At 38.5% G+C, this 69,484-nt stretch overlaps 7 protein-coding genes and 1 long non-coding RNA gene across 13 annotated transcripts in view; 4 read left to right on the forward strand and 4 right to left on the reverse strand.

Moving 5' to 3' along the window:
* The first annotated feature begins 17,294 nt into the window (after positions 1–17,294).
* LOC133712030 (uncharacterized) lies at positions 17,295–19,559 on the forward strand. Of its 3 annotated transcripts, XR_009847120.1 has the most exons (6): positions 17,295–17,524; positions 17,628–17,656; positions 17,812–17,865; positions 18,462–18,659; positions 18,809–18,872; positions 19,335–19,559. It is a non-coding gene; the product is annotated as an uncharacterized LOC133712030 (long non-coding RNA). The 3 variants fall into 3 exon arrangements; XR_009847122.1 differs by having other exon boundaries at positions 18,443–18,872; XR_009847118.1 differs by having other exon boundaries at positions 18,462–18,872.
* A 2,410-nt stretch (positions 19,560–21,969) lies between these two features.
* Positions 21,970–26,736, forward strand: LOC133712040 (probable protein phosphatase 2C 6). Of its 3 annotated transcripts, none has more exons than XM_062138128.1 (5): positions 21,970–22,547; positions 24,484–24,771; positions 25,149–25,254; positions 25,796–26,115; positions 26,505–26,736. In XM_062138128.1, the coding sequence occupies exons 1-4, from the start codon at positions 22,089–22,091 to the stop codon at positions 26,110–26,112; spliced, it is 1,170 nt and encodes a 389-aa protein (XP_061994112.1). In that variant the 5' UTR covers positions 21,970–22,088; the 3' UTR covers positions 26,113–26,115; positions 26,505–26,736. The 3 variants fall into 3 exon arrangements, 2 of the variants coding, with proteins under 2 accessions (XP_061994112.1, XP_061994105.1); XR_009847129.1 differs by having other exon boundaries at positions 21,971–22,547; positions 25,796–26,373; XM_062138121.1 differs by having other exon boundaries at positions 21,971–22,547; positions 25,796–26,736.
* A 969-nt stretch (positions 26,737–27,705) lies between these two features.
* LOC133712067 (pseudo histidine-containing phosphotransfer protein 5-like) lies at positions 27,706–29,394 on the forward strand. Its single transcript, XM_062138147.1, has 6 exons — positions 27,706–27,916; positions 28,014–28,141; positions 28,243–28,311; positions 28,740–28,811; positions 28,946–29,018; positions 29,136–29,394. Exons 1-6 carry the CDS (start codon positions 27,854–27,856, stop codon positions 29,157–29,159), a joined length of 429 nt encoding a protein of 142 aa, XP_061994131.1. The 5' UTR covers positions 27,706–27,853; the 3' UTR covers positions 29,160–29,394.
* LOC133712059 (putative ABC transporter B family member 8) lies at positions 29,332–35,419 on the reverse strand. The gene is made up of 9 exons (XM_062138139.1): positions 34,969–35,419; positions 34,775–34,829; positions 34,212–34,390; positions 33,388–33,845; positions 32,135–32,675; positions 31,816–31,995; positions 30,391–31,689; positions 29,884–30,305; positions 29,332–29,809 (listed from the first exon to the last, which is right to left on the reverse strand). The coding sequence occupies exons 1-9, from the start codon at positions 35,326–35,328 to the stop codon at positions 29,458–29,460; spliced, it is 3,846 nt and encodes a 1,281-aa protein (XP_061994123.1). The 5' UTR covers positions 35,329–35,419; the 3' UTR covers positions 29,332–29,457.
* Positions 35,420–45,494: 10,075 nt separating this feature from the next.
* On the reverse strand, positions 45,495–48,650 carry LOC133712076 (tRNA A64-2'-O-ribosylphosphate transferase). 2 transcript variants are annotated; one of them, XM_062138155.1, is made up of 7 exons: positions 48,231–48,650; positions 47,953–48,131; positions 46,901–47,606; positions 46,580–46,668; positions 46,384–46,492; positions 46,216–46,275; positions 45,495–45,934 (listed from the first exon to the last, which is right to left on the reverse strand). In XM_062138155.1, the coding sequence occupies exons 1-7, from the start codon at positions 48,520–48,522 to the stop codon at positions 45,756–45,758; spliced, it is 1,614 nt and encodes a 537-aa protein (XP_061994139.1). In that variant the 5' UTR covers positions 48,523–48,650; the 3' UTR covers positions 45,495–45,755. The 2 variants fall into 2 exon arrangements, with proteins under 2 accessions (XP_061994139.1, XP_061994145.1); XM_062138161.1 differs by having other exon boundaries at positions 47,953–48,126; positions 48,231–48,366.
* Positions 48,651–50,414: 1,764 nt separating this feature from the next.
* LOC133712090 (senescence/dehydration-associated protein At4g35985, chloroplastic-like) lies at positions 50,415–52,880 on the reverse strand. Its single transcript, XM_062138173.1, has 5 exons — positions 51,993–52,880; positions 51,408–51,532; positions 51,151–51,317; positions 50,975–51,059; positions 50,415–50,806 (listed from the first exon to the last, which is right to left on the reverse strand). Exons 1-5 carry the CDS (start codon positions 52,602–52,604, stop codon positions 50,641–50,643), a joined length of 1,155 nt encoding a protein of 384 aa, XP_061994157.1. The 5' UTR covers positions 52,605–52,880; the 3' UTR covers positions 50,415–50,640.
* A 12,309-nt stretch (positions 52,881–65,189) lies between these two features.
* LOC133712099 (cytochrome B5-like protein) lies at positions 65,190–67,040 on the forward strand. The gene is made up of 6 exons (XM_062138184.1): positions 65,190–65,398; positions 65,606–65,709; positions 65,852–65,892; positions 65,988–66,065; positions 66,161–66,252; positions 66,814–67,040. The coding sequence occupies exons 2-6, from the start codon at positions 65,643–65,645 to the stop codon at positions 66,896–66,898; spliced, it is 363 nt and encodes a 120-aa protein (XP_061994168.1). The 5' UTR covers positions 65,190–65,398; positions 65,606–65,642; the 3' UTR covers positions 66,899–67,040.
* A 347-nt stretch (positions 67,041–67,387) lies between these two features.
* Positions 67,388–69,484, reverse strand: part of LOC133712109 (uncharacterized) — a 5,074-nt gene continuing 2,977 nt past the window's right edge. Inside the window, exons 10-14 of the mRNA XM_062138191.1 lie at positions 69,432–69,484; positions 69,129–69,340; positions 68,627–68,772; positions 67,966–68,088; positions 67,388–67,859 (exon numbers count right to left, since the gene is read on the reverse strand). The exon at positions 69,432–69,484 is cut by the window's right edge and continues 26 nt beyond it. Coding sequence (XP_061994175.1) covers positions 67,710–67,859; positions 67,966–68,088; positions 68,627–68,772; positions 69,129–69,340; positions 69,432–69,484 — 684 coding nt within the window. The 3' untranslated portion in view covers positions 67,388–67,709. The remainder of the gene's footprint in view (positions 67,860–67,965; positions 68,089–68,626; positions 68,773–69,128; positions 69,341–69,431) is intronic.

Below are 69,484 nucleotides of genomic sequence, written 5' to 3' on the forward strand. Positions count from 1 at the left end.
AGATTTGTTCAAGACAAGCTAGAGAAACAATTGCAGAAGTGAACCAGGTTGAAAGATTCAGAATAAAGCAAATACAAGGTAGGGAAGTTCAAAATGAATAACATTAACATATATATGGTACAATGGTAGTACAGCAACGCATTTCAAATCCTCCATGTCAGGACCTACATTGATTCAAGAAAATGGATGCTTTACATTAATGTGATTCTGACTACTCCGGAAATATGTTTACCAAGGCAGAACTTTCAGTACATCTAGAGCCTATCATTCAGTTCCAATGTCAGAAAGCAACTAAACATATATTGCCACTTAAAAAAGAACTTATCTTTTAGCTCAGCTCATTCCCTAGTCTCAAATTGCTTATCCATATGCATATAGGTCCTAGTGAGAGTATAGCATGTGATCCAAGTACACTAATTCAACTGCTAACCCAAAAAGATTGTGCAGATCCTAAAGCATAACTCCAGGTACAACAAAGTTAAGCCAACAAATCCATAGCAAATATAAGATTCAGTCTTTTTGCAAAAAAAAAAAAAAAAAAAAAAAAGGATTAACAGTGACCCCAACTACAATTGTAAACTAAAATTTGAAGGAAAAAAAAAAATTAATGGTGAGAGAATTACAGAAGCAGTTTGGATATTACCTATACATCCTTTGGACAATGACAACGAAGAAGCAGAAGCAGTTGCCATTATTTGTTTGGCTTAATTTAGACTTCTTCACAAATCAAACTTCTACTATGCTACTTATGCTTATGGCACTACTGGACAAGTACTTGAACAAGAATAGAAGAGAATCGGTATACTCACACCATACTATAACTCATGATTGAACAAGAATAGAAGAGAATTGGTATACTCACAGATAAGATATTTTTATTTGGATTTAGGGGTTGTTACCTGGCCATATCCAACATCAACTCCATAAACAAACAATGCACCATACTGAAGTAAACAGTCGGTAAATCCACCAGTTGACAACCCTGAATCAAGAGCTACTTTGCCAGTAATATCGATAAATAACATATTCTAACTTATGTCCTGCTCTGGATATACAAAACAGAGGAACAAATTAGCATAACAGGTCTTACCAAAGTTCGAGCATAAAATGATTCTCAGATAATGAAGTGCAGATTGATTTGTTAAAGTGAATCACCTAGATACATTTTTCAAGCTTTCTCAAAGGAATTGTGGTCCTCTGCTTCTGAGGGCTTCTCGACACTAACCTGCAAGAATGTTGAATTAATTAATAATTACCCAGGAAAGCTTTCAACTTTCAAGCTTTATTTTAACTTTCAAGCATAAAAAAACTTATCAAACACTAACAATTAATATAGATATTAAGTAAACTTATCAGCCAAAAAGTAGCTTTAAAAACTGTAAACTAGTTACCTGGAAAACAACATGATGTTCAAAACTACAGAAATCGACAACCAAGTACAAATGCAAACTTCCATTTTAGAGCTTTCACGTTCCTTTATTCTCTCCATAGCTTTAAAGGCAAGGCGGTCCAGCCAATCAACACATTGGATCTGTCCCCCCTTATACTTATTCACTAGCTTCTCCAAACATTCCAACTCCCCACGGTCATTCCGGGGAACCTATAGGAAAATAAAACGGGATAATTCAGAACTGAGGCCAAATGGTTTCAGAGAACTATAAACGCAAAAAGATAACTCTCAATTGCTTAAACTAAGAAGCTCAAAAGGCCTTTACCTTGCTCTGGTTTTGATTTCGCTTTTTGTTTTGCTTCTCTCAGATTTCACTCTAGATTTGGGGATCAAATAGCGCTTCAGTTGTGCCCCATCCTCGATTCCGAGTTCGGTCGTCGTCGAAGAAGCTCGGTTTCGGGGTCGAACCAATTCAAAACAACATTGTAATGTCAGAATTAGGAATCACACGAGTGCAACTTAAACAAGGTGATTAAGGCAACTAAAAAAGAGTACAAGGGTTCAGAGCCAGTAGAAAAGCATAAAACTTTACATCAAAACCTCAACTAGTAGACACCAAAACACACCCAGTCACCAGATCTCAAACAAAACACACAAAACCCATCAACCCAACTACAAATCCATCCTTATATAAAAAAAAAGGGCTAAATACAGATTACTACCCTGTAGTTTGGGTTCAAAATCAATTCAGTCCCTGAACTTCTAATTTCATCAAAAACACCCCTGCACTTTCAATTTTGATCTAATATGTCCAATTTGTTAGTTTTCCGACAATTGAGTTATTTAACTTGTTAACGTGGCTCATATATGGCCTATGTTTTATGATGTGGTGTCGAGGTGGCCTGCATAGTCAATTTAGGAGTGAGTCATACTATTAAAAATAAATAGTTTTTCAACAAATAATCCAACTATAACTTGAACCCATAACAGAATATTAACGAATTAGACCTATTAGACCTATTAGATCAAAATTGAAAGTGCAGGGGTGTTTTTGATGAAATTAGAAGTCTAGGGACTGAATTGATTTTGGACCTAAACCACAAGGTAGTAACCAGTATTTAGCCCCAAAAAAAACTACAAATCCATCCTTCACTCACTACCCAAAACCTAATTAAGCAAAATTCCATCAATTTTCTTCAACAATATTCTGAATAAACCAACAAAACCCACATCAAAATCGCACCTTAATGAGGATTGTGTCGCCCCTAAAGAGCTGGAGCTTCTCCATGGTCTCAGGGTGGAGTGCGACGACAGAGTTGTCATCGTTGATGGCCTCATCGACTACAAGGCGATTCTCTACCTTCTTCCGCTCGAGAATCGTAGAGCTGAAATCCCTTTTGGTCCCCTTACAGCAACAATTTTCAAAGCAATCGCATCAGAAATCAAAATCCCTAAAAATTGCAGAAAACCAAAAAAGTGGATTTGAGGGATTACGAGTTGGACGATTCAACTTTATCGGTCATGGTGGAAGAAGAGCAGGAAACTAAGACTCACCCATAACTCATTCTCCTTATATGTGAGGCCGGGCTCTAGCGCACAAATCCATAGAATAAAAGCAACTAGAAGAAAACATCGAAGAGCGGAAAATAAAAAGGGGGCTGGGTTTAGAAATTCATACGCCGATCTGGAGAGAGAAGCTGAGATGAGATGAGAATTAAGCTAATTGATCTTAGTCGGAGGCGAAGAAAGGTCGAGAAGGAGCTCGGGTTTCTTCGACATTGTTGGGATCTAGGTTTCTTCGACTCTCTCAGCGCTTTAGATTCCGCCAAAAATGGAGGAGGAAGGATTGTGATGGTGGGGAGGAGGAGGAGGAGCTCGAGACCCCGAGCTCGAGGGTTTCAATCTGTTTCAATTTTGGGGTCGGGCGCAATTTTTTTTCTAAGTGTGAAAGTTTTGAGTTTTAGTACCCGCTTTTTCATTTCACTTAAAAGACTTAGCGCTTTTTGCAAAAATAGGTTCCCGCAAATTTTCAAACAAAACTTTTAACACCGGTCATTTTAAGAACCAATGTTAATGGTATACATTTAAATCGGTATTTTTCTAAAACGATGTTAACTTACTTTTTTACATCATGTGCAAGTCTGACCGAATTAAATGATGTGATGTAAATGAACATATTTCTAGTAGTGAACATTGACTGACTAATGGTGTGCATTAATTGGTTGTCCAAAATCAAAGCTTATTGTTTTCTCATTAATTCTTTCTTGTAAGTTTGGGGATCCCGTAAGACAATATTGATGATCAAATCCATGATGAAGCTTAGTTTGGAGATAAAATTCAAAGATAATAATGAAGATTGTATACGCAATCCACAAGTTGTTTAATTAGATCTTACTTTGATTTCATCCAATAATACCTACATATTATAAAAAAATTATCGGAGTACTAATTATTTAAAGTTAACCTAAAATATGTCCGATGTGAAAATATCTGTGGGTTTCAACTCTCAACACCATTGGCTATAGTCCTTTTTTTCTTCTTTCTTTTTTCATTCAAACCGTTAGCTAGTCCTTGAATTTCTTTCACACAGATTTAAAGCATAGGAAATCGAAGTAGACAATCCAGTTCACAAAACCTAGCCTACAAAACATGTTTATTCTTGCAATTAAGAAATTGCAGGATTGTATAATATATAACCAATTTCCGTTTGAAATGTTTGTTTGTGCTCGCTTAGCTGCAAGATCATTTGACTCGTTCAGAGATTCACAATTGCAGGAAGAGTGTAAATATCTTCTGCGGCCTGAATAAGGCAAATCGGCATTTGACTTGGGAAGATTATTATACAGTTGCTGTCACACACTCTAGCTAGATTTAATTATTTTTGGGTGAATGTTGTAATCACCCAAGTTGGCTAAGATAGTCTTTGAATATCATGCACTAGGGCCTAGGGGACCTGGAGCTATCGATGGCTTGGTCAACTAACTAATCAAGGGTGGATGCCAATCGGGGAACAAATCGCTTTGATTTTTGTATTTTGCTATAATTTATCTAGCAAGGTGAGGACACCATGCAACACCGCATGAATGTGACGTTTAATATTTGTGGATTAGAATTGAGCCTCTACGAGCTGCATGAGCCACCGCCTGCCTCCTAATGCTAAGTTGCTAACAGATAATATTAATCTACTAGTAGCTAATTGGCTGTGACATGCCTAAACTTGATATTATTAACTCAAAGATCACAAAGCTGACCTAGTAAATCCCAACCTGCAGCCGTAGTAGTACTGTAGTAGTACTCATTGTCAAATATACAGTACAAGATAAGATTATTCATTATTGCATTATTCAATGAAAAAATGATAATATGAATCAAACAATCTTGAAGCAGAAAGGATTGTGTAGAAGCGAATATGATTCATATTAAGAATATGATTACAATCTACGTACACAGAACTTGTTTAGGGCTGCTATTCTAGATTGGATTACGGTTAACATTTACTGATGAGGATCGAAGATGGTAGAGCGGCAGAGAGGGCAAGAGTTGGAGTGTGAAAGCCACTTTGCTATGCAAGTTTCGTGATAGACATGGCCACAAGGAACCCGCTTACCTCTACCACCTATAGCTCCTTCTTCTTCTGCCTGAAAACCTTCCACACAGACAGAGCAAATGGCACCTTCAACTGTAGCAACCGTCTGCAGGTTTGCTACCAAAGCATCACTAGTAGAATAACTCTCCGACGACGTTCTTGAAATAGTCTGGTAACCGGCTGTATTCTCCGGCAGCGTCAGCGCGTCGTCCAAATCAAAGCACAGATCGATTGCGTATGCCTCTGATACAAATGTGTTTCTGGATAAACTAGCCATGGGAGAGAGAGAGAGAGAGAGAGAGAGAGAGAGTTTGATGTTGATACGCTTTCTGTAGAGAAATCGAAGGCAGAACCCAGTTTATACACACACACACGAGTGAGAGCTGTAAAGGCTCCTACGTATATATATTCAACACCCCATTTACATAGGAGGAGTCAACCACACGAATACATCAGATCAACAGTCATCAACTTGGGGGTTCTATTTCAACTATTTCATTTCTATACAGGAGGAGGACGCCACTAGTTTGAATTGGACATCTATGAATCTAATTAAAAATTAGTCAAGGTCTAAAGCATTGTGCTTTCATACTCTCTTTTAACTTTTAATTCGATGCAATATTATATAATTGGAAGTCATTCCAACGAAGACCACTAAAATAAGAATTAGTTGAGGAATTTTTGGTGAGACTCATTTTTTGATAACATTTCCGCAAATCAAACATTAGATGTTTAGATATTAATGTATAAATCATTTATGTAATTTTTCAACCAAATTAAAAATCGTTTAGTATTCCTCATTCGAATGGCTCCCTATATAACTGTACCACATGCTTTATAATATTAGAGACTGAGTCATGCTACGCTAGCACTATAATCCGGCCCGATAACTATTCTGAGCTAGATCAGTTGGGTCGTTCTTTGCTAGTGATCAAGCCTCAGAAACACCCAATGGGTCTCTTCATTATTATTATTAAAAAAAAAAAAAAAAACCCTTAGCCCCACCCCACCCTTACATATGTCAATGAGAATCGAACTCATGACCTTTACAATGTTAGAATTATAATTTATCAACAGGTAACATGTCACCAACAATGGGTCTCTTCATCATATCTCCAAACATGTTTTGCTTGGATTAAGGAAAGCTTAATTGGGCTACAACCGTAATGACCAATATGAAACTACAAAAATGGCCCAAATTGGTGAAAATAATGAGCAAATATAAGCTTAATTGTAAACTCAAACATCCTGAATTTAAACTTTACAAACATACTGTATAACATTTGATTTGTATGTAATTAGGTATCTATGCTTGAGTTCTTTTGCAGAGTGTTTGTAATTGCACAAAATGAGAAGAAAAAAAAAAGTGAGAAAAACTTTAGCGTTTAACTTATATCAAACCAACCCAAAAAGAATAAAGAAAAATTAATGGACTAATGCATTTAAATAGTCTGTTAGCTCATATTCAACATATGATTATTTTTACTGGCCGGCTAGATTTGCATGTATTCAAAGGTCATGTATATGGGTTACAAAACTAGGGGTAACACTATTGCATTTCAATATAACAAATGATACTTTCACACATTGATATAGTATAGACATGTCTTTATAGACTTCTAATCCCTAACTTTTTCTAACCAATGCTACTAGGCCAAATGTGACTAATGCATATAGAAAGTGGCCTCATTATGTAGATCTACAAAACGTATTATTCTTGCAAGAAATTGCAGACTGCATGTAGAATAAATAACGAATTTCCGTTTGAAATGTTTGTTTATGCTAGCTAGCTTGGCTGCAAGATCATTTGACTCGACCAGATATTTACAACTGCAGGAAGAGTGTACAAATCTTCTGCGGCCTTGAGCAATGCAAATTGGCACTTTAACTCATGAAGATTATTATACAGTTGCAGCTGTGACACAATCTAGCTAGATTTTATGATTTTTCAGTGAATGTTGTAATCACCCAAGTTGGCTAATATAGTTTTGAATATTGCACTAGGGCAGCTGGAGATATCGATGGCTTGGTCAACTAGCTAATCAAGGGTGGATGCCAATTGGGGAACAAATATGACTTTGATTTAATCTATTTTTCTATAATTTAGCTAGCTAGGGTGAAGACACCATGCAACACCGCTTGAATGTGATGTTTAAAATTTGTGGATTAGAATTTAGCCTCTACGAGCGGCATGAGCCACCGGTTGCCTCCTGACACTAACAAATAATACTAATCTACTAGCTAGTAGCTAATTAGCTGTGACATGTAGACCTGTAAATGGACCGGATTTTGATCCAGACCCGCTCCAAATCCGTGGCTATTGGACGGGTTTGGATCGAAAATTTTGATCCGTTGATCCGTTAATGATCCGAATCCGTTAACCCGTTTATTTAACGGATCAAATACGGATTTAGGTCGATCCGATCCGTTAATGATCCGGCCCGTTTTTGTAATAATAAAATATTATTTTTTATTAATATATTATTTAAAAAATATATATATATAATATAAAATATATAGAATTTCTAATACAAATTTTTTGCAGAAATCTAAGGGACAGTCCATCACCCAAGATTCGAAGAAGCATTAAGAATTTTGATAATGTAATTCTACTTTTGGTGATACTTTTTATGTTGTTTTAATATTTTATTAATATCTTTATGAGGTATCATGATATAAATTTAATATTACTATTTAAAATTTTAAAATATTTGAAATTATAAACGGGTCGGATTAGCGGATCGGGTATCCGTTAATCCGGCGGATACGGATTTGGATCGAGCTATCAATGATCCGCCGGGTTAACGGAGCGGGTTTGGATCGAATTTTTTTTTAAGTAAACGGGTTTGGATTTAGGTCGATCCGATCCAAATCCGGTCCATTTACAGGTCTAGTGACATGCCTAAACTTGATATTATTAACTTGAGGACAAAGTTGACCAAGTAAATTCCAACGTAGTGCAGAAATCAAAAATCTAGGGATTTGGGAGAGAGAAATTGTGAGCAGAAAGCTAGAGGAAGAAGATGATGGTATTTCTCATTAAGAGTTGTACTGGAATCCATTACAGAGCTTTCATTACATTGCTTTATATAGAGACTAGCCTTCCTGCACGCGCAGTAGCGCGTGCGGAAGTGCGGCTGAATGCTTTCTCAACTTCGTTTCACCTTCTAGGTCATCCCAAACCAACTGGACAGCAGCTTTGATTCGACTCTGGTCTAAAACTTGCTTCATCAATCATCCATTTCTTGCCTATCCCATTGCTTTTCATGTACTAACTCTTTAATTATAACCTGAGAATGATGTAATTATAACCTGAGAATGATGTAGTTCTATTTTCAGTGCTTTTACCATATATTAGATGCAAAATAAACAATCAATCCAACAGAACATCTGCTATAAATCTGAAAACAGCAAATCATATCTTGGTTTTTTTTTTTTTTCCTCCTTCACTGCCTACAAAAAGAACTACTCATTCAGGTCAAAATATATCAAGAGATCAATCAAAAGGGAAGTTTTGTGTGACTCAACAAAAAAAGGACTCATGGTTTCAGATCTCTACATTTGAAAGCATAAACATGAACAAACAGGTGAGGACTCATGGTTTCAGATCCCAAACTGGTGAAAGTGGAGCATGGTTGAAGTCTAAACCTCTCAAATCTAACAAACATAAATACCAAAATATAATTAGTAGCTAGCTTCCTGATCATCTATATGTTCATCTTACCCCAGTTATCATACTTGAGTAATTACCAAGTCATGAATCAACATACATACAACAAATGGACAGCCTATAACCCCAACAAAAAATAAGTGATTAACGGTTCAAATTCCATGGATCACTTTAGTTGTAGTTAACTTACACAGCACTTGGGAAAAAAACTATTAGCAAGAAGTCAAGAACTAAAAGAAAAATTACCACACATCGACTCTAGATGACTGTTCTGATTTGGCTTCTGAATGGGTTTTGTGATGCTAATAAGAATGGATTTATGTTTCATATTGTAATTGAAATAGGATACTTTTAATGAGATTGTAATTTGATATGAATTCTAATACAAAATCATAGCCTGTTTGTTTGTGGCTGAAGTAAACTCAATTCCTCAAAACCATTCTAATACTTTGTTCTATCAGCACAAATCAACCTTTCACTCCTTGATAGAATTCAGTATACAATTCGTAAGCAATTGTGAATTGTGGGTTTAGAGCATAATCATTTACACAACTACCCAGACGTTCAACCCGTACAAACTACAAAGCTAATCTTGCATAGCACAGGAAATGTTACGAGTCAACCTGGGAATCCAAGGCTTCATTAAATGAAACGCACCGTTTGGCAAGTCTTTCTTCAGCAGTAGCAGCTTACTCTGGTCGTGAGCATGGAGCGCACGTGTTCTTCATTAATTAGTCACTGTTAGCTTAATTATGAGCTTAAGTTTAATTAGTTTGTCCATTAGAGTTTAGTGAATCAGCATGCTAGATGGGACGTGTCTCCATCCTAGCCATCTAGTGGGGTATATAAGCTATGTAGTAGGGTTTCTGCAGCCATCTTTGAATGAAATATAATTTTCTTTGCTTGCTTTTCATTTCCAGTTCGCTCTCTTCTCTAGGTACCGTATCATCTGGTATCAGAGCTCTCGATTTTGGGAGCGATGGTTAAACACAAGGGGGTGGGAGGAGCTCTTCCTCAATCCTCAGGAGAGCTCACCAGTGTTGAGTTCGATCTCCAGGTACACAAGGATGAGACTACGGCCAAGATTAATGAACTCCAATCTACTCTGAATGTGTACCAAGAATCCTTCAACTCATTCCGGACTGAGATGATGAATGAACTCAGATCTATGAAGGATACTTCAGCTGCAGCTGTAGCTCACCTTGACTCCTCCTTACTGAAATTTGGATCTTTACCCCCTACGTCGGGCTCACCAGGTTTGGCAGCGAGAATGGATTCAGCGTCTTCCACAAGGGCCAACACAACAACCATTGGAACTCCCACTACTGGTAGCGTTTCTCAACCTCACACTTTCTCCTTAAATCCACCAAACAATGAGGTAGCTCTAGTTGTTTCACGCGAAATTACTACTGGACATGTTAATGCATCTGTGGAATTGGGACCCAGTAATGTGATGACTACAAACGCTTCTGGGGCCTTGGTGCCTAATCCCATTAACATAGACAGTAGTAACAAGGAGGATGTGAGCTTAAGTCGTTCACAAGTGCAGAGTGAGCAACTTCAAACTCGCTACTATCAGCATTCCAGTTTTGGGTCGCAGCCCTTCAATCATTTCACCGGCCCCTTTGGATCGTATGCTATTCCTAGCAGCCAGCAACTTAATTCCTCCCACGGGGCCATGGGAAGCAGCTCCGATCCCTTCACTATGACCTATTCGGGCCCCTTCTCCTACACTCCAATGAGTTTTGTGGATATGCCTACACAACCACTGCCAACTATGACAAGCCACTGCTATTCACAGTCCTTTATGCCATACTCTATGGTCACAGCTTACCCCACCTTTGCCACCACTACAACTCCTATGCCACAAAATTACATCCCAAATTCCCTGTTAGGATCCAACTCTCATCAGCAACAGTCTTGTGGATATCAACAACAACTATACCAACCACCCCATCACCATCACTTTGACCCGAGCCTACCAACTATGAAACAAATGAAGTTGGAGCTTACTGTTTTTAGTGGAGGGGACCCGGTGGAATGGTTGAATAAGGCCGAACAGTACTTTGAATTTTATCAAGTACCAGAAGACAGAAAATTAACCCTTGCCACTATGCACTTAACTGAGAAAGCCTCTGATAGATGGTTTATGTTTAAACATGAGTTCCCAAACACTTGGCTGGGGTTGGCTGATCTACTCATGAGAGAATTCAGTGGCCATAACATTGTTGATTACCAAGCCACACTAGCCAGAATGTCACAGGCCGGGAGTGTGGAACAGTATATTGAGCAGTTCACAAAGTTGTCCAGGAGAGCTCCGGGATTCTCTCAACAACTCTTGCTTTCTTGTTTTTTGGGGGGTCTTAAAGACAACATCAGAGTGGATGTGAAGGTTCAAAAGCCCAGGACTTTGTATGAAGCGTGTGAGATGGCAAAAATTTTCGAGGAGAGAGAGTTGAACCTCAGGCATAGCTCCAAGGGAAATTTTGTTAACAAAAATAGCCATGTTGCTCAAACTAGACCTGCTACTGTATCAACTGCAGGGGGCTATTATAGAGGAGCACCACCACTTAATCCTGCTAGGATACAAGCTGCTCAACCATTAGGGGCTACTAATCCGGGTGGTGGGAACAAGAGGTTAACTCAAGCTGAGTACCAGGAAAGGAGAGCACGCAATCAGTGTTTCTTTTGTGACGAAATTTTTCGGCCTGGCCACAATTGTAGACGGGGCCAAGCAATGATAATTGAAGTCATCCAGGAAGAAAGAGAGATGCCAGGTCCTGATCCAAATGCAGAAGTGGGAGAGGTACAACCCCATGAGGAAGAAGTTGAAAATCAGGAAGTGGAATTGCAGGTTATGGGGGATGGAAGTCACACATCAACCATGCAACTCAAAGGGGAGGTTTACAACAAAAAGGCACATGTACTAATCGATTCGGGGGCCTCCCACAACTTCATTCATCCTGCTCTTATCAAGCAATCTAAGGCCACGGTTCAGTCTATCCACCCCATCAAAGTTCGGCTCGCTAGTGGAGCAATTATGTACACTAGGGGACAGGTTACTCTTGAGTTATGTCTACAACAATTTCATTTTTCTGCTAATTTCTATATATTACCTATTTCAGGGTGTGAAATTGTGCTTGGGGCTACTTGGTTGAGGACTTTAGGGGACATAACATGGAACTTTGAGACCATGAGGATGAGGTTTCACTACAAGGACAAGGACTATCTATTACAGGGTGAAACTGAAACTCGAGCTGCCGTGGTAGGTTGCAAGGTAATGTCTAGGTTACTCAAGAAGGAGAGGGAGGCTATACTAGTTCAACTCAACACGGTGGTGAATTTCCCGGCCAAGGAAGCAACCCACCCTGATATTGTGCAGTTGATCCACAAGTATTCTGTGTTGTTTGAGACTCCGACTTCTCTACCACCAGCAAGGCCACAAGATCACAAGATTGAGCTAGTGCCTAACACAGCAGCCATAAATGTTCGAACCTACAGGTATCCCCACTTTCAAAAAGCAGAAATTGAAAAAATTGTCCAAGAATTGTTGGATGCAGGGATCATCAGACCAAGTGTGAGCCCATTTTCATCACCGGTACTGTTGGTTAAGAAGAAAGATGGAACTTGGAGGATGTGTGTGGATTATAGGTCACTCAATGCAGCCACGGTGAAAGACAAATATCCTATACCGGTTGTGGATGAATTGATTGATGAAGTACATGGGGCTACTGTGTTTACCAAATTGGATTTACGGTCCGGCTATCACCAAATTAGAATGGCTGAACAGGATATTAGTAAAACGGCATTTCGGACTCATTCAGGTCACTATGAATTTCTAGTGATGCCTTTTGGATTGACAAATGCACCTTCCACCTTTCAATCGGTAATGAATGAAGTGTTGCGGGATTATTTAAGGAGATTTGTGCTAGTCTTCTTTGATGATATCTTGATCTACAGCCCTACCCTTGAGACACATCTTCAGCACTTGGAACTCGTCTTCCAACGACTACTACAACACTCTCTTACTGTGAAAGAAAGTAAATGTAGCTTTGGAACTTCAAAGGTGGAGTATCTCGGACATGTCATTAGTGCGGCAGGAGTTGCTGTGGATCCCTCCAAGATTGAGTGTATCAAAAAATGGCCGAAACCAAAGAATCTCAAGCAATTAAGGGGTTTCCTCGGGTTAGCCGGATATTATAGAAAGTATGTGAGGGGGTTTGGAGTTATTGCTAAGCCTCTAACTAATATGCTTAAGAAAGAGGGATTTCATTGGACCACAGAAGCCTTGAAGGCATTTGAGACTTTGAAGGAAGCTCTAATATCCACACCAGTTTTGGCCATTCCAGACTTCTCCAAGGAGTTTGTAATCGAGTGTGATGCTTCTGATTTAGGTTTAGGCGCAGTATTATCACAAGGAGGGCATCCTATTGCCTACATGAGCAAGGCATTGGCTCAAAGACACTTAGCCCTTTCGGTCTATGACAAAGAAATGTTGGCTGTTGTCTCGGCAGTGCAACATTGGCGACCCTACCTTCTAGGGCATCACTTCAAGATATACACAGATCACAGGACCATCGAGCATTTTCTGAACCAAAGGATAACCACTCCAGCTCAACAGAAATGGTTATTGAAGTTAATGGGATATGACTATTCTATACAATATAAGGCTGGAAAGAATAATGCTGCTCCTGATGCCTTGTCCCGAACTGTAAACCTTGCAGCTATTAGTGGAGCTTCACAACCTATTCACAAGTATGTTTTGGAGATCCAACAAGCCTGCAAGCAGGACCCCGAGGCTTCTCAAATCATGCAATCCCTACAGCTGGACCCCCATAGTAAGAAGCACTATACACTCGTCAACTCCCAACTTTTTTACAAGGGAAGAGTTTATGTCCCTACTTTTGCCAACTGGAGACACAAAATCATGGTGGAGTTTCATGAAGGCTTACTTGGAGGTCATGCAGGGAGGACGAGAACCTACAAACGCATACACAGGAACTTTGCATGGTCTGGTTTGCAAAAAGATGTCAAGTTCTTTGTGGCCAACTGTGACGTTTGTCAACGGAATCACTATGAAACAATCCTGCCCCCCGGATTGCTGCAACCACACACTGTTCCTGAGAAAGCTTGGAGCGTAATATCAATGGATTTCATCGAAGGGCTGCCAAAGTCCGAAGGAAAATCAGTGATTTGGGTCGTGATTGACAAACTCACCAAGTATGCTCACTTTGTTCCATTGTCTCACCCTTATTCAGCTGTGTCTGTTGCCAAGGCTTTCATCAATGAAATATTCAAGCTACATGGGCTGCCTGAGGATATCATCTCGGATAGGGACCCTATCTTCCTTAGCCTGTTTTGGGAATCTTTTTTCAAATTGCAGGGGACTAAACTCAGTCGATCTACAGCGTACCACCCTCAAACGGATGGACAAACTGAGAATCTAAACCGAACATTGGAGCAATACCTGCGATGTGTTGTGGGGGACAAGCCTCACACTTGGGTGCAAGCCTTGCCATGGGCTGAATGGTGGTATAACACTGCGTACCACTCGGCCTTGAGGATGACTCCATTCTAAGCATTATATGGCTATGCACCACCTTCCATCATTCCCTACCTGCCAGGGTCCACAGCAGTCGCTTCAGTGGATGAAAAATTGAGGAACAGGGATGAACTACTAGCAGTGATCAAAAGAAATTTGCAGAGGGCACAGTCTAGAATGAAAGGGCTGTATGATAAGAAACACACTGAACGAGAGTTCCAAGTTGGAGATTGGGTTTATTTGAAGCTACAACCCTATAAACAGCATTCTATGCCTGGAAGTGTGTTTCACAAGCTCTCTGCCAGATTCTATGGACCATTTCAAGTGATTCAGAAAGTTGGTCAAGTAGCTTACAAGCTACAACTTCCACCCACTGCCAAAATACATAACGTGTTTCATGTGTCACTTTTGAAGAAAAAAGTTGGTGACTCTGCGGTAGTGGAACCCCAGCTACCTAACATGAGCGACACATACACTTTAAGGTGGGCTCCAGCAGCAGTTTTGCAGACTCGCATGGTGAAGAAAAATGGGGCTGCTGCCACACAGTGGCTCATACAGTGGTTCGGTACTTCTCCAGAAGAGGCAACGTGGGAATTTGCTCAAGAAATCATGCAAAGGTACCCTCAGTTTAAGTTTTAGCTGGAAAAACTTGAGGACAAGTTTGATGTGATGGGGGAAGCAATGTTACGAGTCAACCTGGGAATCCAAGGCTTCATTAAATGAAACGCACCGTTTGGCAAGTCTTTCTTCAGCAGTAGCAGCTTACTCTGGTCGTGAGCATGGAGCGCACGTGTTCTTCATTAATTAGTCACTGTTAGCTTAATTATGAGCTTAAGTTTAATTAGTTTGTCCATTAGAGTTTAGTGAATCAGCATGCTAGATGGGACGTGTCTCCATCCTAGCCATCTAGTGGGGTATATAAGCTATGTAGTAGGGTTTCTGCAGCCATCTTTGAATGAAATATAATTTTCTTTGCTTGCTTTTCATTTCCAGTTCGCTCTCTTCTCTAGGTACCGTATCAGGAAATGGTACAGAAAACTTAAATTCCGAAAGCAAAATTAGACAGATCAAATTCCCAAGATGACCAAATTCCATAAAATGTTGACAAACAAACAAACTTGGGTATCACCCAGAATCAATCCATGTAATCAACTGAGAAAAATGAACTATGGATGAAGATTGAGCAAAAGAAAAGACTAAAAAGAGTCTTACAAAGTATTGGCAAACTGAATATTAGCTTCAAGCGCCTTAAGCGAATCCTTGACAGATTTTCGGTTTTTTTTTTTTTTTTTGCTCCTCAATCACTCTTTCACCTAATAATCTCTCCCATCAAAAACCTTAATCATCAATCTCCAATACTCAAAACCCAGAATTATTCAACCCAACCGCCCTAAACACTTTCCTCTGCCTCGAATTAAAAGACAGAAGAACTTTTGCTCTGTGTCGGGTAATTCGATCAGAGCGGATCCAAATCCAGACTCTTAACTTTCTCTACATCTTCTTTCCTCCCATCGGTACAACCCAGATCAAGCGTCTCCTCTCCTTTAATTTCTGCCTGCCTTTCTGCATTTACTTTGCTAACCCTCCTTGCTGTCTTTCACGTTAGCCAAACCAAGGTCAATTTCGGAAGTTCGAAAGTTTCCCCAAAAATGAACAGTAACACCCTCTTCGCTTTATTAATAGAGATAACCGTAACTACTTGCTTAACAACCTTCTACTAGACTTAACCAATTTCTCTAAACATTCATTTCTTGGTCACCAATCACCTTTGGACATCTGGCAAGTGTAAGACTAGCTGAGTTTGTTGACTCAGATGTTTGACCTTGACCTTGACTTCGATTATTGTCATATAGTCTACACGTAGTACTCATTGTCAAATATACAGTACAAGATAAGATTATTGCATTATTCAATGAAAAAATGGTAATATGAATCAAACAAGCTTGAAGCAAGGATTGAGTAGAAGCGAATATATGATCCTTAATATGATACAATCTACGTACACAGAACTTGTTCAGGGCTACTACTCTCGATTGGATCACGGTTAACATTTACTGATGAGGATCGAAGATGGTGGAGCGGCAGAGAGGGCATGAATTGGAATGTGAAAGCCACTTTGCTATGCAAGTTTCGTGATACACATGGCCACAAGGGACTTGCTTACCTCTACCACCTCCTTCTTCTTCTGCTCGAAAACCTTCGACACAAACCGAGCAAATGACACCTTCAACTGCGGCAACCGTCGGCAGGTTGGCTACCAAACCATCACTAGTACTATCACTCTCCACCGACGTTCTGGAATTAGTCAGGTAACCGGTTGTATTCCCCGGCAGCGTCAGCGCGTCGTCCAAATCAAAGCACAGATCGATTGCGTATGCCTCTGATACAAATGTGTTTCTGGATAAACTAGCCATGGGAGAGTTGTGTGTGTGTGGAGAGAGAGAGAGAGAGCTTGAAAGTTTAATGTTGATACGCTTTCTGTAGAGAAATCGAAGGCCAGAACCTAGTTTTTATATACACACGCGAATGAGAGCTGTAAAGGCTCTTACGTATATATATTCACTACTAGCTACTAGCTATTTGGCCTATGGCCACAGCAGCATTGGGTACTAGCAACCATCTGTGGCTTTTATTAGGTCAATAGGGACGGGGTTGTCATTGTTTAGTAGCGACTATGCTATTGCTGACCAAAATCAGAGTTTAGCAGCATAATAGGTACACCCTCCGTGCCAAAGAGGGCTTGGGGAACAAGAGAACCACGGACAGATTCAAATTCCGTCGCAATATAGTGCTACTCCTCCAAATAGAGACTATACAGCCGTGGCAACACTCATCTACTGTCAGACTGGGGTCCACAGTAGATGAACAATAAGGCCTTTATTAAACGCAGGGACTTTTTTTGCCACTAACAAAACCCATGTCAGGGACTTTTTTTGTTTTGCTCTGAATAAACAATAAAGAATAGAAAACTTTAAACGCAGAGAAGAAACTTTGAAAAAAAAAAAGGAAAAAAAAAAACACTAAAACTTATCCGTCGCAAATGGAATGGTCCACGTTACTAACGAGGTTTTCTCTTTTTCTTTTTTCAAATAAATATTAATCATTTTCTTCTTATCCGTCGCCAGAGCCAGAATGCCAGATTGTCTTACTATCCATATCTCATTATCTTTTAATTCTTCTATTAAGTAATTGAACAGATAGAACTCTACCGTCTCACACGCGCGCACTCTCTCCCACTCAGAGACCGACTGAGAGATCTCGAAGTCTTCCTGTGTAAATCATAGACCAGCATCATCCTTCCCGACCTACGCCGCTAAAGCTACACACTTGAATCAAGTACTGTTTTCTCTCCCATATCAATTTAGGGCTTTTGAGTTTTATGAAATTTGGGATTTTTAATTCTGTTTCTTATCCACCCATCGCAACTTGGATTTTGCAGAACAATATCTTCTTTCTCGTCTAATTCAAGTAAGATTGTCCAAAGGTTTCTTTGATTCTGTTGTTTTCTTACTCTTCAACTTGATAAACAATTGGGCTGAATGTTGATTTAGGTGTTCGATTTCATTTGGTTCAATGTTTTAGGTTTCACTTTTATTTAGGTTTTGGGACATCTGTGTTTACAGGTTGTTGTTGGGTTGCCTAAAATACACCGGCACTCTCTTTCTCACCTTTATCAGGTATAATCTTTAAGGTTTGTAATTTTCTAGGTTATATTTCATTTAGATTTGAGTTAGTGGAGGAATTTTGTATGAATTTGATCTGGGGTTTTCTATTTGGAATGAATTGCAAACTAAGCTTGAATAGCCGGTTTAGATCGATAGTCTTCGTATGTTATTTCTGATATCGACATCCCGATTAATAGATGACACATTATTTGGAAGTCAAACTACAATGAGGGAGCCTTAAATCCATTCACATTTTTTCTGCATTTTAGGTCTTCTCTTTTGTCTTGTATGTTTCTCATTCATTTACTTCATTTGATTATAGAATGTAGACATGCAATGTTAGATTGTAGAATCCTTATGGGATTAGCTCTCTAGTGATGGGTACAGGGCTTTATATGTATAAGAAGATGTTAGGTAATTTGAACAAGCAGTATTTATCTCTAGTTGCTAAGTTGAGACTAATTGCCTAAAGTACTTGCTTCTATTTTTGGTGTTTGAACTATAGCAAGGAATTAAAAATTAGTAGTTACAATCTTCTAAACTTAAGCTAAAACTTCTAGATTTATGAACTCCATTTGGCTGACGACAGTTGTTGCTCTATGTTCAAGTCGATCAATCAGGAGCTTTCAAGTTGATAGCTGGAAATTGGAATCAGTTATAGATCTTTGAAACAAAGGCAAGTACTGAGGTTTCCTTTTACTCATCACCTTAATTTGCTTCATTTATTCTGTTACTTGCAATATAAGGGTATTAGATTAGTTTCAGGTCAGGATTTGGCAATGAAGATGAATCCCAACTGCTAACAGGTTGATATATATCAAGTTATTTCTGTATAGCACTTGTCATAGTTTAAAGATTCTCTAATTTGTATACTGATTCAATTTCTTGGTTTCCTTAACTATATTGTTTTAGGTGTTTCTTTGAAGTATTGTAAGAGTCTTCTGTTTTGTTTTAGGTAACGAGCCCCTGCGTTTTATTTCCTTTGAAGCTACTGGCTTACCATTTGAGATTTTTGAGAGGTATTAACATTTGACTTTGTTTGTTTGTCTTCCATTTGTGGATGTCAACAGTTGCTATCCATTCTTCAATATGTTGATCATATACTCTTTGTAAATCATTGCACTTTCTTCCTTTGGCATCTGTTTAAGCTTTGAAGTGTCAATGATTTGGTTGGAGGCAATTTTGAATGTGCAAATCACTGGAACAATCCCAGAAAAGTTTTGGAATTTCTTGATACATTTGATATGATTACAAGAGTTTATATAGGACAACACTGGAGACTCTACAATACATTTTCATAGAGTCCTACTACAATACATTCTGATATAATCAATATCTATCATCTTATGATCTTATCTATAGGATAACTAATGTTACATATAAAGCATTTATCCTCTGTTGATGACATTGTTGTATTTTGACCAAGACCAAATTTATGGCAGACAATCCTATTAATTTGTGCTTCTTGGGTTTTTTTGTAGGATATTTTGTGGGCAGGAGCACATCAGTCAGAGGAGTTTGTGTAGTCTTGGTTGTATTCAGTAGAACATATCCAGTGAGAAAAAATGTACCCATTAGAATAGAATTTTTTAATTTTCATTTGTAGGATATTTTTAAGCCTTTTGTATGGATTATGGAATACCATATTGTATTTGGTCACCTATTAATACATTTTCGGCTGTGGTATTTTGAAGCCCTCAATACAAGAGCTGTCAGAAAATGGGACCCATAAATAACAAACCGGATTCCAGAATCCAGATTGGTGGTAATTTGGCATGTGATGGCAACATTAAATAATATAAATAAAGTATAAGTTACTATTCATTGTCAGAGAGTGCAGAAGTCCTGCGCGTGAGTTTTGTTTTCGCAGTGGTACCTAAGCTGCGACGGACAGATTTAACAGCGGCCAAATGGGACAAATCTTAAATGGAGTTGGTACAATTAGAGTCGGACATGGTATTGGTGGCTAAAGGCCAATACCCACTGACTTCCGTCCCTAATGAAGTCAATAGGGACCAAATAACGGTGGTGGCCATAGGCCAAATAGCTAGTAGTGATTTAACACCCCATGCCATAGGAGAAGTCAACCACACGAATAGATCAGATCAACTTGGGGGGTTCTGTTTCAACTATTTCGTTTCTATAAAGGAGGAGGCCGCCACTGGTATGAATTGGACATCTATGAATCTAATTAAAAAGTAGTCAAGGTCTAAAGCATAGTGCTTTCACAATTCACACTCTCTTTCAACTTTTCGATGCAGTATTATATAACTGTAGCACATGCAATATATTATTAGACTGAGTCAGACTAGCTAGGCTAGCTCTATAATCCGGCCCGATAACTATTCTGAGCTGGATCAGTTGGGTAGTTCTTGGTTAGTGATCAAAGCCTCAGAAACACCCAATGGGCCTCTTCATTATATCTCCAAACATGGTTTGCTTGGATTAAGGAAAGCTTAATTGGGCTACAACCCTAATGACCAATATGAACCTACAAAAATGGCCCAAGTTAGTTAAAATAATGAGCAAATATAAGCTTTTTTTTTTTTGATAAAAGATGTCAAACTTTATTGAACCAAATAGAACTAGTTGTTACAATATTCCGAAACTATAACATCATGAAGAAATGAGGGTAAAGAAGAGCAGTAAAAAGATTGGCCCGAGTTTAAACTTTTGCGAATATAATGTATAACGTTTGATTTGTATGTAATTAGGTATCTCTGCTCGAGTTCTTTTGCGGAGTCTTTGTAATTGCAAAAAATGATAAAAAAAAAAAAGTGAGAAGAACTTTAGTGTTTAACTTATATCAACTTTTAGTGTTTAACTTATATCGAACTAACCCAAAAAAAAATAAAGAAAAATTAATGGACTAATGCATTTAAATAGTGCGTTAGCTCGTATTCGACATATAGTTAGTGTTACTGGCTAGATTTGGTTATATTCAAAGGTCATGAATATGAGTTACAAAACTAGGGGTAACATTATTGCATTTCAATATAACAAATGCTACTTTAGCACATTAATATAGTATAGAAATGTCGTTATAGACTTCTAATCCCTAACTTTTTCTAACCAATGCTACTAGGCCAAATGTGGCTAATGCATATAGAAAGTGGCCTCATCATTTTGGGTATAAAGAGTAGAAGCTAAGTGCTTTAGAAAAGGCTACACTATAGAAAACTTATAGAACTACTCTAGTCCCATAGTTTGTTAGTGATGGTTCTTATAATACCTCTCATTCAACTCATTATAATTGATGAAGTACTTGAACACGGTAAACGTGGCGCTGCCTAATGAATGCAATTAAACATATCAAGGTTAAGCTAGCTTTGCCAACATACATAATCAAACGAGTTCATTTAGTAATGCTTGTAAGTTGTAAGTATCACATCTTTGATTAATCAATTTACATCATATTTGTAAATTATTATGGTTTGATTTAACCTCGTTTTCGTGACTAATGATCTGATAGCCTAATAAATTATAAATCAATTTAGCTTTTTATAATATGACAGGTTACCAATATATTTGAATCTTTGGACGGATTCGAATTCAAACTAATGTAACCCAACATCCGATATATCGACACATCTAAAAAGACTGCACCTAGTCATGACTCATGAACACGAAATGCCACGATATAAACACGAACACACGGCTATTTAGCCAACACTTTTTCGTAAAAAGGTCAAATTCTACCTAATGGATTGGGCCCATTTCCTGCCAGCGTGCCACCTAGCTCGATAGAGGTCCATCGCTAGGGTCCACCTCAAGCGTACATTAGATTCCATGGATAGAGCGGCCAAAATCCCCTCCATCGCGCCTACGTAAACTCCCTTTGAGTTCCCCCAATAGTCAGTCACCTTCCGCGTCATTCGATGAATCTGACTGAACAAATCAGTTACCAAAATAGACTGACCCATCATCATGCTTAAACCGCGGGTGCAGGGATATCACACGACCACGGAAGCAAAACCTCTCCAGCGTGGCCAGGGCTATCAGAAAGAAGGACACGTAGCGGTGCAGCGAAAAGCAAATGAGTACGACTACAATCATCAATGCCTTTCTTTTTCTCGCTCGCTATAAGAATGATGCGTGTGTCATCCAACTTTGAATCCCCTCACACGTGTCGCCCTACCAGGTTCTCTCTCTCTCTCTCCAAACCCCTTCCCCTTCCCTCTCTTATTTTATCCCCATCCCCTCTTCCCTTGCTCCCCTCTTTTCCTCTATCTCACATGGAATCCACAGACCCATATCCCCAACTCGACCGAGTCGACTCACTCGCCGCCGACCTCGAACTCGCCTCCGCCAGCTCCACCAGCCTCTCCTCCATACTCAGCGCCGACGACTCCAGAAGCCCCACCAGCAGCTCCGGCGAGTTCTCCAGGACCACCACCAGCAGCTCCGGCGAGATTCCGGCGTTTCTGCCCCCTTCCGGGGAGGAGATAAGACCCCCGGCGGCGGTGGTGGTTAGGCCGAAGTGCGTTGGGAGGAACAATAAGGGAGTGACGTGGGGGTTCACTTCGGTGATTGGGAGGAGGAGAGAGATGGAGGACGCGGTGGCTGTTATTCCCGGGTTTATGGCTCGCACGTGCGATCACGTGGGAGGTTGTACGGCTCCCGGTTCGAGAACCTCCTCCGAGATCTCCCCCGTCCATTTCTTCGGCGTCTACGACGGCCATGGCGGCAGTCAGGTACTGCAGTACTAATTTTGAATTTTTTTTTTTTTTCTATTTATTTTATTTTTTGAGATAATTATGTGGAACTATTATTAGGCGCGCGTAAGATTAATTATTATTTTTTAAAGATTTTCTTAGAGGATAGGAAAAGAATAAAAATATTAGAGTAACAGTAGCAGTAGTGTGGAATTATGAATATTTAAGTCGGAGTTATGATTGCTTCCCAAGAGAGGACGACACGTGGTCAGCAATGAGTGGCCGTCATTTATGGATTTTATGCTTTATGGCGGGTTTCGTTTTCGGCGTGGACACGTGTCGCGTTGAGAGTGGACACTAACGTCACGTGTATGCGTTGTCTTGTCGTCACAGGCGCATCATTTATGGCGCACTGTGAATTATGAATTAATTATGATGCTGCGGTGGCCCGTGGTCGGTGTCTTAAAATTTTCTATCTCGGAATTTGAAGGCGTTAGAGTAACTTTATTAGGGCAAACTAAGGTTTTAAATTTCAGTTTCGGTTTTGATTTCAGTACTTTAAATTTAAAGAAATTTTGGATAAAGTTTTAATTTCAGTAGAGGGGGGAGACGTAATCCCAAAACCTCGTAAATGAAAATGAACAAGTACAATAAAAGTAATAAAAAATATTAAGAATAAGTGTTACTACGATGTGGTTCGATCCATATGATTGAACTGCTTTCATTTAGTATCATACAATACTGCCCTCAAGTATATGAATTTTGGAAATGATTTTGGTAGCAGATAAAAGCAAAAAGGTTTTTAGTTGTATTCAACTTGATTGGAAAAAAAAAAATCAAAATTTCATATTTTCATAGAGAAAATATGAGTACAAAACTTCGTTGTCGGTGGCACATAAATTTCACAGAAATTTCGGACAAAATTTCGGTGTGAATTTTTAAATATATTTTGTGTGTGTAGATATTTCGAAAATTAAGAATTTCGCGGAAATATTCGGAAAATTTTGAAAATTTCGGGGAACTTCTGATGGAAATGATATACCATATGAATTTCGTTTTGGTAGTTCCAAATTACGGAAATTTTGATGGAAATTTCGGTAGTTTTGGAGAAATTTGAAATCTTTCCGCAAACCCAAAAACTGTCCAGTTCTGAAGTTTTAATACTCCGAAATATAATATTAACAGACTAATATCTCGAAACCTCAGACTTATGCACTTAGACTAAATGGTTGGTAGGCAAGAGTTTTTTTATTTTTGGATAACTTAGTGTTCCTGTTATTGAATAATGGGTGATTATTCATACAAATAATTATATATAATCCATGACTCTGATTGGTTTTTGACTTTTTTTTTTTTTTTTTCTAAATAGTTTGATTGTTTTAGAGAAAAGAAAAAAATAGTATTATTGATTTTGGTAGCTCGTGGGGCGCTAGTGTCTTGTTGTCTGATGAGGACGAATCAGGATCAAGGAGTTCCATAATTGTTGGAAAGAAAAATCGGAGTGGGACCTTCCTTGTTTGTGCTTTTTAGATTTATAAATGAAGGGACGGTGGGTTTTTGGGTCCCTATCTGAAATTTTCTTGTGCCTGATCATGATTGTGTGGCTTCTCTAATGTCTCAACTGCTTCAATTTTATATGTAAATTCAATTTAATTTCAGAGGTTTGTTTGCTGTAATATTACTAAATAATAAGGAAAGAGTAGACCTTCTTAGTAGTTTTTGATAGGAAGGATGACTTTGTAATGGTTGGAAGTTGTTTCCTTGTGTCCAAGAGTTATGGTGAGAATGTTATTTTACAGACATGGTAACTCTCCTTTAGTTGATTATACATGTCCAAATTTAATGCTGGTTAAATATTTCTGTGAGCTACTATCTTCATCATTCTGTCATATACTGAAGTAAATGACATGCAGATCATGATTTATTGTGTGTCAAAAGTATTAAATTCACTCTAAAGTGTACCTGTGATACATAGGTGGCTAAATATTGTGCTGAGAGAATGCATGAAGTCATAGCACAAGAGTGGGATCGGGAGACGGTTGATGGCTGTGAATGGCAAAGGAGGTGGGAGACTACTTTCTTAGTTGGGTTCGAGAAGGCTGACAGTGAGGTCCTCACAGAGGCAGTTGCGCCTGAGATGGTTGGATCAACTGCAGTTGTAGTTGTCCTATCTGGTTGTCAGATCATCACATCGAACTGTGGTGACTCTAGGGCAGTTCTTTGCCGAGGGACAGAAACAATCCCATTAACTGTTGATCAGAAGGTCAGAGTAGATACTCTTACGTTCTTTGTAGTTTTTCATAGGTGTGAACAGAAATGTGTCATTCTTATCTTGTTGCTTCAGTGAATCGTTCATAATGCATTGAGTTTATATACTGTTGCTTCTATTTGCAGCAATTAATTGAATAGAATTATATACTTGTAGGTCAGTAGAAACCAAAGCAGAACTTGTGTTTACAATGGTTATGGAAGTGTTTTGAATGATAAAAAGAAAAAGAATGGATCCTTCTTATCAGGGTTGTGAACATTCAACTTGTCTATAACATGCATGACAAACAGTTCAAAAGTTAAACACTTCCTAATATCATTGACACCATCTTTTCAACATTAACGACATTCTGTTCCTTGTTGATTTTACAGCCTGATAGAGAAGACGAACTCACGAGAATTGAAGGAGAGGGAGGGAAAGTCATAAACTGGAATGGCGCAAGGGTGCTTGGAGTTCTTGCCATGTCGAGAGCTATAGGTTTTCATCTCTATTTCTCTACTTAATTTTGCTTTTATTCCCATAATTACCGAGTAGGGCAACTGCTTCAATATGCTCTTACTGTATGGATTATACAAAATGCCCATATTGTTTGTGATAACCATGCAAAACAGTCTTGTTGTTCATTCAGAAAGTGGTTGGGGTTAAGATAAATGATTGAATGCACTCAATGTTTTAGAGCCAAAATTATTTGAAATTTCTAGAGAATGCCATATATGTGTGATCCTAAACTTTCCCAGAACATTATGAAGGCGAAACTTTCACGTCAATTCTATTTATTGCAGGACTTAATAACTGCATGCATGTACAAATTATAAGCAGGGTGTCAGAGTTGGTACATTATTGTTCTTTTAAGTACTGAATCAATGTGCAAGTAACTTCCTGTTGTTTAATTCTCTTGCTGAGTGTAGTTGATATGCTAATATCACAGAGGTTACTAGTATTCTAATATTCTTTTGGATAAGTTTTTCCGTCACATTTGAGCTTAAATGGAGGATCATTAATGTTAGTTATGTTTCAGGTGATCGATATCTAAGGCCTTGGATAATTCCAGTTCCTGAGATTACATTCACAGCGAGGACTGATGAGGATGAGTGTTTGATTTTGGCAAGTGATGGACTGTGGGATGTAATGACTAATGAAGAGGTTGGGGAGGTGGCTAGACATATTTTAAGAAGGCGGCGAAGGTCCATGTCTTCTAGTACTGATGATATTTCTGCAGCACAAGCTGTTGCTGATCATCTGACTGAAATTGCATATGGAAGAAATAGTTCCGACAACATATCCATTATAGTTGTTGATCTCAAAACGAAAAGAAAACGTCAGCCAAGGCAATGAAGGGTGAGTGCAGTAACAAGGCTATAATCCAGTTCTATTCTCACACCTTTTGAAATTCAGAGGTGAGGCAGGAAGATTTACTGCCAAATGATTTGATCAGAATCAGTAGTCCACCTTCAGCCTTCAGCTACCGTTATCTGACATGTACAGACTACAGAGCTGACTCGATCAATCTCTTCCAACTGTAACAACTGGAAACCAGTTTGTTACTATGAAACACTAGATCAATCCTCATTTTTAGTTGGCTTGGTCGAGAAAAGAGTAAGAGATCACTAAGCAAACAGTAAATTGTTTGATAATATTTGCTTGAGGATGAAGTAAAGAGAAGAAAGTAAAGCAGGGTTTTCTTTTTCCCTTTATTTTTCCAACACTTATGTTCTGAAATGCGACAGGGAATGCAGATATCTGGTGGAATGTTTCTGAAGTCAGCACTTTGGACCGTGGTAGCTTCAGTAGTGTGTGCGCCTTCCTAAGTTCAGTTTCACTACAATGGATGTTGTATCCTAGTAATTATTTGTTTTTCAAGAAAATGTCACTTTGCTTTGCATCAAAGATTCAAAGGGCTGAAGGATTAATGGAATTCTTCTAGATGTGCTTCAAATTATACTAATTTTGTTTTTCTTATGTACATTTCTTGCTATACGTATGTCAAGGCCCAACACTACGTGTTTTGTGTGTTCAAGTTCATTCCCGGACCAAGTATAGGAAGCTATGTATAACCATGTTTTCTGTTCAAGTTCATTTGATGTGTATAGGCCTATAGGGCACCAAGCCACCAATGTAAGCAACAACAATATTGTGTCACATATCAAGGGAATTGTTATGTGTAGATTATGGATCTACAATTGGAATCAAATCCGGCAAATTCATTGAAATTTTGCCAAATTGGTTGATTGATATGGTGGATTGGTCTAAATTTTGAATGCCCGTAGAAATAAGTAAATAATCTTGGTTAAGTGATGTATAAACAGTTTGAAATTGTTTTTTTTTTTACTTTGTCAAGGGGAACCCAAAGGCTTCCTAGGCCCAAGATAAACCCCTTCGGCGCATGTGAAATGCTCCAACTGTGCATTGCAGCACAGTGCCTCGCCACTTTGACAGCTTCGGGGTTCGAACCTAGGTTGGGGAGCACACCCAACTAGGCAAGAACCACTAAGCCACTTGCAGTGGTTACAGTTTGAAATTGTTAATTTAGTATTGCAAATCCAAATTTTCAACAATTCTGTTATTGAATTTACTCCCGAATCTATATCAATTTAAAAAAAAAGGAGAAAGTTTTAAGAAAATCTAAATGCTTTTATTTCACAATCTACCAAACACATACGAAAATATAAAGAAATAATGTGAATGCTAAGTACTGTGTATGGCGCGTGAGTGATTAGCAACACACATCAATGGTTAACAGCTATGCATGAATAATTAGCAGCGCACATCAATGGTTGAGAGTCACTCACGCGCGTGCACGCGACTGTTCTAAGCATCCTCTATTTTTCCGAATCTCGGCAGAATTGCATGCCATAACTTGCTGCATTGCTCTCTTTTTTTTCACATGTTTTGCATACTCACTTTGTCACCTAACATGCAATTTCTGCTCTTTGGATTCTGTAATCTGGACTTTTCCAAAATGAATAAATGCATTGTTCTATCCTAGCTACTTTTCATGATATAAATATGATGTTCTTGGCCTAGCTTCATCACCACTGTGGTTCATCACTAGTATTTGTTTTGTGAGCTAGCAACAATGGCAGACAGCATCAGCTTGCGCAATCAAATTTCCACCTTGAGGCAATCTTTCTTTGATGAGGTTTATTTCTTTTCATTAGCAATTCCGATGGAATTCATTTCAGTATTAGTAACACATCTGTGAAAATCATGAATTGATTAATTTGTTCACTCTGCAGGGAATGCTTGACAAGCACTTTGTCCAACTCGAAGAGTTGGAAGAAGAGAATCCTCACTTTGCTGAGGAGGTGATGACCATGTTTTTCAGGGACTCTACCAAACTGATAGCTACTGTGGAGCATGCTCTGTGAGTACTACTACCAGTACAACATTAATCTCTTAATTATTTTCCTAATGTATTTTCACATTAGATAAAAATGATGATGGCTAATGTTTATGTTGTCACAGCCAAACATCACCCTATGATCTCCCACAGATAGATCAATATCTCCATCAGCTCAAAGGTAGCAGCTCCAGGTAGGAATTTATTCATTCCGTTTTTTTATTTTTTTTATTTTTTTTAACTGCTTGAGTTATTCATTTTGGAAACTTCTATAATACATATACGTATCTCATACACATATTTATAAATGTAATAACAAATTTGTTGTCAGAGTGGTAATGTTGAGTCCTATTTTGTGTAATATTAGTTCTAGTAATGGTAATTACACCACCTACGACCTTGTTACAAGTTTTTGAACAAATTTGTTGTCAATGTTGTAATTTTTGTTTAATTATATGTAAATATTGTAAATGAATATGGTAATTTTGCTCTCAATATTGTAATTTTGATTCAAATAATTGTAATTTTTGTTCAAATAGATGTAAAATGAGTGTATGATAAACATCACAATACCATAAGCTGTCTCATTAATTTTGTTCATTTTTGTCATTGTTATTCACAGCGTTGGTGCTGCCAAGGTGTGGAGTGAAATAAATAAACTGAGGGCACTTCTGAAAGATGGAGAAATGGAGAGGTAAAGTAGAGCACTACTCATCTAACTAGACATCGGTTGAAAAATATAGAACATTGAAAACGTTATTCTGTTTACCTATTAGTTAGTTATTATAGGCAATTATAATCAACTTGTCAATTGATGCATGTGAGCAGATTTTGGACTCAGTTTTTTCAAGTCAAAAATGAGCATGATAAGCTCAAAGAAAATCTTGGACCCTACTTTCAGGTCTCTTTCTCTTCTCTCCCTCTAATTTACGACACAGCAGCAAATGCAGACCTTTTCTCTTTCTATTAGTAAACGCATCACTTATGCTTTTATATGTTTTGGTGTGGTTTTTTTCAGATGCTCAGGCAACTTGATCCTTGAGACCCCGGCCCTCAGCGCAAGTAAAGCATAATGATGCAATGGCTGCAGCTAGAGTTCAAGTTCCACCAATAAGTGGTCTATCTGTACTAGTTGTCTTGCTTGTGTTGGTCTTTTGTTTCTGAAATAAATAAGGCTACCTTACTATGGTGTCCAGAAATCATGTATGCTGCTCTAGCAGAGAAAATAAATATATAAGAACTATTTTCAATAAACAAGTTTGTCCATTTGAGCTCAACAGTTCACACCAACAGCATACATACACCATTATACAGCATATATTTTGTTTACGCGTACCAAATTAAGTTTGACAGCTAGCAAGGTTGAAGAAGGCACCACGCTTGTGCTTGAGCTGAGCATAAGTGCCTTTCTCTATGACCTTCCCATCTTCGACAACTGCAATCATCTCAAGGTTTTTTATGGTGTTAAGTCGATGTGCTATCACAATTGTGGTCCTTCCAACCATGATTCGGTCCAATGCTTCCTGCACAAGGTGCTCCGATTGCACATCAAGAGCGCTTGTTGCCTCATCTAACAATAGTATTATAGGGTTCCTAAGTATTGCTCTTGCTATTGCTATTCTTTGCTTCTGCCCTCCTGAGAGCTGCACTCCTCTTTCACCACATTCTGTCTCATACCCGTCTTTCAAGGCTCTGCACCCCAAAATAACGTAGTTTTAAACATAAGCACTATATGAACACATACATAAGTAGAGACATATACTTACGAGATGAATTCGTGAGCATTGGCAGCTCTGGCAGCCTCTACGACTTCATTTTCCGAAGCATCAAGCTTTCCGAACATGATGTTGTCGCGGATGGTGCCTGAATATATCACCGGCTCTTGGCTAACAAGGGCAGTGTGCTTCCTATACCATTGAACATCTAGCTCCCTTATATCAACTCCATCTACCTTCACTGACCCCCTCTCAACATCATAAAACCTTTGTATCAGTCCAATCACAGTTGATTTACCACACCCACTTTTCCCAACAAGTCCAATGCTTGTGCCTGCCTTGACCTCCAAGCTAAATTGGCGCAACACTAGGGTCTCCGGCCTGCTTGGGTATGCAAAGTCAACTTTCTTCATATCTATCCTCCCTGTTACTTTTTCTAACTTGATTCCACTAGTACCATCATCATCCCCAACCTGAAAATGAAACATATCAACCCAATTAACAAACTGAAAAACAATGCTAATTTATTAATTCCAGTAGTAATTATTTGTTACTTACATTCTGTGACCCTGGAATCAGTGAGTGCCTGTCAAGAATCTCAAACACAGATGCAACTGCAGTAGCACCCTTGGCTAAATCAGAAGTCATGCTCCCAGCTTCTGCTATAACCTTACCAGTACTAACCAATATGAAAAATGTTTTGAACACATCCCCAGCTGATATTTGTCCATTTTCGACTAGTTTACCACCATACCAAAAGTCCAATGCCCATGACATAAATGTCAGGCACTGAGCTGACCCCATTCCAATGCCAGCCAGCCATGACTTCTTCCTTGCCTCTTTTCTTGGTGCCTCCTGAGCTTTGTCGAATATTTGGAGCACTTTCCCTACACTTGCAAATGAAGTTACAATTCTATGGTTATAAACTGCTTCAACTGCAATTTGGGTGCTATGGTTTTGGGCCTTGACAAAATTGGCTGAAAGGCTAGAGAGCAACACTTTCTTGGTGTAGAAGCAAAGAATCGCGAGTGGTTGGACCGCAATCATAACAAGTGCTAGCTTCCAAGCAACTATTAGTCCCAATATCATAGCAATTGTGACGGCTGAAGTGGTTTGGACTAATAAAGAGACCCTGTCTGCCACAAGGGACTTCACCATGGAAGCCTCATTGCTCAATCTTGAACACAATGCCCCACTTGTGTTGTGCTCCTCATCAAACCAAGCTGTCTCAAAGGTCAAGATCTTTTGGAGCATTTGCAATCGGATTCTTTTCGTGAGCTGCTCACCCATATAAGCAAAATTGTAATGTTGCAAAAGATTCAATGTCATGGAGATTAAGGAAAGTGCAGAGAAAATCAATGAATATGTTCGAATTCGTCCACGCATTTCCTCATGGCTTTGCACAAAGAAAGCTGATATCATACCACCCACGGTGAGGGCATAGATAGGTTGGACTGAGCCAAAGGCTATCGCTGAGAGGCTTCCAATTAGGCCTTGCTTCCATTCAGGGGAGTTTAAAGAGAGAAGGCGGTAGAAGGAGGTTGGGGGATGAGACACTACAGATTCTGGGGTCTCAATAGCTAGTGGTGATTTTGCAAACATAGCAGGGCTTGATCTTGCGGTGCTTAACCTGCCAGCACTGCTTCTTGCAACCGAAGACAAGCGTGTATCTGAATTTTGGTCTTGGTCTACATTGTCAAAGGTGCTGAACTGTCTCTGCATCTTTGCTAGCTTTGCATACTGCCCATTTTGACGGTTGATGAGGTCGTTGTGTGAGCCTATTTCGATGATGCAACCCCCACTGACCACCGCAATGAGGTCTGCATTTCGAACTGTAGAAAGCTTGTGAGCTACCACCTGATCATGTTCATAAAAAGATTGTGAGATAATGATCATAAGTAATGAAGTATTAACCAAGGCATATCTGTTTCTCAAAAAAACAAGGCATATCTGTTTGCATTGTTACAATAGTTAGTTAGTTACCAATGTGGTTCTTCCCATGGAGGCTTGGTCAAGAGCATTTTGGACCAGTGTCTCTGACTCAGAGTCAAGAGCACTTGTTGCTTCATCAAGTAAGAGAATTATAGGATTCTTGATAATTGCTCTAGCAATGGCTATCCGCTGCTTTTGTCCCCCCGATAAAAGTGCTCCTCGCTCTCCAATCTGTCAAATACCACCAGCTATATGTTAAAAAGTAGAGTACTTCTTCAACTATAGGGTACCTCATTTGTTTCTAACTAGTAATATATTGTCATGAAGACATCATCGTTTATAAGTAAAACACTTTTAAATATGTATGTACCTTGGTCTCATACCCTTCAGGAAGCTGCCTTATGAAATTGTGAGCATTGGCAGCCATAGCAGCAGCAGTGACTTCATCCATATTGGCATCGAGTTTCCCAAACATGATATTTTCCTTTATTGATGTACCAAACAAAGCATGCTCTTGACTAACAAGTCCCATTTGCGATCTTATCCACTTCAATTGAAGTGTCTTTATATCGACACCATCAATCCGAACAACTCCCCCATCTGCATCATAAAAGCGTTGCACCAATGCAATTGCTGTGGATTTGCCACTTCCGCTGGCACCAACAAGTGCAATTGTCTTCCCTGCTTCTACTTTGAGATTGAAGTCTTTGAGGACAATGGAATCCGGACGAGAAGGGTATGTGAATCTGACATCTATGAATTCTACTTCGCCTCTAATGTTGTCCAAGACAAGTCCTTTTATGTCTTCACCATCAATCAATGGTTTTCGGTCAATCCTATCGAATATGCGTGATGCAGCAATGGAAGCTTCTGTAAAGTGCCTCAAATCTGGAAGTGCCATTCCCAAGGATCTGTATTACATTAGTTCAGCAGATATTAATTGCTAAATATCATACATATATGTTCACATCAATCAATTACAGAAATTGAATACTGTATGAACTTTTAATAATCTACAGAAGTCCTAGCTTAAAATCATGAAAATGCTAGCCTTGCAGTGAAACTAAAATTACCAATACCTTAAACTAAAAGTAATAATTTTTTGTGCACTGAAAGTAGGGTTTACAAAACTTCTTGTGAAAATGGACATGCATCTACACATAAACGTACTGTTCATGATTAGTACATTTTTACCATTTCATCTTTACCAGAAAATAAATGGTGATTGCTGGATATGATAAATGAAATTATTTGCTGTGAGTGAGCAATATCAAATTGTCAGGTGCCAATAAAGGTAAAGAAAGGTTTATGCTGGCCATTAAAATAAAGGTTAAAAGTAGTAGTAGCGGTGACTTTTCAAAATAATTTTGTCAATTTTTAATTTGTCCACCATCTTCTCTCCTTTGCTGTAGTTAATTTTGTTCTTAATTAGCACATTTTTCCCACATAACAATCACTTCAATCACTTCTAAGCAACCGACCATCTGAAAGTATATACCAAAAAACAAAAGACAGAACTATGTTCTTCTAGTTGGAAAAAACATGATATAGTAGCATAAATCAAATTATGACATATTGGATGAACTAATTAAGAGGCAAAATGTGAGATGAGGAAGCACATACAGTCCACTTAGTACGAAGGAGATGCCAGCAGCATAGATCCTACCACCACTTTCACCTCTATACATCACCAAATGGCTTCCATACCAAGCCAGAAATGCCCATATTGCAAACGACAGCCCTGTGCTTCCTACAGCAAGACCTTTTGCAATCCCTTGCTTGATCCCCAGCCTGCTTGTTCTCTCCAATACTGCTGAGTACCTCTCCAAAATTGTCCTCTCAGCCGTGAACGAATAGACGGTTTTGATGGAGCTCAGAGCTTGCTCTACAATGGTGTTTGCTTTTCCATACTCTTTGTATGACTGTTTAGACAAATAAAGAAGGTATTTCCCATAGATCATTCCGGGTATGATCAGGAGAAGAAGTGTTGGAAATGCTACTAAGGATAGTCTCCAAGACAAGAAGGTGGAGAAAGCAAGCCCGGAGACGAACACTGACGAGTGCATAAAAAATATCGGCACCTAATAAAACATGAAAAATGAAAACAAAATTAACCACAAAAATCTAAATTCCATTCAAAACTGCAGAAATTAACAAGTTTTTCTCGGCACCTATACCCTTAATTTGAAGAGAAGTATATATAGGAACGAATTCAATTATTGAATTGCATTACATGTGGCCTGATTTGTATGTTTACATTAAACCCCCAAAAACTAGAACACCGGCCTTGAGATAGTGGAAATTTCAATACAATGTCTCATTAATTTGCTCATAAAAATAATTGAGTGAACATTTTTACTTGATCAAAATAGAAAAGAAAATTAAATTGAATAGTTACCCCATTGCTAGGTTTGATGGAATAATACTACCAAAATAAGTTGAGTTACCTTCTCACTCAGAACTTCCTGTAAATGAGAAGTATCTTTTGATATACTGTTGATCACCTCCGAAGTAGTTGCTTCTTGTGAATCGAAAAACCCAACTTCTTGTCTAAGAACAGCTTCCAAGTACTTGTAACGAATCTTCAGCACCTGCCTCTCACTGGTTTTGCTCCAACAATAGCCTTCTGCAACCATTAAAACAGTCAATTATGGGATCTGGATCGATCTTATTTAATAAGTATTTCATACTTAATTATGATTCCAACCCAGGGCTCTTAAGGATATCAATTTTCGTCCATATACATTAGAGGATTAGGGCTTTATCAGTTTTAGGGTTCCCCCACAGAGAGCTTTAATTTTTTCTTTTTCTTTTTCTTTTTCGTTTCCCCGTCCTTGTTAGTATATACTTATTATACCTAACTCCGTTGACAGATCGATGCTGTCAGCGTATTAGGAACACAGTGAACTGGGTTTTGTTCTTTAATTTTGCTCTGCATCGATCCGATCAATCCCCCAAATCGGAAAGCAAATTAATAGCCAATGAAAAAGAAAGAAGGGTTTGAAATTACCCAAAAAAGCCACCAGCATTACTGCTAATCCCAAGTATACAAAGTATAAACTGCACTGTTCACCAAAACACAGTGAAAAGATGGAAAATGTGAGACATGAGTTAGTTGAGTAAAAAGGAAAGCAGAAAACCAAGAAAACACTGAGAGCTAGTGATGAGTGATAGTGTTTGACTACATAAGACTGATGACCGTACCTTTTCAACCTCGTCCATCCAATTGCCATGATTATTATTCTGTTGGGTCTGATTCTGACCGTACCCCAAGTTGTTCATAAGACGGCTGGCAAAGAGCAGCAAACAGTTAGTAGACATGCCATCTCCGATAGCTCCGATGGTTCCAAAAACCATTAGCACAACATCAACCCAATCAGCATATCTGAAAATTTTGAATACTGAATCTGCGGACTTCTTCTCTTCTTTCTCATGGTTCTCATTCTTCTCCGGATGAGAACCCATTTTGCTTCTCAAACACACTGTGCAAATTAAGCTAGCTAGTACTACTGGCCGGTCTAGATAATTTGAAAAGGAAGAAGAAGAAGAAGAAAGTTGATGCATAAAACTTATTAGCGCGTTTCTGCTAGCTCAAAGAAATAAGATGAAGTATGGATTTTTATATATAGCAAGAAGCTAAGTGATGTAGGATTGTAGGGTAGTGGTTTCTATGAAGCTACAATTATATATTGGAGTGTCATGGTGGTGGCTGTAACTTTCAAGTTTCAACAGCATGAGACCAAGGGTAACCCATTTTTGGATTAACATATAAAGTGTGTGTGGTAAACAAAGTTGACTATGACCACTAGGGCAGTACTACTATTGGCCAATCAGCTTGCATCTGTGTTTGTGTTGCCCCATATATGCAACTTTTGCTCTGCACGCATGTCGTTTGTTCACTTTATTGTTTATTGACCTCCTTTTGTTAGTCATTTTTAATCAACTATTCATTGTAAACATGAGCTCTCATTGCTTTAGGGGAAACCGGGAAAGTATTATACGAATGGAAAGATGGACGACCCAATTTGACCTAACTAGCTCGAGCTCGCGATCGATGTCTATGGGTACATTGTAAAGTCACATATGCATGATCTCCCTGTACAAATCTTTTTCGTACCAAAAGATTATTAAAGTTCTATAGAAAAGAAAAGAAAACCTAAAAAGTTCAAAACAGCAGCCTGCAAACTGTGACTTTTCTAAGTCATATCAACATGGCTATACTCACTGAGGAGTAATATATGGTAACTAACACATATATGTAATTAAGAATGGACTAATGTATAGAAAGAAATGGTGGAGTCATATTCACCTACGGTTTTCATATACTTATCGATCATCTCCCAGACTCTCACGCATAACAAGAGTTCTGATTTTCGTTGTTGGCTTTTTTTTTTTTTTCAGAGTAATGCAACCAGAATATTTCCAATAAGAATTTATTATTCAATGATTTACAACTATAAATAATGTAAAAGAATTATAAGAAAAGAACAAATTGATTGATAGAATAATAAATAATTAATTATATGGGTTAGAAAAAAGGGGGAACTTTCATTTTCTTTTCTTTTCCCCCTCTATTATCTTCCCCTAGCTGTACATATCATGTCATTCCACCATATCGTTACTTGATCTATAGTTTTGGTGCACACCCATTAAAGTTTATATAATTTGTAAGCAAACTCAACATTAATACTAAAACATATATGGCTTCAATCTCGAAAGCAAACTCTTATCTTTATACTTTTTTTTTTTAATCGAAAGAGGTCAGTCAATTTTATAATTCAACAAGCAGTACCAGAAACGACACACCCCAGATGGGCCGTCAGAAAGAGCCGTCCTTTAGGACATACAAAGAACCTATTCTAAACAATTAGAAACCCCGCATTCCTGGGTACACCCACCTTTTAGGAAGTCTACGCACCTTTATTCTAACAAAAACCTAGATGCTCAGAAGCAGGTAAATAAAAGTTTCAACCGAGCCTCTGGTTTTTGCATTCTCTCCCCACTCAAAGAAGGAAAAAAGTAGTCATCACTTCTTTCAAAACAGAAGGAAGAATGACTAGAATGAAAACACAAAATAAAATAATAAAAGCCCAAAATAGCCCAGTCCAGCCCAAAATCCACAGTGGAGCCCAAAAGTTCAACCTTCCAGAAAACCTAGCAGTCAACTGGAACCCCACGCAGCCGCCGCCGCCGAAGTTTCTATTGCCCAAAACGAGCCCGGCATCGTCGTCCTCCCTGCCATGCCGATCGCTGTCAAAACCACCACCAGGGACGCCGCCCTCACAAATGAAACCACCAGCCACCAAGGTGTTGACTTCAGAGAAGCCAGAACAACTGGTTTCTGCCAACACGCATCCACCACAGTCAGGGCTCCACCCCTCGCCGGAAGTCCATTTTGGTAGCACCTCAGTAATCCTTGTAATGCCAGGCCGCCAGTCCTCAGCCCTAATAAAACCACTGCCGTGCGCATCATTCCCCATGGAGACACCACCAACCAAAAAGGACGACAACGCCGCATCACTCTGACGATCAAGAACCCAAAATTGGCCATCACAACCACCAGAAGCGACCACCACAGGACCAGAGACCATAGCCATAACAGATCTGCACATCAGCATGACCACGGGAAGATATCGGAACCAGATTCCAAAAGGTTCAGAAGCATGATAAAGGAGAGGACCTCCGACTCCATCCTTCCCACGCTGACCGGATAGAGAGAGAAAGCAAACTACCCCGGCCAGAATTTTCACGCCGCCACAAAGAAACCCTAGCGGAGCCATACCCATTTTGAGTTAATCGATGCAATTGCAAACTCTTATCTTTATACTTAGGGGGGTGTATTGTATATGGAATTAGTGAAACTTTTAAAGAAATCTATGGAATTTAAAAGTCTGAGTGTATTCAATATAGACTTTTAGAAGTCCATGAAAGTCTTGAGGTATTCAATTAGGATTTTTAAAGACTTCATGAATTCCACTAAAATCTAGAGGTATTCAATTAGGACTTTTAAAAATGAATAAAAGTACAGAAGTATTCAAAATATCATTCATACTTATGAAATTAGAAAATTATGGATAATCATGGACTTTGTAGTGTTAACTATACATATCAAACTTCAATAATTTTCCAGCCTCCAGACCAAAGATTTGAAAAAATCTATCAAAGTTCTTCTCTCTGCGCACGAAGAGGTTGGTCCTTCATTGTCTCTCTTTCTTGATTTTTTTGTCTTTTCTCTAATCTTTTACGCCATCAATGTTTTTTGATACCCAACATGTTCATTGTAGTTGTTGAATGTGATTTTTTTTGTCTTTTAATTGTGATACTTCGAACTCTAATAGCAATAAAAATGATTTATGAAACCCTAAAACCCAAATATTGTGGTCTACCCCTAAAATCTTGAACAGTGTTGCTATGACATACTAAATTCTATCTTATTAATTATTCTCATCGATTTGAATTTATATTATGGTTCAAAGAAAGGTTGAACAATTGAATTTCAATTGATTGATTGTAGATCAAGACATTGACCAATATTGTTATGATATATGCTAATCGGCGAAAACAAAATTGATGAGAATAATTAATCATAAACATCAAATGATCTATATTGTATCTTTATGTTGTTGGGAGATTAGGAATGAGAACAAACTAGTTAGACAGAGTAACAATCATTCATTTGAGTCAATTTCTATTAGAAAATACTTGAACATTGAAGAGGTAACGAGTTATTATCTTGTTTTGTGTTTGGGCTGCATTGGTTTTGTTTTTTGTTTTTATATTTTGTACATGCTAGAAAATCTGTAGAAGTCATTCATAATAAAGTATATAGATTTTCATGAATCAATAAAAGTTTGTTGCTAAAATCAATTGTTTTAGGAAATCAATAACAATCAATCAACTTTTTAAAGAGTCTGTGGACTTTTCAAAAAGTTTGTCATTTAAAAAAAGTTTGCACAAATCCAAATACAATACACCCCCCTTAGTTTAGCTAGAAATTGATCGACTTTAATTGTATGATGACTTGTAAATGGTTTGGCTTCCTCTTTAAGTCTAAGATATATATGTTAGTTAAGTAAAGACATATGACATACAATAATTCAATGTGGCTAGATATTAATACTTCATTGTATGTCAATTACACTAGCTAAGATTATCAGATAGTCCCATACAAGCTTAGATCATAGCCAACTAATTAATGTGTTTGTTTCCTATAATTGTATGAGATATATTTCAGATCTCCCTGCAGTCCATATGCTCCACCATTTCTTGTCCTTATACCATTTTAGGAATTATATGAGAAAGCATTATACTCAACATGGAACATTTTCACCTTTTTCTCCTAACTAAACCACTAGTGGTACTGGAAAGTAATTTATCCAATTTGTTATCTTTGTAGCTTATTAATCACATTGTATAGCTGGTTAATTAAGATGAAACACGTTAGATAATAAAACATTATTCTAATGGTCGGGTCCTAGTACAAAAATATGCAAGTCTAGTGGTTAATGTAGTTCACTTTTTCATCAAGTTCATTATCTTTTTACTTACTTTTTTAAGCGCACGGGTTTATTTCAAACAATACATAATATATAACTCACTGTTAAAGAGTACGTTAGAAAAAATTATTGATTTAAACAGTTTCACACTTTGAATTCGGTGATAACACAAAGACAGATAGTTAATACAAATTATGAAACTGTTGCAATAATAAAAGATGTGAACTCAAAATTCATAATTAATTGCGATGCCTTGAAGCGATTTGTGTAGCAATTGCATTAAGATGTTCTCAAGCTAAAATGTAAAAACTAAACAGCTAAATTAAAAAATACAAAAGAAACTGACACACAAGTTAATCCATCTTATCCAACCTACTTATATCTCATGAAAAAGTATGACTGTTCATTTCACCAAAAAGAAAAAAGGAAAAGAAAAAGTGATGATCGAGTGGTTGATGCAATATATGGATCAGAGCAAAGCAAAAGCAACGATCGTTCTGATATTCCATATATCTTCTTCATCATGATCAACTTGACAGAGTCTGCATTTTGCAAAGTCGTGATCTTACTAATATTTTACATTAATTCTTGATCCTTATATTTACTTAAAAATTGCAGGACTTCTCCTGCGTAATCAAATGTACTTATGTATCATGTACATGAATCAATTCTAGATTCTGTGAACAAACAAAGAAGTTTATATTTGCACAGAAGAATCAATTATATATAGGAATGTGAGATCTGATTCTTCGTAGCTAGGGAAAAGGAAGAATCTTATAACCTTAACAAGCTTTCCAATAATTAAGAATCGAACAGAAAAATCAAAAATGATCTTCCCAGATTGGCATTTGGTTGATCTCTTAAAAAAATTATCCCTTTCTGTATAATATTCAACCGCAAACAGCACACGAACGTACGTGCAAATGCAACATATATAATCATGTTGCCCTAATTTAGTTTCACTAAAATAGATTAACAAATAATTAAAAGCAGGAGGGGCTTGCTTCTTCTCTAAGATTAGCTAGCAGGTTTAAGCCTAAAATGCTTGCCTAATTTGTGGTACTCCGAAGATGTTCCAAAAATTTCGATTACAATATTCGAATAACTCGAACTCAATATGTGAATATGGGCCGGGGTTCTTATTAACCAAGATTTCCTAGCTATGTCGAATACGAGAAGTTCTAGAGTTTATAGCAGGCAAGTGCTTTGCCCTAACTACAAGTTACAGTATTGAAACCAAACTCAAGTGTTTAAAGAGATGCATTATACTTGGCATAAAAGAACGAAAAATTTTCTCATCAAGCTCTACGTTGCATAGATCGACGGTCCCGGGTTTCTCGGCGCAAACCAAGGTTGTGTTGTAGTAATCATAGGGCGAATCATAGGGCGAATGGCTATAATAACAATACAAATGAGGTAGGCTTAACTAATACTAAGCTCAATTAGTGGAATAAGTAAACAATCATATTCGTGAGACAATGTGGAGGTATCATTTTCTTGCCCCCACCTCCCACAATAACACAGTTAATCCTACATTACATTACAGATGGTGATGGTCCTTAACCACTAAAAGAATTGAATATATCCATATCAAATTTAAAAAGCTCATATTTCAATAAATGGGTCAAAACAATGAATCCCACAAAAGCTCATGTGCCAACCTTTTGCTTTCAATATGGTTAATAATATGTATATAGCAAGACGTTTTTGTTAAGAAGCATAAGAACCATGTGCCCTAATTGAAGTTTAAGAATGGTTAATCACTTAATCTACTAAGCTAGTAGACCTTCCACAATTAATAAGGGTTTAAGTGCAAAGTATTCATTATTCCCTGCTTTTTTAAGCAAACCCTAATGAGAATGTCCGAGGGCTCTGAGCTAATAAATTAAAGTGAAACACAGGGAAGTCACAGTCGTATCTGGCTTGAGATTTCCTTTTATGTAATGTATATTAGTACTATTAGTGGGTTCGTTAAAAGTTCATCGTAGACATTAGCAGTCTTAATATGTATTTATACCACGTGACTTTTTCCAAGCAGTTTGGTACAAAACCAGGTTCTGCTTCTGCTTCTTGATGGCTTTGGTTTAAGAAACAAGAAATAATATGCTTTTGTATGTAGAGGCTGCTAATTAAGTAAGGCAAATGATATGTACGTATCTGTTGATCTATATATGTCTACATATATAGGGAGTTTTAGTGATACAAAAGTGAGAACACCCTCATTCCAACCTATAATCTAACGATTAAAACTATTCATATATTGGGTTATTGTTTAAATATCGATGTTTGCCAAAAGTAATATGTCGAATAAAAGAAAACATTTGGTCGATCCTAGTTGTATACTAAATATCCAAGTTACTTGACCAAATAATTTTTGATACTTCTACAAAGCCAGTTTCAGAAGGTAAATTCCTTCTACAGTATCTGAGGTATGGCGGGCCAATTGGACACTTTGGTATCTAATCTTCAAAAGAGGACAATTTGATACTAGCTTGAACTTAGGTTCCGTTTGACATTTTGGTATTTATGTTAATTTTTAGGGTCCTTGCCCAAAAGCACCAAAATGAGCCAAACTTTTCCCACTTACCTCAGCAACAGATTTTTATTCTCACTAACCCAATTCAGAGTACAATGACAAATATACCCTTAGTCTAATTAAACAACTTCATTTTATGCCATTCTCTCATATCTCTCTCTCTCTCTCCAGCACAGCACGATATTCTCTCTCTCTCTCTCTCTCCATAATTCGGTACAGATCACCGGCTACCTTCACCGGAGAAAGTTTCACGGCGACATGGAGAGCTATTCTTCCCAGACGGCGACTTATTCAACCCCGGAGGCGACGCAAAAGACCCATGGCTCTACACTGTTCGACGCCGTCTGATTTGGACCAGACGATTTGCAGAACGGCGACAGGGATCTGTCTGACTCGCGACGTAGTCGAGGAGGTCATCACCGGCTTCGATGAGATCGATCTCCACCGCTCGATCCGAAGACCCTATCCGGCGAGGGCCTCAGCTCCGTTTTGCAGAACCACCAACCGCCGTCATTTCAGCCTCGGGCTCCGACGAGTTTGGATTTGTTTCAGGACCGGCCAGAGTCGAATTCGATTCACGAAACGACGCCGTCCGGTGCTTTAGAAGGTGAGGCCGAAACGAAGAGTATGGTTTCTGATAGGCTGGGGGATTTGGTGCATCAAGAAGAGAGGGTTCCGGTCAATCGGGGAAGAAGAAGATTGGGTGCCCAGATCAAATCAGATTTTTTTTTTTTTTTTTAAGTAACGAGACAGAAGGAAAGGAAAAAAAGTTTTGAATGTCTATTGGAGGGCAATAGACGTTTTCAAATTGATATAATCTTTTTGTTTTTTTCTTTAATCAAAGTTTTATTTGTCTAATTTTAGGAAGATTAGTTCCCATTCTGGCTACCGAAAGTTCTATTGGAGGGCAATAGACGTCTATTGGGAGGCAATACATGGCTGATAGTCGTCTATTGGGGGCAAAAAAACATTTCCGGTGAGATTTTCAGCAAATTCCGGTGGGCGGCGGCCGGTGACCGGAATCCTGCAAAAGTTGGCCGGATTCCGGTGGCCGGTGACTTGGCTCCGGCAAAGTCTCCTATGGTTTCTCTCTCTTCCATTCTCTCTCTCTCTCTCTCTCAGTAACAAAGGGGTGAGGGTAAAATGATATTAAAAAAAAATAAAAAACAAAAAAAAAATCTTAATGGGGTATTAGATAAGACCTCCTTAGAGTGTTTTGGGTAAGAGAGAATTAAAAAAACTTAATGGGGTAAGTGGGAAAAAAATCTCTAAAAATGGGGTAAATGGACAAAAACCCTTCCTTATTTTTAATTCAGTTAAATGTAAGGATAAATTTGACATTTGGAATATGGGGGCGGATCCGTGGCCACCTAAATTATAGTTAAGATTATACTCTGATTCTAGACCATTAGATCATATAACAACTAATGGTTCAGATTAAACAAAATGTGTTATTTATTTTTTAAATAATATATTCTATTAAATATCTAATCAAATAACCAGCCATTAATTTCTTTCCTATTCTCCTTCAAATTCATTATTATAGACAACTTAAAAAATGCTCAATAATTACAGGATCCATTTCCTCAAATTACTTTCTTGTTTCTCTTATTCTCTAAATTCATTTGTTGCAGGAAAAATAATTAATTGCGAAAATAAAATTGATTTTTTTTTTTTTTTTTTTTTTTTTTTTTTTTTTTTTTTGATTGATATGCAACTCACCTAAGGAGTAGAATCAACAAACGAAGAATTTTTTTTTTCTCAACCTCTAAACAAAATTTACTCTATGTTACATGAAAAATTCTAAATAGTTTTCCAATTGATACCTTAAAATTAATGAGGTTAGAGAAGAAAGTGACTAAATAGATAATTTGATTTGGTATTCCGAATTGGGTTTTTCCTGCAGTAAATGAAGGAGTGAGAAAAAAGGAAAAAGTATAATCATCTACTTTTGTATTTTAGAATATGCATTTATTAAAAAAAAAAACCGATAAAAAATATTATTTAATCTGAACCATTAGTTGTTATATGATCTAATGGTCTAGAATCAGAGTATAATCTTAACTATAATTTAGGTGGCCACGGATCCGCCCCCTTGGAATATATGTATAAAAATAAGATAAAAAAAAAAAAGTTTTGTGGGTTGTTGACTGTTCTTTATCATTTCATAGGTATAAATTAATGCTTTTGGGTTATGTTAAAGATGAAATAATCAAATTTTATGTTTAAAAAATATAGTCGTCGTGATTTGAATACCCATGAGGCTACTTTCAGTGGATTAGTCTCGTGGCCATTCAAATCACGACGACTAAACTTTTAAACATAAAATTCAATTATGTTATCTTCAACATAACTCAAATTTAATTCATGTTCATGGTCATCAACCCACAAAACTCTTTTTTTTTTTTTTGATCAGATAAACAGCTCAAATGTTACAACTAGTTTTTTGTGAGTCGAACTCATAATCTCCCACTTACGAAGGGTTTTTATTTTATTTTTATAACTAGATTATAAAAATTAATTTTATATTTACATTTAACTGAAAAATTAACTGTAGTACCAAAAGATCAAACGAAGCCTAAGTTCATGTATCAAATTATCCTCTTTTGAAGACTAAACCAAACTGTCCAATTGACCATACCTTAGGTACCATAGAAGGAACTTCCCCATTTCGGAAAGCCATCATGGGTGACTATCCCAACGTACCAAATTATTCTTATTGATTGATACAAAAGATGGTGATGGCAAGAAGCTTCCTTGTTGATGGGTCAGTCCCTCTAAATATTCGGAGGACAGTAATCCGTGTGGTAAACGTACTACACCTCTACTTTCCATACACGAGGAACACATTTCTACTATCCATACACGAGGAACACATTTCTACTAGAGTTAATTTTTTGCAAACATAATTCTTTCAACGAAAAATAAAAGATCTAAGTTGATGCGAATGCTTTCTTACTTTTTTTGGGGACTACATGCATGAAATATTCTAACTAATATCAAGCATGAACGTCAGTCCTAATCAGAACTAGATCAATCACTAACAACCAATTACTGACAGCAAAATTTCACAATACGCCAGGAACATGAAATTTATAGGTTAACCTAAAAGTAGGTTAAGAAAAGAGATTGGTCCTACGCTCTTTAATCTGAGTCCGCAAGTTTTTCTTTGTCGAGATATTTTAGTAAAGAAAAAGTTGGCAAAAGAATAGGACTTCAAAATATGTCCACGAACTCACTGTGATTGATAGGCATCATGAACATGACGACACAGAAATAAAAAGAAAAATGCAATCATGACGAAGGCACATCAAGAAAGGGGATATAGAGGCTCCATTATTCTCACTTTCGAAGCGAAAGTGAAGCCTTTTGATCACATCAAATATAAACAAAGAATTTGGCACTCCTTTTTCTTCCATTTGTTCATCTTGATAGATCCATAATATTCTTTCTAACAAAGAAGAAGAAGATAATACTAATCCTTAATTAAAGTTTGTAAAGTACAGCTATATGTTTAATGGGCCTTGGTGGGCTCGGGAGCCCCGCCATGTTTGGTAGAGGTAGGGTAAGTGCTTCTTCCCTTTCTGTTTTCCAATTGTAGCCCAGCAAAGAAAGGTTCAGAGATGTGAATGTCATACAATTGTACTACAGCCTTAGATCGGCAGGCCCAAATCTTCAATCAAATTTGTGAAAAATGATGCCACAAAGCTTGTTTATTGTTCAAGTTCCTTTCCTTCGTTCCAAGGAATGCTTGCTCGTTTTATACAAATTCCATGCCTCAGTTTTCTCCCTCACACTAATGTTACAACAGAATGGCATCAATGAGCATAATTGCTTTGCCATAGCCAAGAGAGCCTGTACCTTGCATAATTTCAGCAAAAAATTTTTGTAATGTATTCGAGTAGCTAATCCTGAGAGTATTCGTCATCAGCTGTTAGGATTCCTGCAAAAGTGAAGGCCTACGTAGGCATGTTTGTCGAACCAGCTCTTCCACCACTAAGAAAGTTAAAAACCTGCTTCAGATTCCCTCTTGATGGCCTGGCATTTACTACATATTTGCAGATAGTAATGAGTCTTCTCCGCATTTCTAACTTGGTAATGCATGTGTCACTGAAGAAGTTTCCACCATCGAAGGTTCCTACTCAAACAAAAGAAAAAGAAGATTGAGGGATAGCAAGATAGAAACATAACATTTGAACTAATGGTCCCTACACCTTAAACAGTATGCACGAGTCCATGATTGTAAACTACCAGAGAGAGATGTATAAAAGATTAAAAGGAATGAGATATGCATAATTGGCATTGCAGTTAAGTGCTACTGCTTCTTAACTTACAAGGAATCATGACGATATATCATATATGTATATGCACACAGAGCACAAACAGCAAATGGAAGCAAATAACAAATATAAGGTGTACCTTCTTCATCAAATAGTGCTGTCAAGATTGCCAGACAGATGCATACACTGATATCTTCCCCTAGAAGCATAGAATAATAGAACATATTACCATACAATAATTCCATGTAAGGCCTTAGATGGCCCACTCGAAATTCAAAATGCTAGGCAATCGTGGTGAAGTTTTTACCATTATCGCAACAAATTAGAAGTGTCTTCCCTTGGCTGAGGTTCAACTTTGCAAAGTTTACCGCAGAAGGGAGATTATTTAACAAGGAGAAGCGATCAAACTTTGATGTCTGCCAAGAAATTGAGAGTTAGTGGAATAAATACACATTGACCAATTAAAATAAGAGAAGGCTGTCCTATTATTTTTATAGACCCACCACCATAGGAAGATGTAAATATGCTTTAGGATCAGCAGAGATAGACTCCTTATCACAATTTAATATGCAGTCAACTTTAGATACTCCGGCTACACAAACAAGGTAAACCAAAGGGTCAGTAAGATGCATGTAGAACTAAAAAAAGAAAAGTGAATGGAAAGATACTTGGATAAAGCTGGATGGAAATTAGAAACAGAAGAGTGAAGGAGTTGATATATGAACATATGACAAGAATGTCTGAAGTGAAGGGTTTAGTTGTATGAATCTGTGTTGTTCGATTTTGGATGCTTACAAACAAGATGAGTTCATAAGGCAGCATACCGTTTTGAGATGTGCCTACAGCAAGGTTAGTCAAACCAAGCCAAGATATAGCACAATCTTCATCAGAAGAATTACGATCGATATTAAAGTTTGCAAGATCCACAGCTAATTGTGACTCATCATTGTCCCTCAACCGATGATCCGAGCTTGGTAACAGATTTGGAGCCTTAACAGTGACCTGAGGAGCATCCTGTCCCCTTCGAGCACGATACACTCTATCCTTCTCAACTATATCAGCCACCATCTGATTACACATTTCAGGACCTGCATTTATAACATCATAGGCACAATTCCAGAAAAGACTAGGTGTTAAACCCCTCGCCCAACTTTCTTCATCATCACCAGCTCCTGGTATATAATTCCAGCTAAATTCTGAACTAATCCTGCGTTGCACAACACCACTCGGGGATGAGGCAGAAACAAGAATGATAGGTGTGAAATCCCAGGACTCATGATCTGGAACTTCATTCAACCAAATGACAGTTTTCTGTGATATCCATAGAGGGCGTAAAGGCTTTTTTAAACAAGAAGCAAGAGAGCTAATATCAGCTCCACTTGCATCCAACTGTTGAGTCCATTCTTCTACCCGCTTCTCGATAGAAGCTCTCTCTGTTCCAGACACCCAAAGTGGAAGATGCAAGGAACAATCCCAATCAATAGGCATCTGTCTTGTATCTCCATAATATTCATCACAAGTACTTGGCTCCTAAACAGGGAAAAAAGAGAGAGTACAAAAAGTCACAATCTTGACAACCATATAACTTAGACAACAATGGTGAATCAACATAAACTTATATCTATTTTATCAAAGATGCAGAGCAGATTCACCCAATCGATCACAACTCATTCAAACTAGTGCAAGTTTTGAATTTTGCTAAAAACAACATAGATCAATGTAAACTTTCCACTTACAAACAGCACAAAGAAGTATGAAAGTCATGATCATTAGTCTTTGATAACCACACAACTTGGGCAAGTTCAAACCAAATTGCTCAAAGACGTAGACCCAAACTCAATTAGAACAAAACTTGTAAATTTGATGAAGTCTGAACCTTGTGGTTTTCTAAACTCAGCCCATCATTAACCAGAGCACTCTGCCGCATTCTTTCTCTATGGTTTTGAATCGAACGGTTCAAAACGCAAGTCCAAATCGGAATCGTCTTCGACATGCTGTCCGGAAACCGCTTCCCTCTCCTAGTTGCATCCACAATAAAACACCCGCCCTTCTGTCCTACCCATGCACCCAATTCACCACCAAATCAGAACCGAAACACATCCAAAACCCAAATCCACCAAAAACAGAGCATGTAAAAGCAGAGCAACAATGTACCTGCGAGCTGAGCGACGTGGAGGTTGAGCCGGGACGTGTTGAAGGACCAGTTGTTGTTGTGGCCGTCGGTGGACTTGAAGTAACACGTGGCGTGGAACTTTCGGGAGTACCAGAGGCCACATCGGAGGTTGGCGAGGAGAGGGAGGTCGGGCCAGAGCTGGAAGATCTCGCCGACGAAGACAGAGTCGTCGTAGATGGATCTGAGGGCGTTGTAGAGGGTGTTGTCCCTGCGCTTTATGGTTCTGGCGGCTCTGTATATGCTCAGCTGACGCGTATCCTCGTCGTCTTCCATGAGAGAGAGAGAGAGGGAGTACTGGTTCTGTTTTTCTGTTCGTTAGTTTTCGCCGGAAAAGGGTTGGTTTCTGATTTGGCGGCTGGGACAGTGAAACTGGGAACTTAACTAAAAAAGGGTGGTCGTGTGTATTGGACCAGACTGTAGCTGCCGACACGACATCATTAGATACGTAGGTTTCGTACTTGCTGTCGTATGGTACTAGGAAATAAAAGAAAGTTCCAAGTTTCCAACTTCCAACACTAGGAACACAAATTTCATAAACATTGAAATACCTAATTCATGAAATCTGTTGATTTACTTGTACCCGCTGTATAGAATAATTTTTCAGGGGTATACAATATTAATACAGTTGTTATCAATTTATGAGTCAAGTACAAATACGATGTATTGCCAAGAAAAAAAAAAACGATATCATTCAATATCTTTCGAGATCAAGGATGGAGGTCAAGCCATGTTTTTTCAAGTTGATGTAGAATTAATAAGAGTGTTGCCTCCCCCTAACAATATCCCGAACAATAATGCTCTCAAGTTTAATGTACAATATTAGCCTACTAGGGCATCTCTCGTGATGTCTTATGATGGTTTTTTTTTTTTTGGCTGAATAGAGGGTTAAGAGAGGCAATGAACCTCCTTAACGCCTCAAAATTTATTTAAAGAAGTTAAAAGAGGTACAAGAAGAGGCGGACTAAGCCAAAACCTCTCTAGTAAATATCAAACACATAAGAAACAAACTAGCGAATGCGATACTGTGGAAGACTTAAACGGTCACTATTACATGATGATATTATGAATGGAGGAGTCAAATCCACCAAACCAAGGCTGTGGAAGTAGTACCATAGTTTGCCAACAAGTCTGCAACTTTATTACCTTCCCCAAAAATGTGAGACGAGCGAATATGCATCATCGAAATACGGTGCAAACAATTCTGCCACTGAACCCTTAATTGCCAGGGAACCAAATGGGGAGAGCATAGGAAATCAAAGACAAGAGAAGAATCTACCTCTAGCCATATATGCTTCCATTCCCGAACCCAAGCTAATTCAATAACTTTAATCACTGCCATCACCTCCGCCGCAGTGGAACTAGGAATGTCTAAATTTGAAGAAAAAGCACCAAGAAAATTTCCTCTATAATCACGAAAGATAGCTCCATAGCCACCAACACCAGAGTCACTTTTCCACGCACCATTTTAGTTTATCTTAACCCACCCAGGAGGAGGAGGATGCCAAATAACCTCAGTTATCCTTGGAATAGGACGAGGATTACATTGTGCACCAAAAGCTTTCACCACTCGCAGATCTTGAATTAAGTTGTTGATAGATCCTTTTGCAAGCTGACTTGCTGCTTGTATATGTCCTGTAATTAGATGGCAAATCATTGATACATGAATTGTCACCCCATCAACCTCACCTTATTCCTTGCTTGCCAAATGAACCATAATACCATGGTAAAACAATCCATAATTCTCTTAATTGAGCACTACGAAGACCAAATTGCAAGACTTCAATTAATGAGTTAGGAAGAGTACCCAATTCAAACCTTAATCCCATGAATCTCCGAATTGAAAAGGCAAATGAGCAATTAAGAAAAATATGGTCCACAGACTCTGAACCTTTGCAACAAAGACCACATCTTGAAGCCATAGATACACCTCTTTTTTGCAAAAAGTCATCAGCAAGCACACGACCATGTAAAACCTTCCATGTTAATAAGGACATTCTTGGTGTTATAGGTTTTAGGTTTTAGGCACATGAATGAATTAAATGCAAAGATCATACTAAAACCCATGCCAATTTCATTATACTGTGTGTTATAGTGAGGCATTTTCATTGGTTATGCACAGATAAACGAGTCACATGCCCAGACCATGCTATACAATACACCATTAGTTGGCTAATCTGATTCATATATAACATCCTGCCAAAGTAGGAAGAGATAAAGAAGAACGTTTGAACTTGAAATCCACACAACGTGACACCCAATACAAGTGGCTAGAGTTTACATTTCATGAAGATTTATCTTCGCTTCTACATGGCGTTTGAGAAGACTAAAGATCATGAATATTCAGGCATTGTTAGCAATCTCCATCAAATGATACTAATCGCTGTTGGCTTTTTAAGAACTTTTGTTTTTATTTTTTGCAGCATTGAGTACTCCTGTTTTGACAGATGATGCTGGATTGATGGCCTTTCGTATTTTGAAGATGTTCCAAGCAGTGTTAGCACAATGCCCTGCCGTTGCAAATGTGTGCTCAGTTGCTTCCCCTGCACTTTCCCCATACCTAGTGCTCAACATAGCAATTCAAGCCACATATCAGAACAAGAATCCATCAGAAATAACACTTAAATAAGAACAGCAGTTAGTTGTACATTCGCTGGAGTCACCAAATTTGCGCACCAAATAATGTGCTAATTATGTCCTTGTTTGTAAAAATGGTGATCAAAATTACCTGTTGCTGACCATTCTAGTTGTTGCAGCAGAGGTAGCCGAAAGGGCTTGTTTTTCGGCAACTTCAGCAGCATCTAAAATCTTGTCTGCACATTTGAGTATGGCACATTTTAACATGTGAATTGTTATATGATACTTTTCTCTGTAGAGGAACTTAATATGAATCTGTGTACTTACTGATAGCATCAAGTGAAGCCAAGAGGACTTGTCCTGGAACCATGTTTAGGAATGCCTTCCCTGCTTGGGATTTAACCACAGGTTTCATCACTGATCCGGTCACAAGACCAACCCCATCAAGCATAGATTTGCTCAAATTTGATGTCATCTTTGACAACCTTCTCACACTGAAAATAGCAACAGGAGAAAGCTTAAAACCCTGCTCAATCATGCTCACAAGATGTTCCAAGTAAATTGTGTTCAGTTTGGGACTTCACCGTTTCAAGTTCCTGTTCATTCCACTCTTGTTTGTGGCATTAGAATTTTTGCTATGACTTTCTTGTTTCCCATATCTTTTCTCCTCAACTGGACGAGCCAATGTCGTTTCCCCTCCTTTATGGAGCTGTTTGCAAGAAATTAGCCCAGATGGTGTTTATCATTATTAAGATTACATAGGTTTCTGGTTTCTGGTTTCTGTTCTGTGTTTTACCCATTTAACCAATTTGGTCCTATATTTAGATCCATTTCGGAGTGAAGTCCTAGTGAATAAAAGAACGAAATTGATTTAAAAGGTAAAAACGCAGGGACAGAATTAGCTATAGAGGTAAAACATAGACTCTATCCATGCATGTACCCACCAAATTCGCTAAAGGTGAACGAAGATAAACATGACCAAATTAGCTAAATTGTAAACACAGGACACCAAATTGACTAAAAAGCAAGTGTTCCTTCATCTCATACCTTTCTCCACCTTCAATCGATATGTAATGTTAATAGATTAGTACCATAAGTTACTGTTATTCTAGCACACTATATATGGTACTTGTAGAGCTCTAAGGCCAAATTAAAAGTTTGAAACAGACCTGATTAGCATAAGCATTGCTACACATGAAGATTCCCCTGACAATCTGACCAGTCCCTCCTGCAATTGCCTTGGCCAACACATTGTTATAGTCATCAATCCTCGGAGCATACTCCTTCCAATCAACTCCCTTAACATTCTTCGTAGCGCTACTATTCGAAGTGATCGTAAAGCACGAGTGCTCCTTCAAAAAGGAGTCCAGAAATCCCAAGTGACTTGCATACTGCTCCGGAAAGGTCACACCGTAGCTCAGAGGATCACCATCTCTCATCGGCAAGGAGAAGAGGTAGTGCAAATCATCTATCTTCACAACCGGCTCGTCTTTCGTTAAGGGCCACTGGAGTTCTTCACCGACTTTGATAACGGTGGCTAGAGATATATTCTCGTCGAAGATGTTCTCGAGAATGAACTCGCCGACGGCGAGCTCTAGGGCTTCTCCTTCTTCCATGAGGTGAACTCTGCATCCTGGGATTTGTAGGAGGATTTGTTGCTGGACGTTTTTGTTGGGAGGTTCTTGGTATTGCAGAGGCTGAGCAGCAGTTTGATCATACTGAGATGTGTTGGTGGTGGATTTAAATTTGGATTTGGAACTGGAAGAACTGAAGCAACCCATAGCTATTGTAGCTTTCTTTGTTGGGAAGGAAACTGTTTGCCTTTGTCTTTGGAGAAGATGGGGAAAGTTGAAGCTAGCTTTGTAGGGAGATTGATTCTTTTGAATTTGGCAACTTTATTCTATTCCTTCGCTACAAAATAATGTGGCTTTCGGTGGAGGGAGGAAAACTTAGGGTGTGACAGACTGTCTATGATGGTTGATAATCAGTAGAGCACAGAACAAAGCAAGGTTGAAGTTTGCTAAGCAGTTTTTGAATTGTAAAGTGTGAACACAAATTATTCAGTATAGGATTTTCAACCTGATACGATATCTGCTTTATGGCCCTAGATCTAAATGTAACGCTCTTCTTGGAATCATGTCGGTTAGGCTGAGGCCGCTACTTCTAAAGATATACAGCCTTAAAATCCTAATGATCAATGTGTTATCTTGCCACGTAGTGCTCAATCAACCATCAAATAGTAGTAGGCCGACATGTTAATTACGTGAGCATGTTTTATTTGATAGTGAGTCTCATATGAAAGGTGGCTGCTTGTTATTGAAGAATCGAAACAGTCACGTGGCATGATAAATTTAATTTATGAGTTTTGGAGCTTACAATTTGCTTATAACACTCGTGTCAATATTTTGTAGTACTTATATAGTAGTGTCAAAGCATAAGCAAGTCTTGGTATATCCTGCAGTACTAGTAACTAATGTTCATCTCACTAATTTTTACCCAAATGTTTTTTTTGTTGTCCATACTTCTCTGAGACTTCATTTTGTTGAAGGACGTCTAGGCACAATAAATTTATATTTGAATATGTTTCCTTTTCATCTTAGGGAACAAGTAACTTTCCTTTTTCTTTCTGTTTTCCTCTGCTCAATGGGATTAATCAGGTCTCTCCAAGTATTACTACTATATTTACAGAGTCCCTTGTTCCTCTATAAACTAAAACAATCCCAGTGACTCCATTAATTGAAACTTCAAAGCTACTAGCTAGGCAGCTCTCTGTCATGGCTTCGGTAATATCTCAGTTTTCTCATGAGAACTATTTTGTGTCTGTAGTTCTCATTATAATGGTTCTCTTGTTCATAATTTGTTTCGAAGATGAAATCAGAGTCGCCAAGCCTGAACTCGCCCCCGCCATAGATATAGTCGCCAATATACTCATGATATTAGTTGATTTAATACTCCACATCATTTTACTTGATTCCTTCCATTCGTCGACGATCATAACAGTCATCTACATTGGACTTTGTTTCTCAACATTACTCTCTGTATCTAACTTAATATTCATCATCGGCCCATATTGTTCGAGGAAGATTATCAGACTGATGCAAGAGTTATACTGCAAAGCGACATTTCTTTTGATCAGAATCGGCGCCAAGAGGCCCGAAGGTTATGTGATTTTGAGTTATCAAATGGACATGGAAATGGGGTTTTGCAACGGCGAGTGTGCTATTTGCTTGATGGAGTTCAAGAAAGAAGACAAGTGCGCTTTGCTAGATAAATGTGAACACACATTTCATCACCTATGCCTTCACAAGTGTTTAGCAATCTCCACCCGATGTCCACTTTGTCGTCAAAGTACCAAAAATTGTACAAAAGAAGAGGAAATTGATGTAGCTACCAGTATCTCCTAAATGAAATCTTTTCTTTTCTTCACTCTTTGTAACACTGATTATGTAGATGTTTCATATATGAAATCCCATCTCGTTCAATAAGCAACTCAGATTATGTAGAGAGTTTTAGTCCTATCAGTTCTAAAATTGTGTGGAAGACGACAAAGCTTGGTGTCTTCGATGGGCCGGGTGAGCTCCGATAGACTGATGACGGTTTGTCGTCAACGGCGTGAAAGATGGAGGTGGTTCACTGGTTTTGGTTCATCATAGCCTATTACTTTGTTTTATTAGGTTTTTTTTTCCCATTTTTGCTTAGGTTTAATAAGTCATTTCTCCTTTCAGCGATGGTTTTGGTGGTTAGTTCTAGTGGTTGTGCCATTGTTATGGTGTCATCTTTATAAACTAATTGTTTTAATTTTGATATTTAATTTCTTGTTGTCAATGTAATTGGGAGATTCCCCTGCACATATACTGATGGTTTTGGTATATGGTGTGGAAGGGAGTTAGTCTCTCCTTGAGGTTGTCTATAAGAATGTATCGGGACTCCTGAAAAAAGTTTTTTTTTTTTTTTTTTTAAATTAAATAGAGGATTAGGCGATAGTAGATCCTCTGCGACAGCCGATTTGGGGTGACTGGCACCCACCCGCAATCTCAAAAGAAAGGGGGTCATCGCAACCGGGAACCCACCGCCGGTCCCTCTATTTTATTTTATTAATAAAAGAAAAAAATCACAAGAAGAGAGAGGGGGACAAGAACCAAAACCTCTTTGAGAACAAAAAGAAATAAAGTACTCAAAGTGAGCACTGAGCTAAAATAGTTACAGACTGATGAATATAGCAACCATGCAGTGAAAACCACGTTTGCATGAAATCTATTAAGCACATCAGAATTCAGCTAATACGGAAATTCGGTAAACCTTGCAGATTGTAACCGGCGGTTCTACATTAGGAATATGAGTAGGTTCTTTTCTCTAATTGGAGTAGTTATGATTTTACGGAGTCATCCCCATCGTTGTAATCCTTTAGATTAATGATTTTTTTTTCTCTTCTCAAAATAAAAAGAAAGAACATTGACAAAGTTTGATATGTTTTGATATGTCATGGCATGCCACGAGTGTCATCACGACATGTGTGCCTTTTTGTGACATTAAATTTAAGAAAAATGATGTACGTCCGTAAGAAACAATGTGGCTAGTTTCTTTTCTCTGCAAAATTGGTGGAGGGGCTCTTCAGTTCTTTGGCTTTAATTTGTTTGAGTTTTCCAAGTAAATTCTTGGGGAAATGATCATTTACCCAATTTCAGCTTAAAAATTGCCCACTTGCTCCACCAACAGTTTTTAAACCCCATTTACCCAAAACACTCTAAGGGATTATTTAATACCCAATTAATTCTTTTTATTTATTTTTGGGACTTTTTTACCCTTTCCTTCTTTCTCACTTAGAGAGAGAAGTCATCCTCCACCTTGCTGTGCACCGGTGACCAATGGCCGGCCGCGGTCTCCGGTGACCGGTGACCGGAGTCCGGCTTCCAGTGACCGGAATCCCGAATCCGACTGCCGGACTGGTGACCGGATTCCGTCGTCTGATTTTATTACCCCCCAATAATCATATTATTGCCCCCCAATAAACTTTTTATGACCCCCCCCCAAGGCCCCAATAAACCTAATTATTTTGGTTAATGAATCTAGCAGCATTTTGTTGAAATGACCTGTAATAAATGAACCACAGTTAAGACATTGTTGCGGGGCAATAATCTGTCTATTGCCTCCCAATAGACCACCCCAAAAATCACCAGTTTCTATCATTGACAGATTATTGTACTTTAATAAACTCAAAACAACATAAGACTTATTAAAACTCTAATTTCAGTGATTAATTAACCACAGTTACGAAATTATTGGGGGGTAATAATCTGTCTATTGCCCCCCAATAGACTACCGGTTTGACGTCGTCTGAGACCTGCGCGCAAGCGAAGCCCAGAACCGATTCCGGCGTGGAGTTTTGGAGCTTCCCGGACTTCTGATAAACAAAACCGGCGAAGCCCAGACTCGATTCCGGCGTGGAGAGCTTCCCGGACATCTGACGAAGCCCAGAGGGGCTGGGATCGTGGAGTTGGATGGCGTCATCCTTTGGTGGTCTGACGGTGGGACAGAGCGGCGGCGGTGGAGGCCGACATCGACGGTGGAGTGGTGGGCGTGGTGGCTTAGAGAGAGAGAGAGAGAGAGAGCCTGAGACGAGGTTAGAGAAAGAGAGAGAAAGAGAGAGAGAGAAATCGATGAGGGGGAGGAGAGAGAGATATGAGTGTAATTTGTTAATTAAAATGAGGGCAATACTGTCAAACACTGTTAGATTGGGTAAATGGGGTTAAAAAACTCTTGGTGGAGTAAGTGGACAATTTTTGGGCTAAAATTGGGTAAGTGGTCACGGCCCCTAAATTCTTCGTCGATCAGCTTAGTCAATTCTTTAACGGGTTCCATAACTTTTGCGTTGAGATCAATCTTAAATTTACAGTCATACAGTGTAAATAAAGTTGCTAGTGTCCTTAACTCGGTGCTATTTGCTTGAAAGAAGACGAGTGCGCGTTGCTAGATAAATGTCAACACACATTTTATCATGTATGCTCCGTAAGTGTTTAGCTAGCTAGCTATATATGGCCTCCCCTTCTCGTCAACATTGTCATCAAAGTATTACATATTGTATACAATTATAAAGAACGTACCCGAGCTGGTAGCCGCGAGTACTTGTAACACAATAGTAATGATTTAACTAATTACTAGCATTATTCATGTCATTAACTTTGACCCAAATCTTGTTCAAACTTCATTTCATTTGGATTTGGTAGAATCCCTTTTCATATTGATTTCCATTGTGTCTTTTACTTCTCTTTATTGGAACTGGATTAATTATCAGACTACGCTTGTACTCTCCTTACACTCTGATTTTCCTGGCTCGATGGGATTACTCGACCAGGCTTCAGAGTATTAGTATATTACCTTTGCTCCCTCTAATAAATCAATGGATAAGAAGGCTAGTCCATAACTTTGAAACTTGAAAGCTAGCTACCCTGTCATGGCTCTCCTGGTTTCTGCTATGATTTTATTTCTCCTTTTAATAGTCCTCGGCGTCGTAAGAATTAAATATGAACTTCCCCCCGCCCTAGCTATAGTCATCTGTATACTCATGATACTAGGTGTCTTGATAATATACACCATCGTTCCTCTTTCCATTAATCCCTTTGACCATGATCATTCCATTGAAACTAATTCCATCAGAACAGTCCTCCGCATTGCGTTTGGGTTCCCTGCGTTACTTCTGGTATATGACTTAATACTCATGGTCAGCCTGTACTGTTCAGGGAATAAGATGATCACAGTGATGCAACATCTACAGAATAATGCGAGTTTTTTTCTGGTGAGAATCGGTGCCAAGAGGCCTAAAGGCTATGTGATTTTCAGTTATCAAATGGATGAAGAAATCGGGTTTTGCAGCCGTGAGTGTTCTATTTGCTTGATGGACTACAAGGAAAAAGACGTGTGCGCGTTGCTAGATAAATGTGGACACACATTTCACCATATATGCCTCCATATGTGTTTGAATGAATCTACCCGTTGTCCGCTTTGTCGTCAAAATATCAAAGATTGTTCACAAAGGGAACTCTATATGTAGTTGCTAACTGAGATATACAAAGTTACAAACTAGTCCAAATGATGGTTTTTTTTTTCTTTCTTTTTTTTCATATTTTTCATCAAGTTCAAACTTCATTCGATTTGGATTGGATTTTTACTAAATTTTATTTTACTTCTTTGTAGTGGAACTGGATTTCATCTTCGTCAAAGGATTAGAAAACGTGTTCTTGTATATAACAAAGAAACAATACCAATAGTTTGTTAAGTTTAAAGTTCTTTTTGGAAACTGAAAAGTGTTTTTGTATTGTAGCATGCTTGTACTTTTCTGCTATCTCCAATGTTGTCTCAGCATGCTTTTACTTTTCTGTTATTTCCAATATTGTTGCTGTAGCACGCTTGTGCTTTTCTGTTGCAGCATGCTTTGTGTCTAGAACTCTCTGTAGTTAGTATTTTAAGAAAGTTGTTTAGTCGGGTAGTAACAGTAGAACAAAAAGAGTCTTGCAGCTCTTCTTTGTACGCAGTTCTGTTCTTTGAGCAGTGAAGTTTACATTCAGCAATATTGCTGTGTGTGTGTATCTCTTTCTGGTTTGTTCTTCTTCAGTGTCTCATTTTAATCTTGGGCAAGAGACAAATCTCTCTTCTGTTTTCTTTATGGTATCAGAGCCCCAAGGGTGGTAGGTGCTGAGTGCTGTGTCAATCCCTTGGTGAAGAAGATCAACCAGTGTTGCTGCAAGAGATGGAGTCTTCAAGTCGGAGTGCCGGACTTGGCATAGAGCTGCTCAACCAATCAAATTATAAGATGTGGAGATCTTGTATTCAGTCTTATTTGGTTGGTGAAGAACTGTGGGCTGTTGTTGGTGGAGCAAATACAGCTCAGCCTGAGGATAATGCAGAAAACGCTGAGGATTTGAAGAAGTGGACAACTATGAATGCAAAGGCAGAGTTCGTGCTAAAGAAATCCATTTCTCCTGCATTGTTCGATCATATTATGAAGTGCACCTCAGCAAATGATATTTGGGAGACTCTCAACAGGCTCTTTAACAAGAAAGATATCGGTCGTCTCCAAATGTTGGAGAATGAATTGGCAAATTCAAGCCAAGGTGATCTTTCTATGTCTCAATTTTTCCTAAAGATCAAGAACTTGTGTTCGGAGATTTCAGTTTTAGATCCAGATGAACCTATCTCTGAGGCTCGTGTGAGAAGACATATTATTCGTGGGTTGAGAAAGGAGTACACTCCCTTTGTTACTTCAATTCAAGGGTGGGATCGGCAACCCTCCTTGGAAGAATTTGAGAACCTCTTGTCTTCTCAAGAATCTCTAGCCCGACAAATGGCTGGAATTTCAATATCAAGCAACTCCAACAACACAGGGGAGGCACTCTCTGCTCATGGAAGGAAGAATTTCAGATTTGAGAAGAAAGAGTTTAAAAGGCATGTGAATGAAGGAGCTGGTGAACCTTCCCACAAGAAAAAGTTCAAGTGTCATCGATGTGGTAGGCCTGGTCATATCAAAAGGTTCTGCAATGTGAAGCTCAACTCGGGAAATTATGCTAGGAAAAATGGTGGCTTTCATGACTCAAGTCATGGTGAAGATGAAGACAGTTGGGGGAAATGTTTTATGGTGGAGTCATCAACTCTCAATGCCATGACTTCTATTAATTTCCAGAATGATTGGATTGTGGATTCCGGCTGTGGCCATCATTTGACAGGTGATGAATCAAAGTTCTCCAAGTTACAACCACACATTGGCAATGAAGCTATGGTGACAGCAGATAATTCAGTTCACAAGGTTAAGAATGAAGGCACCGTAGTCATTAACGATGGAGGTAACGATTCTATCACCTTAAATAATGTTTTCCATGTTCCTGGCATGAAGAAGAATTTATTTTCAGTACCAAATGCTGTGGATGCTGGTTATAGTGTTTTGTTTGGGCCACATGATGTTAAATTTCTCCGAAATGTTAAATTTATCAAGGCAGATGTTATGCATACTGGTAGGAGAGTAAAAGATACATTTGTGTTGTCTGCCTCTTCATCTTATATTGATAAAGTGAGCTGCAATGAGAATGCATCCTTGTGGCATGCTAGATTGGGGCATGTGAACTTTGATAAGTTGAAAGTCATGGTTCGGAAGAATTTGGTGAAAGGTCTACCAAGCTTGACAACCTTTCCTAGCAAAGAAGTGTGTGAAGGGTGCCAATTCGGTAAGTCTCATCGTCTTCCATTCGGAATTTCTCAATCAAGAAGCAAGGCTCCCTTGGAATGCATTCATGGTGATTTATTTGGTCCTACTAGAACTCCTTCATTTTCTGGTCTTCGATATATGTTGATTCTTGTTGATGATTTTTCAAGATTTACATGGGTCTATTGTATTAAGCAAAAATCAGATGCTTTCTCAAAGTTTCAAGAGTTCAAAGAGACTGTTGAAGGTGTTCTTGGTTTGAAAATTAAGCGGCTGCGAACCGACAATGGGGGAGAGTTCATCTCTGATGAATTTTTTTCTTTTTGTCGTCGGTTTGGGATAAGAAGAGAGTTGTCTTGTGCAGAAACCCCCCAGCAAAATGGCATAGCAGAAAGGAAGATCCGGCATTTCACGGAGACATGTAGAAGCTGGTTACATGCCAAAAATTTACCCAAGGCCTTATGGGCAGAGGGTATGATGTGTGCAGCCTATGTAATCAATCGGTTGCCTTTGAGTCCAAATAACATGAAGACACCTTATGAGCTGATGTTTGGAGAGAAGCCTAGTGTAAAGCATTTCAAAGTGTTTGGCTCAATTTGCTATGTTCATGTGCCGGACTCTAGAAGAGGGAAGCTGGATGCAAAGGCGAAAAAATGCATATTTATTGGGTACGATGAAAGGAAAAAGGGCTGGAAATGCATGGATCCTATCACTCACAATTTTGTTGTGTCGAGAGATGTTGTATTTGATGAAATCTCTTCATATTATGGTGCAGCTGGTGGTGGAGATACAAATTGGCAAGAATCTGAAATTGTTGAATTGCCTACATCCTCAAATGCTCCTAGTATTCACTTGCCTTCATCTGATTTGCAGCAAGGTGAAAGGGGGAGCATTAATTCTGAAAATGAAGAAGAAATTGAAGATGGAAGAGTTCCAGAAGATGGTGATGCAAGTGTTGGAGCAAATCAAAGGCCAAGAAGAAATATCACCAAGCCGGCACGATATCGAGACGAAAACTTCACAAGCACTTATTCTTGCTTCTTTACAGGGCCAATTGATGATGAAGAACCTTCTGGTTATGAGGAAGCTAAAGAAAGTAGTCACTGGAGGCAAGCCATGGATGAGGAAATGAAGGCTCTCATTAAGAATGAGACTTGGGATCTTGTTCCAAAACCCGATCATGTGAATCTCATCACATGTAAATGGGTTTACAAGTTGAAAAGAAAAGCTGATGGAAGTGTGGACAGATTTAAAGCTAGATTGGTTGCTCGTGGTTTCTCTCAAAGCTATGGAGAAGATTATGAGGAGACTTTCAGTCCCGTTGCAAAGATGACATCTGTTCGTGTTGTGATTTCCTTGGCAACCTCTCAAGGTTGGAAGCTATGGCAGCTTGATGTTAAAAATGCTTTTCTATATGGTGATCTTGACAAGGATATCTATATGGAGCAACCAATAGGCTACACATCAAAAGCTCATCCAAGTTATGTGTGCAAACTCAAGAAAGCTTTATATGGTTTAAAGCAAGCTCCGAGAGCATGGTACGGGAAGATTGCAAAATTTCTACAATTCTGTGGTTATCATTCTACAGATGCAGATTCAAGTCTTTTTGTTAAGAAGGATGGAGACTTGCATTTGGTGGTCCTTTTATATGTGGATGATATGATAGTAACCGGAAGTGATGAAGGTGAGATTGCAAAGCTAAGGGCAGAATTATCTACTCGGTTCGATATGAAGATTTTGGGTGAGCTAAGCCATTTGACACAAGTGAGAAATTAAGGCGAGATGTAGGATCCCTCTTGCCAGATCCTAAGTCTTATCGTTCTCTTGTTGGTGGTCTTCTTTATTTGACAATCACAAGGCCAGACATTGCTTTTTCAGTTGGGCTCATAAGCCGGTACTTGCAAGAGCCTCGGAAGCCACATCTAGAAGCAGCAAAGAAGATTCTCAAGTATGTTAATTGTACTCTTGATCTGGGTCTCTTTTACAAAAGAGGTGGTGGTTTCTTGTTAAATGGCTATACAGATGCTGATTTTGGTGGAGATTTAGACGAAAGAAGATCCACTTCTGGTTATGTCTTTCTGTGCAACAATACAAGTGTTTCTTGGTGCAGCAAGAAACAAGATGCAGTGGTTTTATCTACAACTGAAGCAGAGTACAAGGCTGCTACACTTGCTGCACAGGAGTGTGTTTGGCTTCGAAGACTTATTAAGGATGTTTATCATCCAATTCATGAGCCTACTGCTCTGTTTGGTGATAATCAAAGTGCTATCAAGCTTGCTTATAATCCGGTGTGCCATGCTAGAACTAAACACATTGAGATTGAGCATCATTTTATTCGAGAGAAGGTTCTTGATGGAACAATTGACAACAAGGAGGTGAGAAGTGAGTCAAATGTTGCAGATATCTTTACAAAGACTCTCTCCAAAGGTCCATTCGAATTCCTTCGTGCCAAGCTGGGGCTGATCTCCAAAAAAATCACTTTAAGGGGGAGTGTTAAGTTTAAAGTTCTTTTTGGAAACTGAAAAGTGTTTTTGTATTGTAGCATGCTTGTACTTTTCTGCTATCTCCAATGTTGTCTCAGCATGCTTTTACTTTTCTGTTATTTCCAATATTGTTGCTGTAGCACGCTTGTGCTTTTCTGTTGCAGCATGCTTTGTGTCTAGAACTCTCTGTAGTTAGTATTTTAAGAAAGTTGTTTAGTCGGGTAGTAACAGTAGAACAAAAAGAGTCTTGCAGCTCTTCTTTGTACGCAGTTCTGTTCTTTGAGCAGTGAAGTTTACATTCAGCAATATTGCTGTGTGTGTGTATCTCTTTCTGGTTTGTTCTTCTTCAGTGTCTCATTTTAATCTTGGGCAAGAGACAAATCTCTCTTCTGTTTTCTTTATAGTTATAGTGCAAGTAGCTTCTAGTTCATGTATGCATGGGTTCTCACTTCTCTATATGGTGTTTGCATTTAACTTTTTACTATAATAAGGTACAGTAATTGTAAAGGCCCTTTTATTGCCAGAGATCCGAAATGGTTTTCAACAAACTACAATACCAATGTGGATTTAGTTTCCTTCAATTCGCAGGCCGGTTTACCTATTCCTAATAAACTTAGGCTTCATCTTTTCCTTTTCCTTTGCTCATCCGGATTAATCAGCTAGGCTTCTTGGTTCTATATATAGAAAACAATACCAGCACTCCTCCATCTATTCCGCAATTCAAACTTGAAAGCTAGCAGCTAGCTAATACAACCATTGGCCATGGCTTCCGCAGTTCTTACGCCACTTCTAGCAACATATGATCAACTTGGGTTCTACGATTATGCCTTTGTGTTACTCCATCTCATAGTCGTCGGAGTGCTCCTACTTCATTCCGATCGACGTAGAGCAAGGTTGCTCGCCGGACTTCGACGGGGACTCACTGTCGCCTTAAAACCACCCTATCTCATAGCTTGTTTTGTATTGTTTGACATCATGCCTGCAATAGCCCGCATCATCGGCTCACTTTGTTCATCTTGCTGGCCGATGGTCACAGACGTCTTAGAGTCGAAGGAACAATGTCGTTGTTGGCTTTGTCGCAAGCGCACGAACTATTCCAATGATCCCATCTGTTGTGTACTTTGTGGTGAGAAATTAGAGTAGTGCGACATGCTAGACAAGATTTTTGCTATGTTCACCCGTTGTCTGCTTATTAGTCACGTTTGTCAACAAAAATATAAGAACTCTAGGTAGTTACATTGTTAATTATGGAAATGTCTCTTTTTTTATTTGTTAATTACTGTAATTTCTCACATAATGTAATTGTAACGTTTTAGCCAAAAATTCTCCAAGGCACCTGATGTATTGATATTTCATATTACGTGACATCATCTTAACCCTTAGGCTGTGTTTGTTACATGGGATTGGATGGGATTAGACATTCTTATGTAGTCTAATCCCAGTTATCCCATGTTTGGCAGCAAGGAGGACTATTTTTAATGAAACTCCACAGTCCCAACAGTAGCCCCAACACCTTCTACCACAAACCCACCAAAAACCATGGGATTGTGCAAGCCTCCTTCTACTCTTCGCAGAGGAGCTCTCTATGGTGGCCAGGGCTCTCTCCGAGTCGCATTTCTTGAAGTCGGCGAGAGTGTTGATCAGCATCTCCGGCGCTCCGGTCGAGGAAGAAAGAATATCACAGACCAACAATCAAGCCTGGTCGAAACCCATCTCCTGAAGACTACCCGCTGCACTGCACAGTCACTTCCGCGGGACCGCCACCATCCTCGTCACGCCATTGACAAACATCACCCATCCCAATCAACCCCCTCCCAGATCAGATCCATTAGACCAAACCGGGTCGGATCATTCCGATCAGATCTGAGTACAATCGATCTCATTCCTGCCAACAGCGACACAAGCTCGTGACCACAGGCAGCCTCAGACTTGAATGAGCCGGCGGAGAGTGTGGTTGGGGATGAGGGTGAAGTTGGCGAGTTGGGTTCGGGTGACTGGGCAGGTGGTGTTGCTGGGGGAGACCCAGGCTAGGACTCGATGCTGGGTCCACGGTGGCTACTTGGAGTTGGAGGCCATCGTTCGGGGTGGTGCTGGTCTGCTCCTTAGTCCCTGTCAGCACCAAACATGAGTCAGGTACTAATCTAGCTTAAGCCAAGTTATGGTAGTCCTGGACTCCTATAGAAATTAAGGTTGGGCATCAGAGTCCTATGAAACAAACACAACCTTAGTGTCATCCTATGATTTTAGTTAGTAATTTATAATGTCAAACACAAATCTTTATTTACAATATTCTCATGATGAAAAAGACTAATAATAAAAAGTGCAAAACTATAACTAATAAAAGTTTATGCCCCGATCTCATGAAAACTAGACCATAACTTTCTAAAAAAAACAATAAATAAATAGATAAAATATTTCTCCAAGACCATGATTTATACCAAAAACTGCAATGCACGATTTCATTCCAAAATTGTATATTTTTTTTATTTACTGATTATTTTTCATAATGATTTTGAAACATTTCTCAAACTAACAGAACTCAAGATCTGTAATTAATTAATTTTTTTTTTTTTTTTTTATTTTTTTTTATGATTTTTCAAAAGCGAAGAGCAAACAATTCATATGTTTTGATCCAAAAAAAATTCATATGTTTACATTTGGATCCTCAACCGGGTCACTTACTGGAAGTCCAGGCCCATTGGATCCGTACCTTCACAGTCAGAGTCTAGTTTAACATGACTGCAAACTCTCACTGAACCTCCGCAGAAATACAGGGACTTCCAAATTGAATCTCAAGCTAAAGCTTTCAGCTTTCTCAATCAGTCACTTTCTCTACACATACACACCAACATAGATTCCAATTTCAAATCAAAGTTCCGGGTTTTGCATTACTTTGTGTTCTGTAAGTAGTTCTTATCCCATCTTCAATGCCTTCAGAGATTTTCCTTTTGATTTATTTCTCTTTTCCATTGGTTTAGACTATGCATTGTGTTAAACTAAATGACACCCAGTTGATCAAAATCATAGTAGACTTCATTTCATCTGTGCTAAAGTTTTTGATGCATATGTCCGAGTTATTTTGATGGGATTTGTTGGGTGTGTTTTATAGTTCTGATTCAGCAGTTGAAGGAGCTCAGCTTGGAAATATGATTCTAGCTGTGGTGGCATTGCTTCTGTGTGTCTTTTTAGGAGCTTTCGTTCTGATCCCATCTGGTATTTTCTTATTCCTTTTTCTTTTTCATCTTATAAAGAACAAAAGCATTCTTACTCGAGTTGTTGTAATGTCAAAAAGTTTGAATCTTTGTTAGCAAGTTTTGAGTTTGGATTATAAAAGAGGAAATCTTTTTGGTTGCAGGGAATACAAAAAACGTTAAGTCAAATGCCAAAGCTGACAAGGTATAATTGTAATTGTCAGCAAAGAAAAATGATCATGTTTTTCAGTTTTCTAGAAATGAAGTTTGAGCAAATGTTTATGCTATTTCCATTGCCAGACAGCCAAGATATACTCTAAAGCTGAGGTTTCTTTGCATAATAAACGAACAGATTGTTGGGTGATTATCAAAAACAAGGTAATATCATGATTCATTAGATTCTTGGGAGATCTCTTGTTCTTCCTTTGTGGGCTTTACATTTCACTCTAGTATTGTTTTTGCAATAACTGTAGGTGTATGACCTTACACCATATGTAGAGGTACACCCGGGTGGTGATGCCATCCTCGCACACGCTGGGGATGATTCAACTGTTGGGTTTTATGGGTAAGTAGTATCTCTGTGCTGAAATGCTTTTCCTTGCCATTACTCATTGCAAAATAATGAGCCTGTTTTCTCAATTCACCAACCATAGGGTGTGTGTTGATATTAGATAAGACTGGATAGCATTAAATGAGTCTTCTCTCATTTGATTGGCGTCAACTAATCATATTTGGAAAGAATGAAAGTGTTTTATAGTGACTTTCTCAATCCTCATCTGAGGCTTTGAACTGGCTGTTTGGAAATGAAACCAAGACAATCGATACAGCACTACTTATATATGTAAATGAACCCCTATTTTCACATCTCTCACTTTAATCATGTTTTAGCTCCAGAGTAATGTTTTAAATCAATGTGCATAATGTGTTTTAATTTGTTCTTTCTTAGTGCAAAACTATAATTTGATCTCTATCTTCATAGATAGATCTGATCAGCGAGGGTGGAATATCTTTTTCTTGTGATCTGTCAGTACCTAGCACCCGCACTATTACATTTTATTGCATCAACAAACTTGTGGCAATGACGTTGCTGACATTATCTTCTTAATCTTCACTTTATGTTTTGTAGGCCGCAGCATGCTAGCTTAGTCTATGATATGGTTCACGAATTCTATATTGGAGATCTGGAGCCTGGAGCCAGTGTAACTAATTAGTCATTAGCTTGTGAAATCATTGGGAGAATGTACTTCTCTTTTAGCCACCGGCATTCTTTCTGTATTCAAACATTTTCTAGTTGGTTTCCGTGTTGCCTGTATCACCTGTTTGCTTATAGATTTGGTTTCCAACTGTTTCTTCCCTGAAATCCCCGGATGAACTTGCGTTTTAGCGATCACTCTGATGGTCAAACTTAATCCTACTTGAATATGACGTTGTACAGAAGTCCTCCCGTTTGGGGGAGATGAAAGACTAGAAAACCTCACACCAAAACTACCCTCTTGCAATTGCAATTCAATCTCTGATTAAAACTTGTGAAAGCTACTCGTACAAATTATAAAATTTACTTGTTATGGAACTTACAACGTTACAAGTTACAATTTTAACACAGATGATCAAATCAAGGGAAACGGGGTAACTGGACCAGTAACAGGGGGAACTAAATGTTAAAGGCTTGAATTAACTGATATGTACTGGGGCCAAGAGCATATGGAAATCAAATCTCTAGCTATCATATGAATCTCTGTATAAGAATGTAAGTTACAGAACTAAAGAAGAGGCTGGAGGAGATGAGAATGAGTTACAAATCAACCCAGACATAGTGGGTTGAGGCTGAAGAATCAAATGGATTTGAATGGGATTTTAAAAAATGAAGCAAAAATTTCCTAAAAACACTAACCAATAACCAATAATTGAATTGCCAACCAATCCAACCCCAACAAATTTTTCTTCCAACACCCTCGTCATCCATTCGATCTTGAGAGCTGGGCAACTGATCACAAGATGTTTCACTTGAACTGAACAAATTTCTTAGCTATCATATTTCTTCGGTTGATGCCACTGTGCCAAACTTCTGGCCAAAGAGCTGAGGAATGACAACTTTGGAGGAGCTCCTTTCTTCCCTAAATGTTTTCCTCCCAAATCCGTGTAAATTGGACCCATATCCTTGCTTCGTTCAATCTTCAGCAAAAATACATCAGAGCAGGTCAGAAAAAAATTCTTCCTTTTCGTATGTAATACGCAAACTAACTTGTCATAGTTTAGAAGAAGGCCTTGGTCAGCATACCTTGAATATCTTCCCATTCTTTAGGTGATATCGAATACCCGACCAATTGATAGACTGAGTAAAATGAGAACGAAAGGCAGAGACGGGGTATAAAAAGTTATCTACAAGAAGTGCAATGAATACCTGCCATTTGAGAAACAGTACATTAATATTAGAAAGTACTAATTAGCATCTCCAACTAAATGACTGTAAACTTCTGATGTCCTAGCTACCAATATCTGCTGCTCATATTTCCAAACAAAACTTTCACCAAGATATTTAGGTATAGTACATTATTTCATATTTGGGCCTTTTGGTCCATTGAGTTGTGGTCATCTAACATGGTATACAAGCAGGAGGTCCTACTTCAGAACCTCTGATCCCCATTCCCACTTATAATTTTCAGGGTACAGGGTGGCCTCTAGCTATATGTTTAGTCTCTCCATATCCAAACTGAAGAATTTACATTCAGTCACAAATGTCAATAGAATCCATTCATGTCTACCAAGGGGGAAAATTTGTTTCAGATAGAAGTCAGCAAGATAGTGAATTTTGATAAAAGTTTCTCTATAACTGGAGTTAAATGGTGCACTTTCCTATAGATGGAAGTCAAAGATAGTTTCAAGAAATATGGATATCTGTAATGAAATTCAGAGTCTCTTCAGAGAACAAGGATACTTACAAGTCCCCAGTTATATGTAGCAAGTGAGAGGTTAGGTGCCTCTGGTGATAGCATGTTGCATAGATGGACTTCTATCCTTGTCAAGTTCCACATTGAAAGAAGTTCCACGATAGTGCATACAGCTAGGCAGCCTACCAGTGTCAAACCTGGGCAAAGGTGATTGCAGCAGTCAGGAGTATGATTATGGTGCATCGAAGAAAAAAAAAAGACTCAGATTAAGGGTGGCACATCTTTTCTAGTTTAAACTTCTAACTCCAGGCATGTATTTATCATTATCAGTTGTAATTGAGATACTAATGAAAGGTGAAACACAAGATGCAATTCTTGGACATCAGGAACTTTGTTGAAACCCTGATTTGCAGTACTCTGTCCAAATTAACCACCCTATTAAACACAGATGCAGTTGCTAAAGCTGGGAATCAAAATGGTATCGTCCATGCTGACTTTCCCCACATGTATTCTCTAAACAACACCTATCTAAAAGGAAAAGTAGGGTTCTCACCACCAAAAGTGAAGGTCGTTTCCTCAACTGAATACTCCTTAATATACATTCGTAGAGCTGCTGTGACATGAATCATGGCCATCAAGTATGGTGTTACAAAACCCCATGAGAGATAGCAATGTACAGTAAACAATGCCCGGTTCATCATCCAATTAACCTTTGTTAAATATGATTCCAGTACAAATGTCTGCTTCCTCAAGTAATTCCAATACCTACATGAAAAGTCAAAATATTTACTTGAGCCAAGTTTTTAAGGCACCAAATTTGTTACTTTTGGTATTTGAATAATTGTGCATCACAAACCTTGAGAAACTAAGATCACTTGCAAGGGGATGAGGAAAGACAGCAACCGGAGG

The sequence above is a fragment of the Rosa rugosa genome, chromosome 1 (genome assembly GCF_958449725.1).
Source record: "Rosa rugosa chromosome 1, drRosRugo1.1, whole genome shotgun sequence".
Classification (NCBI taxonomy): Eukaryota; Viridiplantae; Streptophyta; class Magnoliopsida; order Rosales; family Rosaceae; genus Rosa; species Rosa rugosa.

Coding starts and splice junctions, on each gene's coding strand:
- LOC133712040 (XM_062138128.1), top strand. CDS start 22,089: ATGGAATCCACAGACCCATATCCCCAACTCGACCGAGTCGACTCACTC. Junction 22,548..24,483: donor ACGGCCATGGCGGCAGTCAG/GTACTGCAGTAC, acceptor TGTGATACATAG/GTGGCTAAATATTGTGCTGA. Junction 24,772..25,148: donor CATTAACTGTTGATCAGAAG/GTCAGAGTAGAT, acceptor TTGATTTTACAG/CCTGATAGAGAAGACGAACT.
- LOC133712067 (XM_062138147.1), top strand. CDS start 27,854: ATGGCAGACAGCATCAGCTTGCGCAATCAAATTTCCACCTTGAGGCAA. Junction 28,142..28,242: donor GCTACTGTGGAGCATGCTCT/GTGAGTACTACT, acceptor ATGTTGTCACAG/CCAAACATCACCCTATGATC. Junction 28,312..28,739: donor CTCAAAGGTAGCAGCTCCAG/GTAGGAATTTAT, acceptor TGTTATTCACAG/CGTTGGTGCTGCCAAGGTGT.
- LOC133712059 (XM_062138139.1), bottom strand. CDS start 35,328: ATGCATCAACTTTCTTCTTCTTCTTCTTCCTTTTCAAATTATCTAGAC. Junction 34,830..34,968: donor GGATGGACGAGGTTGAAAAG/GTACGGTCATCA, acceptor TTTGGTGAACAG/TGCAGTTTATACTTTGTATA. Junction 34,391..34,774: donor AATGCTGGTGGCTTTTTTGG/GTAATTTCAAAC, acceptor TAATGGTTGCAG/AAGGCTATTGTTGGAGCAAA.
- LOC133712076 (XM_062138155.1), bottom strand. CDS start 48,522: ATGGAAGACGACGAGGATACGCGTCAGCTGAGCATATACAGAGCCGCC. Junction 47,607..47,952: donor TGAGTTTAGAAAACCACAAG/GTTCAGACTTCA, acceptor TTCCCTGTTTAG/GAGCCAAGTACTTGTGATGA. Junction 46,669..46,900: donor TGTAGGCACATCTCAAAACG/GTATGCTGCCTT, acceptor TTGTTTGTGTAG/CCGGAGTATCTAAAGTTGAC.
- LOC133712090 (XM_062138173.1), bottom strand. CDS start 52,604: ATGGGTTGCTTCAGTTCTTCCAGTTCCAAATCCAAATTTAAATCCACC. Junction 51,533..51,992: donor GCAATGCTTATGCTAATCAG/GTCTGTTTCAAA, acceptor TCTTGCAAACAG/CTCCATAAAGGAGGGGAAAC. Junction 51,060..51,150: donor GGCTTCACTTGATGCTATCA/GTAAGTACACAG, acceptor TCAAATGTGCAG/ACAAGATTTTAGATGCTGCT.
- LOC133712099 (XM_062138184.1), top strand. CDS start 65,643: ATGATTCTAGCTGTGGTGGCATTGCTTCTGTGTGTCTTTTTAGGAGCT. Junction 65,893..65,987: donor CAAATGCCAAAGCTGACAAG/GTATAATTGTAA, acceptor TTCCATTGCCAG/ACAGCCAAGATATACTCTAA. Junction 66,066..66,160: donor GGGTGATTATCAAAAACAAG/GTAATATCATGA, acceptor CAATAACTGTAG/GTGTATGACCTTACACCATA.